This window comes from Magnolia sinica, chromosome 8 (assembly GCF_029962835.1).
Source record: "Magnolia sinica isolate HGM2019 chromosome 8, MsV1, whole genome shotgun sequence".
Taxonomy (NCBI): domain Eukaryota; kingdom Viridiplantae; phylum Streptophyta; class Magnoliopsida; order Magnoliales; family Magnoliaceae; genus Magnolia; species Magnolia sinica.
In genome coordinates this window covers 43,995,258-44,067,346 of record NC_080580.1, presented here as the reverse complement: position 1 = coordinate 44,067,346, position 72,089 = coordinate 43,995,258, and the positions used below count along the sequence as shown (strand labels likewise).

General features: G+C 41.5%; 1 protein-coding gene across 2 annotated transcripts; it reads left to right on the top strand.

The window, feature by feature from the left end:
- The first annotated feature begins 24,610 nt into the window (after nucleotides 1-24,610).
- Nucleotides 24,611-71,489, top strand: LOC131253275 (uncharacterized). 2 transcript variants are annotated; one of them, XM_058254228.1, is made up of 4 exons: nucleotides 24,611-25,223; nucleotides 25,795-26,676; nucleotides 33,149-34,282; nucleotides 67,976-71,489. In XM_058254228.1, the coding sequence occupies exons 1-4, from the start codon at nucleotides 25,034-25,036 to the stop codon at nucleotides 71,242-71,244; spliced, it is 5,475 nt and encodes a 1,824-aa protein (XP_058110211.1). In that variant the 5' UTR covers nucleotides 24,611-25,033; the 3' UTR covers nucleotides 71,245-71,489. The 2 variants fall into 2 exon arrangements, with proteins under 2 accessions (XP_058110211.1, XP_058110210.1); XM_058254227.1 differs by having other exon boundaries at nucleotides 24,612-25,223; nucleotides 67,973-71,489.
- The last annotated feature ends 600 nt before the right edge of the window (nucleotides 71,490-72,089 follow it).

Here is a 72,089-nt window from a genome sequence, read left to right as displayed (position 1 = left end):
ACTACTTTAATGTTAAAGACCTTAGTCATGTGTCTTAACTTCCTACTCCACGGTATCCCTCCCTAGAGACTTGGGAGACCACAACACCTTAGATAGGTGAACTTAGAAGGCTCATTTGGGTTGATTTGTTAAATTAGAGGATTAAGCCTCATTAGTGAGCACCATAAGAAAATCAGAGGATTAAGCCTCATTAGTGAGCACCATAAGAAAATTAGAGGATTTAGCCTCATTTTGTGCTTATTTGGTATATTCGAGGAATTATAACCTCATTTATTTTTATAACTTAAGCTTTAAAGTTGCTTAATTTTAATATTATATGTTTTTAGCTTAGACTATCAGTGGTCATTCCTAATTTGATTAGTATATCTTTTAAATAACCATAATTAGCATGCACCATCTATTTAATGTTTATATGTATCTTATTATCTTATTAGTATATGTGCCTTATAATTGGTAAATCCATGACTTATAGAGTGGCTCTATGCTATGTTTTTATTGGTTATCTATTAGAATTAACTTTTTATCAAATACTGACAAAAAGAATGAGAAAGATTATGTCCAACAAATATAATAAATTCTGTTTTGTAGGATTTGTTTATTCTATACAGTGATTGACGAAGATAAGGGGAGCAACTATGGGAGAGCGTGCTAGCGTTACGTGTCTCATTGTATCGAGTTATAAATCATTTATATTTAACATGTACTATTTATTTTTTTTATACGTCATTGGTATGGACCATGACATTACTTATGTTAGGTTTTAGTCACGTAATTGACAAATGGGGAGATTGTTAGTGCACTGATTTTTACATCTTATATGTCAATCATATGAGTCCATGTGTCATGTAGTCAGTTGAACCCTTCGAAACTAAAGACCAAAGACACAAGAAGACATGAGCATCAAGAAGCAAAGAACAGATAAATAGGGTGCTTTACTGACCCTAACCCTTGACCTAAAACAACCATAAACCTCTATATAATCATAAACATAATAAGTAAACCCTTGATAATCATCCTTTAGCCTTAAAAGCCCAAATAGAACTTGATAAGTTAGGTTATAAAAAGGGAGAAGTTGTTGTGAAACTATATGCCCAAAACAACAGCCTTTCAAGTGGTGCTCGATCCCATCAAGCAGTCCTCGAGGGGTCTTTAATGGTATCAAAGATCCCCTCGACGGCATCGAGTAGATAACTCGGATCTGGTCAGCAAGATTGAGATCATTTTATCCAAGTTTTTCTATGGCATCAAGTATAAGTGTGTAAACTGTCTTACAACATTTGAACTGGAAATGTGAAATTCTCGATGCCATCAAAGGCAAGCTCGATGTCATCAAACTAGGCGAATTCTACCCTTTTTTTTAACCGTTAGAGCTTAAACTTTATATAAATAGCATTATTTTCTTAGGTATTTTGATGAGTTTTTGTGCAATAGAAGCTTAGGTAATTCCATGTTCATATCATTCATCCCAAGCCTCTATGTACATGGGATCCAAGTTATCTTCATTGTGATTCATCACTTGAAAGAGGATTCTAACCTTAATAAAGAAGATAAACTTAATCTCTACCCAATGTTCTAGAGATAAACTTGAACCAATAGTTAAATCCTTATTTAAACCCTCTAAAAAACCCATTTAAGGTGAATCTTTTAGGAATTCACCCATCACACTAATTGTAGGAGATTTCACCATCCTCACATCACCTTGGTCACCGTAATAGAGCATCACATGCAAAGTGTTTCATCTTGGAGCTGAAGCATTGGTAACGCATCGACATCAATGATCAAGGGACCAAAATTAGAGTTGATTACCGCACGAGAGAGCATTGATCAAGAAACCCAATATGACGTATTACATGAGCTCAATTTGACAAGTATCATTTAATAAGTTAATACTCTTTATCCTTGTGTAGGATTGGGGGTAAGAGTATGTAAAATCCAAACTCGATAGGTTCTTGTGTAGGACATAGACTCTTGTATATGGCTAAATTCACCAGACACAGGTGTGTACGTGTTAGTCTCTATGAGAGCCTCCGCAGTAGTAAACGTAGGTCATTGGACTAAAACCAAGGTTGTTGGTTAGCCAATAGAAAACCAATTCAAGCCTTTTACGAAAGCCTTTTACGTGAGTATATGTTATGTAACACCTTGAAAATCGGGGGTCGAGCAGGTACCCAACTCCCGAGTTCCAACCATCACTTATGCAACATAGATAATGATGATTTGATGTTGTCCATGTTAGTGCATAAAATATGAATAAGATTAAGCTAAATCAACAAATCATACACTAGGGATAGTTGAATTTACGTAAACGGAAGATTGTGATCTGTGTATAAAATATATAAATCATTGTAGGTCCCCAAGGTATGAACGCATTGCTACGTCAAATAGTTACAAGTATTATTTCACAATACAAAATATCAAAAGTGATGGTTCACTACAAGTATAAGCCCTGAAGCCCCGTCAATCAGAACGGTCTATAGAAACCCGTCTGAATACTGCATATATGAGAATGCCCCCTCATCATCCTCAAAGTCCGGCTCCTCCTCGCAGGCTGCGCCAGCATCTGAAACTAAAATAGGGTCTAGTTCGTGTTTAAAACATCATCCTGTAATGTGGGAGTGAGTGATCAACTCAGTGGAACAATAAAGCAAAGGTTAACATATTATCAATTCAGTCAAGCAGTAATGATAACACAATACAACAATCAGGTCTTAAGTACTCTTATTAATGCAAGAATGATATGAAATAATGATGCATGCCCTCGCCTGCGCTCCCTCAGCGACTTCATCTCACGATTGCGGCATGAAACACTTCCTCAGTGCTTGACCTGCTACGCCAAAGGCACACGTAATGCGATACATGCACTTGATTAGCCAGGTTACTTACTTGGGTTTATTCATACAGAAGGATTGGGAAGCTAAGGTACCTCCCTTATATTATTTCTTAAACGATGATCCATTCTAGGGTCGTCAGTCCTAGCCAGTTTCATATGATGTTGCGGTTACAGGTCACTATAAAGGGCTCGTCACCTCGATGCATGTCTGGTTTATACTCTTGTTTACTACGACGAGGCTTGTCACCTCAGCACAGTCTTAGAGTATGCTCGAGGTCACTACGAATGGCTCGTCACCTAGACGTAGGCCGACAGCTCGAATACAGTGTCTCATACCATCGTATTCAGGTCGTGAGTTTGGGTTGGTCACTAGTCACTACGGGGAGGCTCGTCACACCAGCGTAGGCCGACAGCTCGACCACGGTGTCCCATACCACCATGCTCTGCTCATGAGTCTTAGCGGATCGAGGTACCAAGGTTAAAGGGGTTTCCACTGGTGAGCTTAGTACCTTAGATTCAAGCAGTAGCGTCCATACATGGTGAACATACATCGGATCAATCGGGTTACTTGATGAGCTCGACTAGTATGAGCGCACGTTGACTTGATCGACATGGAGTGCGTAAACATTCCGCGTGGCCTAACCACTGCCGTCAAACGACGTACGACTCGGATTCGTCGAACACGTCAAGTGTGGCGAAACAACCTCAGCCACCAACCCAGGACTTGTTACTGATTGCCTGGACTACCTCGTAGCCCCACTCACATTCCAAACAATCGCACTCACATATAATAATCCAAAGCAACATGTGACAACCAATGTAAATATAAATCTTACTTAAGCATTTAAACAACCACATCATACACATGTTATCACACATAAGCATTTCACCTATAATCACATAGTAGTAAGATAGGCTTCACACAGGAAACTGTAACTACATATGAGGGGGATCGAAAATCCTATCTCAACACCCTCATTAGATACATTACATCAAGCATTTTCTCATTCAGGCATTTTATCAAACACTTAGACTACACATATTACATACATGTAATATATTAGTTATAACCCATATTATAACAAATCCTTCCATATAGGAGTTGTCATACGTACAACAATCAAGTATTCCCAATCAGAAATCATGGCAAGCACAAATCATAATTCTATACTCATTCAGACATTTCAACAAACACATGGAATGCATTTAAAATCAATATAGTTCACATATATGTGTAATTTATGGAAACCCTCGTATCTAAGCACATGTGATAATAATCAAGGCAGTCATAAATCATTACTGACATTAAAAGCCTTAAAAACCATAACCTAAACATTTATAGTCCGCTCCTTTCGCCGGTAAACAAGTATCGAACTCAGTTTGTATACCGAGTCTTTGTCTACGACACAACAGCAACCTACAGTATGAAATAGGTTAGCTATTTCATCACTAAAATGATTTAAAACCCCAAAACAGGTTAGGGTTAGGTTTTTCTTACCTAAGAAGGACGTCGAAATCGCTGGAATAGCGATACAGAAATCGTGGTTAAGCACGTGGAGCGTCAGGGAAAGATCCCGACAACTAACTCCCACTCTCACTCATTTCTCCTCACTTTCGCCTTCTATTCTCTCTCACTTTTCTTCCTGGGGTTTGAAAATTCGTATGTGGTGAGAGAGAAGTGGGTTTAGGCCTTTATATAGGCCCAGGTTTGATGGAAATGGCCCCAGGGCCAAGGTATACTTAGGTTATATACAAATGGCGTCTGTTTCAGTCCAACGGAGCACTTCTGGAGGCCCCTTTTCTACGTGCGGTCGGACTTAAACTCCCTGACATTGGATCTAGGTCAAGCTGAGTTTTCGGTCCGATCGGATTTACAGATCGATCGTGGCGGACCAGTTTCAGTTCGACGGTCACAGGTACTCTATCAGAGTCACCAGTGCACTGACATGTGTTGGACATTTCCCCTGAATCCTTATATTTGGACCTGCAAGTGAACGACTCAGTTTACTTAAGTTTGGATTTATTTCTTAAAGGTATTCGCGTTTCTCACACACTTCGCTCCGGGCACAAGTTGTGCGTTTCTGGATACTGTTAGGACTTGATTTCCAGGATGATTGTCAAGTCTAATAAGGCGGTCACATTCATATAGTTTCATAGTTATCAGACTTTTGACGTGCGGTTTAGGTCTGATACGGAGTTTCGATGTGCTCCCGAAAGCACCCGGGTTTAGAGATTGATTCCAGATTTTAGGGTAAGGTAGCGTCAATGATTCTATGAGTTTTGGGTCTTGCAGATCGTATTAAAAGTGATTAGTGCTAATTTCACAGATAATCCAGTTTAGCACTAGTTAATTTTTGCCTAATTTCTAAAGGATTTAGTCCTGTGTGATTTCTGCCTGAGGTGATACTCGAGCCTTTGTACGGATTTTTTCGAAATGTTACAATCTACCCCCGTTAAGAAAAAATTTCACCCTCGAAATTAGTACTTTTTCGTACTCCTCGAGAATCTGAGGGTAGTTCTTTCAAACATCGACTTCTGTTTCCCAAGTAGCCTTTTCTTTCATGTAATGCGTCCACAGTACCTTCACAAGTGGGATAACCTTACTACGCAATACCTGCTCCTTCCTGTTTAGGATCCGCATCGGTCGCAGTACATATGTAACATCCTCATTCAATTGTACCTGCTCCCATCTGATAATATGGGAAGGATCGGGAACGTATTTCTTCAGCATAGATACATGAAATACGTTGTGAACGCTCGCAAGTGGTGTGGGGTGGGTAAGGTAAGGCGGTATGCTACCACACCCGCTTACTCAAGTATCTGAAATGGGCCAATGAATCGCGGCGTACGCTTTCTCTTATTGCCAAACCGAAGGACTCCCTTCATGAGGAAAACTTTAAGGAACACATGGTCCCCAACCTCGAACTCTAGCTGCCGCCGCCTCGTATCGGCGTAGCTCTTCTGTCTGCTCTGTGCTGCTAGAAGTCGATGCCTGATAATGTCGATCTTCTCTGAGGTCGCCTGAACTAACTCTGGGCCAATCAAGCTCTTCTCGCCAACCTCTGCCCGGCAATGCGGTGCTCGACAGGGGCGCCCATACAGGGCCTCATAGGGAGCCATGCCAATGCTCGACTAGAAACTATTATTATATGCGAACTCTACATACGAGAGACAGTCATCTCAACTGTCCTTGAAATCAAGCACACAAGCTCGCAACATATCTTCCAAAATCTAATTCACCCGTTCCGTCTGCCTGTCAGTCTGTGGGTGGAATACGGTACTGAACTTTAGTTTCACGCCCATTGCTTCCTGGATGCGAGTCCAGAAGATAGATGTGAATCTTGTGTCTCGGTCTGACACGATCTCCAAGGGAACTCCATGCAGACGCACAATCTCCCTGATGTACAGTCTGGCCAACTCGTCTGCTGAGTTCGAAACTTTAACGGGAGAAGTGAGCCAATTTCGTCAACCAATCCACGATCACCCATATGGAATCATAACCCTTCTTCGTCTTCGGTAGTCCTGAGATGAAGTCTATAGAGATGAAATCCCACTTTCATTCAGCTATGGGCATGGGCTGAAGAAGTCCAGGAGGTCAGCGATGCTTTGCCTTAACTTGCTAGCATGTGAGACAACGGGACACGTAATCTGCTATGTGGGCCTTCATGTTGTCCTACCAGTACGATCTCTTCATATCGCGATACATCTTCGTACCTTCAGGGTGTATCGCCATCTTCGAATTATGCGCAGCCTCGAGAACTTCTCGCCTCAGATCGTGAAGATTTGGAATGCATGGGTGGCTACGGTAACGTAAGCCCCCATCCGTACCAACTCTCCACTCGGAGTCCTTATCACCGCTAGCCTGTTCTCGAAGCTCAGACAATCGTTCATCGCCCTTATGGGCCTCAATGATCCTATCATCAATAAGTAGCCGCACATGAACGTGCGCGACGCTCTCGAACGGCTCCTCCACGGCGAGCTTCTGCTTGAAGTCTAGCACGAACTCTACCATACCCCATTCTGCCACCATTAGTGGACCCACAAACTCTATAGTCTTCTTGCGGCTCAATGCGTCAGCCATAAGGTTAGCATTGCCTGGATGGTAAGAAACCTCGAACTTAAAGTCCTTCAAGGTTTCCATCTATTGACGCTGTCTTATATTCAGGTCCCGCTAAGTGAATATGTATCTGAGGCTCTTGTGATCGTAAAAGAGCTCGAACTCCTCTCTGTAGAGGTAATGTCTCCAGATCTTCAAAGCAAAGATGACGACCGCTAACTCCAGGTCATGTGTAGGATAGTTTTCCTCGTGTTTCCTCAACTGTCGCGATAGGTAGGAAATAATCCTGTCCTTCTGCATCAAAACACCGCCCAAACTGACGCGAGACGCATCCGTGTATATCGTATACTTAACCCATTGCTCTGACAATACTAGCACAGGGGCGGATGTTAACTTGTCCTTCAACTCCTGAAAGCTGCCTCTGCCTTTTCATTCCATGCGAACTTAAGATCCTTTTGAGTCAACTGAGACAAAGGTCTAGCTATCTTGGAGAAGTCCCAAATAAAATGTCGATAATACCCTGCCAGCCCAAGAAAACTCCTCACCTCAGTAACCGAACCGGGCTGCTCCCAGTCCTGAACTGATGCTACCTTAGCAAGGTCCACGGCTATCCCTTCCTTGGACACCACATGTCTCAAGAACTTGACTTCCTCTTTCCAGAAGTCGCACTTCTTGTACTGTGCGAACAGCTGGTTCTTCTTCAGAGTATCAAGACTGCTCGCAGGTGTTCCTCGTGCTCTTCCCGACTCTTAGAGTATATCAGAATGTCATTAATAAACATGATGACGAATCAGAATAGAAACGGCCGAAATACCCTGTTCATCGGGTCCATGAACACGGCCGGTGCATTCGTAAGGCCGAACGCCATCACGAGAAACTCATAGTATCCAAAACTGGTCCTGAAGGCAGTCTTCTGCACGTCCTCATCCCTGACGCCCTAACACGCAACTGGTGATACCCCGACTGCAAGTCAATCTTCGAGAAATACTTTGCCCCCTTTAATTGATCAAACAGGTCATCTATTCTGAGCAAAGGATACTTGTTCTTTACTGTCACTTGGTTCAATCTGCGATAATCAATACATAACCGCAGAGATCTATCACTTTTCTTTACGAACAACACGGGTGCTCCCCATGGAGACACATTAGGTCATAGAAAGCCTGCATCCAACAGATCATCGATCTGTTTCCTCAGCTCCTTCATCTCACACGGGGTCATGCGATAGGTCGGAAGAGATACAGGTATGGTACTAGGCACTAGATCGATGGTAAAATCGATTTCGCGCTGAGGGGGTAGTCCAGGTATCTTCCTGAACACATCTGAGAATTCTTGGACCACAGGAGTGTCCTTAAGTGTTGGACCATGAACATCCTCCAGCATAGAAGCGTAACAACCAATGCGATAGGGCCAACTGACCTGCACTGGGAATGTAAAGGTCATGCCCTCTGGTCCACAGGCTATCACCACTCTAGTATTACAGTCGATCTCTACCTTCATCTCTGTGAGCCAATCCATACCAAGAATGACGTCATAATGATGTAATGGGGTGACAATCAAGTCGATGAGCACTGTCCCGCTCCCTACATCTATCGAACACCCTTTATAGATCCTGGTAGCGTCCGAGAAAGTCCCTGTGGTAGTAAGGATTCTCAACCCAACTATAGGACTAGTTTCCAACCCCAGCCGCTTGACTTCTGTGCACAATATGATAGAGATAGTGGACCTGGTGTCCACTAATAAGAAGACTGGAGTACCTTGGATATGTGCTGTAACGTCAAAAGCCATAGATGCTGTAGGTGCTGTCTCTGATGCCTCAGTTATAAGTGAGTGCACACGAGCCTGCTGAAAATAGTTGGGCTGAGGTACCGTAGGCCGTTGAGGCGGCCTAAATCGAGGTGCGAGTGGCCGGAAGGATGGATGAGCTGGTGCTGAACGTAGAGGTGTTGCTGATATAACTTGGGGAAGCTGGCGGCTGACCCTCTGGGGTGGTGAGAAGCCGCTATCTCTCATCCTAGTGAAGCAGTTCACCTCTGTGTGGTCAGGCCTCTTGCAGTAGACACACCACACATCAGGTCGCCTCACTGGGGTAAGTGAAGCCATCAGCCTCGGCGGTGAGTCTGCGCATGGCCTCTTACCGAGGAACGGTCTGCTCAGAAGATCAGAACGTTTCTTGGGAGCCATAGGTGCTCACATATGGGACTGCCTGTCCCCATCCTGCTCCGCTCGCATAGACATGCTCACTAGCTCAGTATAGCCGGGTATGCTAACGCAACACATCTTCGAGTGGATCTCGGGTCGCAGACCCTCAAAAAATCGTCGCATGCTCATCAGCTCATCGGTCAATATCAACGGAGTGTACCTGCCCAGCTCTGTGAATCTATTCTTATACTCCGCCACCGTCATCCCTCCCTGTCGGAGGCAAAGGAACTCACTCTCCTTCTCGTGACGGTAAGTGAGGGGATAGTATTTCTCGTGGAAGCGGGTCTCAAAGTCCGCCCGTGTCCATACATATCCGATGGTAATAGTCCGAAGGACACTGTCCTACCAAAGGCTGGCCTCCTTCTAGAACATAAAGGTGACCAACTCCACCTGCTCTGCTTCAGTGTAGTGCAGCGGCTTTAACATCTTAGAGATGCAGTCAAGCCAATACTCGGCCTCCTCTGGTCGGTGAGTACCCGCAAAGGTAGGAGGCCGCAAGCGCTGGAATTGCTCGAACGTGCCGCTGGCACTCGTGTTCCCAACAGGGTGCATAGGTGATGAAGGTGGAGCCACGTCCATACTCTGGGCAAAGATACCAGCCATAGAGGTCAAGAACTGCTGCTGCTGCATCAAGAGCATCATCTGCTTCAATCTATCAGTAGGAGGAGCAGACTGGGGCATGCATGGCATCGAAGTCGACGCACGGTTCTGCTCTAGAACCGATGGTGCAGGGGTGGTGCCGCAGATGGTGCCACAGGTGTCGGCCCATTAGTGGGGCCAGTGGCCGGCTGAGAATCCAACATAGTGTCAGAGGAAGACGGGCTCGAACTGGGGTCTGTATGGCTATCACTTAGGGGAGGTGGCCCGTCAAACGACTCGCCAAGTGTATCACGTGCCGTACTCCACGTGGCCTTAAGTGGCCTTCCCTAATATAACATAGGGCGCAACCCGTGTCAGATGCAGCATAACAATACCCAATTCTTTAAGCATTCAATGCACCTTATAGTAAAAGAAACGGCATGCATTTCATTTAATAAAATTTGTCACAATACATGGAATAAGGTTCTACATGAATTATGACAGGAATGCATGTAGCTATGCTAAGCCCAAACTACCAAACACAAACACACTTTCTACTTACTACACTGCTAGGCACATCGACATTAAAACACAGACATCCTAAAACAGCAACAAAAATAAGCTACAGGGCGATGGCATGGATGACTAGACATCCGAGTCTGGCGATGGAGGAGGGGCACCCTTGTCTTATAGGCAGCACAGGATAGCTTTTAAGGTGCGAGTCACCTTCTTAAACTTATATTTTACGAAGGCCCGGGTATCAATGATCTCCTGCCGCAGGGTAGCTTGGCCCTCCTCAAGTCGAACTAAGCAGGCTTCTCTAGCAGCCCGATCCATGTCATGCTCCCGTGCTGTAAGAGGGGAGCTCCCATCCGTGTCCTGAGCCTCCTCTTTTTCCTGTTCCTCCTCTATCTCTTCTCTACTTTCCTCCTCACTTTCATACTCCTCACAAGGCGTTTCGTCCTCACTCTCCTCAAGTCAAGCTTGCCACTGCCGTGGCCCAATTTCCATCTGATTGAGAGTAGTTTCGTTGATGTAATGGATCGGCACTGGCATTTCCGCCCCAAGTCTGTAGCCAAACTCATGTGCAATCTTGCATATGAGTCGGCCGAATGGGAGTGAATCAGACACTCTAGTAGAGCATGCAATAAGAACTATCTGTCGCAAAACATATGTAGGTACGCACAACTTCTCTCCCTGTCCCACTTGGTACAGGAAATCTACCATCAGGCGTGTGCACTCGCTGCGATTACTTCACCTAGGGTAGACGTTGAACGTGAAAATGTGGTGAAGCAAGCAGAAGTCGTCTGTCATATTAGACGCCAAGAGACTATTGTTTGGTTGCCAATGAACCAGTCGGCCATAAAGGAAATGCGTGCGGTGATCCCTTTCACATGCACTCTTCAGATTCTTCTCGCTTGCATGGACCTCGCCAAGCGGCATTTTCATAGGCTGAGCTATCAACCCAACATCGATTGTGGCCTCCCGATCTCTACCCACTGGGATCTTGAACTGCAAGAGCTCCAGCGTAAGCTCTCGAATGTGGGCGTAGAAGGCTCGGACAGTGCCCACATTTGCGCGGTACTCGCCCTCAAATATGGGACCCCACTCGGCCTCGACCAGGCGGTCCATTGACAGATATTACCCAAAAAGCCTCTCATCCACATGAGCTTCAAAAAGGACCCTGCGACCATGAAATCTCCCATGAGACATATCCATCAGAAGAATCCTTTCGAGGGGAGCTTGGGGATCAAGCTCCCGCTTGGTCCTTATCTCCCGATCGACACTTGAACTTGCGGTGGCGGCTCTCTGTCTCCTTGAACGAGTAGGGCGACTAGGCCCGGCTTCATCCACAGGAGCCCTTTTCTTTCCCATGATAGAAAGAATGGTGGGGATCGAGAATATGGCCGTAACAAGCTCGAGTAAGGCCATGGAAAAGGGAAGGAAATAGGGAAATGGAATGGTTTATTGGGTTCTCCTGAATTTGAGACACAAAGTGGGGTTTGGATGCTCAAATGAAAGGAAATGAAGGAGGTGAACAGCTATGAGAGAGAGGTTTGAAAGGGTAGTGTGAGTGGTGCACGAAAATGGAAGGAGAAGCACTTGGAGGAGCGATTTGAGTGAAGATTTTGGGTTTTTCATGAGAAAAGGAGAGCTAGGAGGGGTGGGATATGAAGAGGGGCAGTTATGGGGGTGTTTTAAAACACCCCAGCCAAAACAGTGGGCCAAACAACGCCCTAGGGGCGTCGGCCAGCACGGCCCACACCGGCCAGGCGGCGAGGCCTCATGGAACCGGCGAGGTCCTCGCCGACCTCTGGACTTTCCAACGAGGGGTCATCGGTGGGGTGAGGTCCTCCTGCCCCCTGGGTCCTAAAAACATGCGGGTCACACCCTGGGTCCCCCTAGAGATGCCTCGTTTGGCCCCCGACTCCCTTTTGAGTCCTTTCGGGTCATTTCGGGTTCCTTGCTCAGTATATATGCATTTATCGATTTTTAAAGGCTGGGATGGGTAAATCGTGGTCTAAACCCGTCGTTTGACGGTCTAGGGGTGATCTAGGGTCGTCTCAAGCGATCACGGAGGGGTACGGACCCGATCTTGGCGATCGATATCGGTTAATTTCGCCGGTTGGCGAAACTGGGAATCCTACGCCTGTCTTTACGTTTCTCACACCCTTCTACGTCGAAATGTGTCAACGTACATCATGTGAACATAACCCATGTCCAGTTTAATCCAAATCATGCTCTGATACCAACTTATAACGCCTTGAAAATCGAGGGTCAAGCAGGTACCCAATTCCCGAGTTCCAACGCATCACTTATGCAACATAGATAATGATGATTTGATGTTGTCCATGTTAGTGCATAAAACATGAATGAGATTAAGCTAAATCAGCAAATCATACACTAAGGACAGTTCAATTTATGCAAGCGGAAGACTGTGATCAGTGTATAAAATATATAAATGATTATAGGTCCCCAAGGTATGAACGCAATGCCAGGTCAAATAGTTACAAGTATTGTTTCAAAATACAAAATATCAAAAGTGATGGTCCACTATAAGTATAAGCCCTGAAGCCCCGTCGATCAGAACGGTCTATAGAAACCTGCCTGAATACTGCATATATGAGAATGCCTCCTCGTCATCCTCAAAGTCCAGCTCCACCTCACAAGCTGTGCCAGCATCTGAAACTACAACAGGGTCTGGTTGGTGTTTAAAACACCGTCTCATAATGTGGGAGTGAGTGATCAACTCAGTAGAATAATAAAGCAAAGGTTAATATGTTATCAATTCAGTTAAGCAGTAATGATAACGCAATACAACAATCAGGTCTTAAGTACTCTTTTTAATGCAAGAATGATATGAAATAATAATGCATGCCATCGCCTGCACTCCCTCAGCAACTTTATCTCACGATCGCGGCATGCAACACTTCCTCAATGCTTGACCTGCTACGCCAAAGGCACACGTAATGCGGTGCATGCACGTGATTAGCCAGGTTGCATACTTAGGTTTATTCATACAGCAGGATTCGGAAGCTAAGGTACCTCCCTTATATCATTTCTCAAACGATAATCCATTCTAGGGTCGTCAGTCCTAGCCAGTCTCATACGATGCTGCGGTTACAGGTCGCTACAAAGGGCTCGTCACCTTGATGCATGACTGGTCTATACTTTTGTTTACTATAGCAAGGCTCGTCACCTCAGCGCAGTCTTAGAGTATGCTCGAGGTCACTACGAATGACTCGTCACCTAGACGTAGGCCGACAGCTCGAATACAGTGTCCCATACCATCGTATTGGGCTCACAAGTTTATGTTGCTCACTGGTCACTACGGGGAGGCTCGTCACCCCAGCGTAGGCCGACAGCTTGACCACGGTGTCCCATACCACCATGCCCGACTCATGAGTCTTAGCGGATCGAGGTACCAAGGTTAAAGGGGTTTCCACTGATGAGCTTGGTATCTTAGATTCAAGAAGTAGCATCCATACATGGTGAATATACATCGTGTCAATCGGGTTACTTGACGAGCTCGACTGGTACGAGCACACGTTGACTTGATCGACATAGAGTGCGTAAGCATTCCGCGTGGCCTAACCACTACCGTCAAATGACGTACGACTCGGATTTATCGAACATGTCTGGTGTAGTGAAACAACCTCAGCCACCAACCCAGGACTTGTTACCGATGGCCTAGACTACCTCGTAGCCCCACTCACATTCTAAACAATCGCACTCACATATAATAATCCAAAACAACATGTGACAACCAGTATAAATATAAATTTTACTTAAGCATTTAAACAACCACATCATACACATGTTATCACACATAAGCATTTCACCTATAATCACATGGTAGTAAGACAGGCTTCACACGGAAAACTGTAACTACATATGAGGGGGATCGAAAATCCTATCTCAACACCCTCATTAGATACATTACATTAAGTATTTTCTCATTCAAACATTTTATCAAACACTTAGACTACACATATTACATACATGTAATATATTAGTTATAACCCATATTATAGCAAATCCTTCCATATAGGAGTTGTCATACATACAACAATCAAGTATTCTCAATCAAAAATCATGGCAAGCACAAATCATAATTCTATACTCATTCAGACATTTCAACAAACACATGGAATGCATTTAAAATCAATATAGTTCACATATATTGGTAATTTATGGAAACCCTCGTATCTAAGCACATGTGATAGCAATCAAGGCAGTCATAAATCATTACTGACATTGAAAGCCTTAAAAACCATAACCTAAATATTTATAGTCCGCACCTTTCACCGGTAAACAAGTATCGAACTCAGTTTGTATACCGAGTCTTTGTCTATGGCACAACGACAACCTACAGTATGAAATAGGTTAGCTATTTCATCACTTACACGATTTGAAACTCAAAAACAAGTTAGGGTTAGGTTTTTCTTACATAAGAACGGCGTCGGAATCGCTGGAATAGCGATACAGAAATCGTGGTTAAGCACGTGGAGCGTCAGGGAAAGATCCCGACAACTAACTCCCACTCTCACTCATTTCTCCTCACTTTCTCCTTTTATTTTCTCTCTCTTTTCTTCATAGGGTTTGAAAATTCGTATGTGGTGAGAGAGAAGTGGGTTTAGGCCTTTATATAGGCCCAGGTCTGATGGAAATGGCCCCAGGGCCAAGGTATACTTAGGTTATATCCAAAGGGCGTCTGTTTCAGTCCAACGGAGCACTTCTGGAGGCCCATTTTCTACGTGCAGTCAGACTTAAGCTCCCTGACATTGGATCTAGGTCAAGCTGAGTTTTCGGTCCGATCAGATTTACAGATCGATCGTGGCGGACCAGTTTCAGTTCAACGGTCACCGGTAATCTATCAGAGTCACCAGTGCACTGACATGTGTTGGACATTTCCCCTGATCTGAGGGTGTAATTGGGTCAGATTCTGACGGTCTGAATCCTTATATTTGGACCTGCAAGCGAACGACTCAGTTTACTTAAGTTTGGATTTATTTCTTAAAGGTATTCACATTTCTCACATACTTCACTCCGGGCTCAAGTTGTGCATTTCTGGATACTATTAGGACTTGATTTCCGGGAAGGTTGTCAAGTCCAACAAGGTAGTCACATTCATATAATTTCGTAGTTATTGGACTTTCGACGTGCGGTCTAGGTCCGATACAGAGTTTCGATATACTCCCGAGAGCACCCGGGTTTAGAGATTGATTCCAGATTTCAGGGTAAGGTAGCGTTAATGATTTTACGAGTTTTGAGTCTTGCAAATCGTATTAAAAGTGATTAGTGCTAATTTCACAGATAATCTAGTTTAACACTAGGTAATTCTCGCCTAATTTTTAAAGGATTTGGTCCTGTGTGATTTCTGCCTGAGGTGATACTCGGGCCTTTGTATGGATTTTTTCGAGACGTTACATGTTAAGTCCTTATGTAGGATAAAGGTTAGAGGTAACCTAATTTAAAACCTCTGATAGTGAAATCTGGTATACTTAGAGAGAGTGCGTCCGTTAGGAGTGGAAGAGAGAAACTGAACCACTATACATACTTGTATTTGGGATTATCATTTAAGCACTTGTTTAATTATGCTTTTGTGATTGATTGATGAATTATATGTATGTATGATTAGATGAATGTCAGGATTTGATAATAAGCACATCCCACACACATGCAAATTATCTTGTTTAGACTAGTTGCTTTATTAGCATATCATTTGTAGTTTATGTGATTGGACTCTTTATTGGCTTGGAAGCCTTAGAGTTTATCATCTTGCTTAGTTTTATTAACATATTAGCTTAAATAAGCAATTGTGTGTTAAAATATATAAATTTTATTTGGTCTTAATCACCTCCTCTTTAGGACATAACCTTAATTTATAGCTTTACCAAGCTTCTGCGCGTAGCACGTGGCTCTAATACCACATGCAATTTCAAATGCGGACCTTACCTATGCCTAACTATTTAGAGTTGTACACGAGCTAAATTGAGTCGAGCTTGGCACAGCTTATGTCACTCCCCAAGCTCGCAAACTGGGCTCACAAAATTCTTGATCGCCAAATCCAGTGCTGACAGCCTCCGTAGTACCACTTTCTCGGTTCCCGCACAACCATGTAAGTAGAAAAGACCTCATTACCTGCCTGTCAGTAGTATACCAATGCCTACCCGGCTCGTCGATAATGGACCCATTTGGGAGTTGGTCAAACTTAGCCTAACTTACAGCCCCCTCACCCGGGCGGATAAGGCCACACCCCCTTCTAACCGACCACGACACAGTGAGAGACGCGGCCTACTGGTATTCGGTACTCGGGCGCTCATGTATATCCACTCGGTCTAGATGTTGGAGCCTCTCCTGGCCACGGAGGTTTAGGGACTTTCACCCACGGACATCAACGTGCCTAGATGCTCGAACCAAACATTTTCAGTGTCCCATCTGGCCATCCACGACATGCCTGTGGAGGTTACTGCCATGATATCGCTAAGGCGTAGAATAGTTATATCACAAAATGCAAGATGCATGAGTCACACAGTCCAATTATGCACCAATCCTACGCATACCGTGCGCTCATGTGGGACAACTCTGCCTATCAGGGAATCCCATAAACAACCTGCCCTATGATATATTAAATGGTCAATCACATCTCATAACAAACATGCAGATGATGCTTATGGGCATATACTATGCTGTCACATACTCATAATCGGTATCGATAACTGATACCGATAAACAGCCTCGATAATCGGCATCGATTATCAGCATCGGCCTCGATAATCGACACCGATAATCGGCATCGATGATTGGCTTAACAAAGGGCCTAAGGGAAGGTCACAATGCGGGCATTTAACCATCATTGCCCATCAATGTGGACATTTAACCAACATTGCTCCTAACGAGTTACCCACATAGGACCAAACGTATAGTGGGCCCATGGCCTCACACAAGGGCCTCATACACTATAATGGGCCACATACAATCTCAATGGGCCTCATACAATTATAATGGGCCTTATACAATTACGATGGGCCTTACACAAGGGTCTTGTACATCACAAAGGGCCTCATCAAATGGGCCTCGCATATATCACACTGGGCCTCATCATATGGGCCTCATATAACACAATGGGTATGATATGCATCAAGTGGGTCGTAGCACATGGGCTTCATACACAACACATCGAGCTTCATCATATAGGCCTCATATATAACACGTTGGGCCTTATACAATCACAATGGGCCACAACCCATGTGCCTCAAATACATTACAATGGGCCACAACCCATGGGCCATAAATACACCATAATAGGCCTTGCCAAATGGGCCATAAATACATTACATTGGGCCTCATCCATGGGCCTCAATTATATTACATTGGGCCTCATCAATGGGCCTCATATACATCAGATTGGGCCTCGCATTTGGGCCTCACACACAACAGATTGGGCCTCACATTTGGGCCACATGTGCATCACATCATTCCTCATTGTATAGGCTATAAATATATCACATTGGGCCTCATCGAATGGGCCGGAAATATATCACGTTGGGCTTCATTCAAAGGCCTCATATACATTACTATGTGGGGTCCACAGGCTGGACTTGGACGGCGCTGATAAGACATGTACATCATGCAGGAGCCACGTGGATGGGTGATGTTTATATAACACATACAACATGCATGCAGGGCCCACCGTCCAGTAAGTTGGACAGTGCAGATCAAACACATACATTAAAGGTGGGCCCCACCAGCAATGGACGACATTGTTAAGGCCAATACATCACGGTCGGCCCCACATATAAATGGACGGCGTGTATAGAACACATACATCACAGTTGGCATCCCACTATCCCAATCCAGCGGACGGTGTGGATATAAAATACATGCATCATGTGTGGGCCCCACGTCCACGTGTAGACGGTGTGGGTGAAGCATATACATCACATGTGGGGCTCCACAGATGGATGGTATGCATCCAGCACAGATCACGGTGTAACTCCACCATCCAACAAGCTAGATGGTGAGAGATAAAACACTTATATCATGATGGGGGTCCACTGCATGGATGGTGTAGATAAAGCCCATATATCACGGTGGGCCACGGACGGCCAGCGTATATATAAAATACATATATCGAGGTGGACCACACACAGATGGAAGGCGTGGTATACAACACATCATCAGGGTAGGGTGGACGGTTAGGATATAACACGTACCCCACGATCAGACCCTCGGAACAAGCTGACATCAATGCAGCAGCTAAGCAGCTGTGTGGGACCGAGAGATGGACGGTTTAGATAGAATACATACATCAGGGCCCCACCGTCCCTATGTGGACGGTGTGGATGAAACACATACAGCATGAGGGGTCCACGTCCAGGGACTGGACGTGGATGAAACACTTACATCTGGTAGCGTCCACGTCCAGGTGCTGGCGTACTCCACCTGAGATTTGAATCTGCCTTTGGATGGACGGTGAGGAATACAACACCTGCATCAAGAGGGCTCATGTCTAGTGGACTGGACGTGGATGAAACATGTACATCATGGCTGACCCTACGATTTGGATGGTCTGGATGACCCGCGTCATTAAGGCAGGACCCACGTCCAGGGACCTGGACAGTATTGATAAAACACATACGTATGGTGTGCCTTCCAATGAAGGATGGTGGGGATGCAAGATACATACATCGAGGTGGGTCCCACCCCCACACGTGTCACACATGTGCGCATCTAGAAATGGACGGATGGAGTGTATATGTAATACATTCATCTGAGGTGGGGTCCCACCATCCTGCCTAATGGATGGTGGAATAGAACATGTAGATCAAGGTCGGTCCCATCCCACACGTGCAGCACATGTGGGGTGAGCCCCACCCACTGTTGAATAGATGGATGGTATGGAATATGGCACATACCTCGTGCCAGACCCATAGAACTTGCTGTCGTCAACATTGCAACATTAGCTACGTGGGACCCACCATTCCCTGGACGGTCTGGATTACATCATAGGTGGGTCCCACAACTCGTACATCACGGTGGAGTCCACACGTCCACATGAACAATAGATAAAACACGTACATCATGGCGGGCCCCACCGTCCAAGGTCTGGACGGTGGGCAGCATGGATGAAACGCGTGCATCATGGTGGGCTCCCACGTCTAACATATCTGGACGGTGTGGATGCAACACCTCATGTAGAGGGGCACACACCTATGGGTGGTGTGTATAAAACACAAATCACGGTGGTCCACGTCCAGTGGGCCACACGCTTGGATTAAGCTGATACATATATATATATATATATATATATATATATGTATATATATATATATTCCTTCATCATCCAAGCTTGCCCAAGAAGGGGCAGCAAGGTGGGTCCCGCTATCAGACGGTCTGGATCATCATACGTGTATCGTCAGGTGGGCCACACATCAGAGAGAGAGAGAGAGAGAGAGAGAGAGAGAGAGAGAGAGAGATGGAGGGACCCCGCCACTATGGGCCCCTTTAGGTTACAAAACATACATCAAAGGGGGTTCTGAATAGGATCCACACCATCAATCAGTAGGCCCCAGTTGGTCCATCACAAAAAGCACAATCTAAACTCATAAACATCCACTGATTGCAAATCTTCTAGGCTCCTTGGGATGCTAAGCTCTTAAGCTTCCTCTTTAATGAAAGATGGTGATGATTGATGGGCTAGGATGAAAGATCTTGGGGTAGAAAGTGGGCCACACTAGGCTCTCCTTAGAGCTTGTACGGTTCTCTCTCTTGGGAATTGCATGGAATGGATTGAGAAATGAGAGAGAGGAGTGATGTAAGGGAGAGGGATGGGTGTGATGGGTGAGTGATGGGTGTACTTGGGAGGTATGGTTGTGTTGACTTTTGGGTGAGAGAGATGTGGTGTTGTACTTGATTGATTGATGGGATTGATTTAATAGGTTGTAGAAATTCTCTTCTCGGGATTGCAAATACGTGGCATTTCTTCAAGATAAACGCGGGCCCACATCTCTTAGCCTGGGTATCGCATCGATGCGCAAGTCGCGGCGTTGGAACTGCGACGACGGCGCGGTCGCAAGGGTACAAGTCTCGGGTCGAGCTTACTCAGATCGACAGGATGCGACTCAGGGTCGCGTGCAAATGCTACCTACATGTTGCCGGTCGTTGGAATTTGACTGGGAGGACCGCGGGAGTCTACGGAATGGTACGGTCTACGATACGAGTCTTACGGCTTGGCTCTACTCGGCTCGGCTAGTAGCTAACCCCAGCTCAAACTCAGCTCGATTTGGTCCTCGAGCTTATCTGGCCAGCTCGGCTCGGTTCGGTCAGCAGCTCGGTCCAGTTCGAGCCGAGATCGAGCCTATGTGGCATTTTCTCAAACAGGTAGAATACATATTCAATTTCTCACCGAATGCAAGGCAGTAATAATATTTTACAAGTATTTCATCAAACACTCGGAGAGCAGCATAAAAATCAAACACCCGGGCAAGCAACATCAAAATCAAACACCCTCGTATCCATTCCTTCCTCTTCAACACTTTGTTGAGTCATTTCATCAAACACTCGGTGAGCAGCATCCATATCAAAATAACCTAGTCATCGAGCTGATTTGATCCAAGTCGGTTCGATCCAAGTCGAGTCAAGCTTGAACTCGGCTCGAAATTTTTTCGAGCTCCAAAAATCAACTTGACTCGGTCTGAATCCAATTTCGAGTCGAGGCAAGTCGAGCTTTTTCAAGTCGAATCGATCGAGCTGATCGAAATAACTTGACTCGTGTACAACTCTATACCTATTATGGTAGAAGCCTATCAGGTGCAAATGTGGGTTGACGGATATCCAACTCAAACAAGTGGACGATTATCCCACTAGGCATACGTTTCATGACATCTCTACATTTATACTCATATCTTCATGCATGCACTTGAATATTGTTTATACCATCTTAATTGTGCCGTATATGAAACATGATGGATTCACTCACTAGCCTGACCAATTAATTTTCGTTAACTGACAACCGAATAGAAGTGATTGAGACAGGGACAATAACTCAAGTACAATAGGATGAGGCCAAGGTGGTGGATCATCCATAGGATTCGTGGCCCTATTTAATGAAGGATGAATATACTCCATTGAAATGATGGGATTGATTTTTTTTAATTTTTTTTTTAACATGTGACTACTTAGAGAATTTAAAAATTATTTTAACCATTTGATAACTCATATATTAGCATTGCTTATGATTGTCGGATATTATTTATATAGGGTGAATTTGAATGATTGTTGTAAATAAATTCTCGGATGGGTGGAACGTGATGAAATAACTTGTATTTTGAGATTATTAGAGATGTATGTTTGTAAATGCTCATGAAATGTTACTCATATATGTTGATTGTTGAGTGTGTGAATAATCGATTGTGAATGAAACTTATAATACACTTAACCTATGCCTCCAATTAACTATATGGTTCATTGATTTACGCACACTTAGTGTACGAGTCATGGACCATAACTCAGGTTTGAGGGTGCACAATTTATATTTGAATTGCACAGTGTGACAATCCTGGTTAGGGCAATTGCTTTCGAAGTAGAAAAAAGTTTATTACAACCAAAATATCAAAATCAGAAAGTTGAATGGCAAATGATAACCCGAGTGTCTCCAATTAGGGACACCTGTCAAGAATAAACGATCGCATTGCAGTAGTTGGGTCCTCGTAAGGCGGCCGTAAAGTGCAACACAACTACTCATTTCGACAACTAGACTTGTAGGCGATCCTAAGGCGACCACATAGGAAGGGAAATCACCTTTCTTTATCTAAGTGCAGCAGTCGGATCCCCATAAGGCCACAAAGCGCGGGGGGTGACCACCTCATCGAAAATTCAAATTTGCAAACAATCCCATTACAAACACCAATCACAGTGGGAAGGTTGTGATTGGATTCCTGTAAGGTTGTGAAGCACATGGACCATCATAACATTCTCATCACCCTCGGACCCACCCAAGTTCTTCTTCCACCATACGACCTTTCAATGATGACGCTTTGGTTAGAATAAACTTGACTATGTCTATGCCTGACCACGATGGTGGGGTGTTCACTCACTTTGGCATTTTGGTTACACCCAACATCTGTAAAAGATGAGCATTTGTAGACACCCCACAAAAAGATGATAGAAACTACTTTGCATGAACTAGGTTGATATTCAGAATAAAGATACTTGATTGGCTCAGGAAGACACTTGAAAATTGAATTCGGTCAATTGGGAGCACCCTCGTAGCCTTTAGGGTTAGGCCTGATAGCAAATCAAGGGTAATGGTTCTAATAGGAATCAGAATCCACTCAACCACAATCACCGATCATAACCTAACACATGGCACCATGGGGTGTTATGTAGCAAATAGACCTCCAAAAGTGAGCTTTGTATGTTGGCGAGAATTTGACTCCCGCTGACGCCCAAAGCCAGCTACACTGAGCATACAACAACCAAGGGAGGCCTTTGAATTAGTAATTGGCTACGCAGGTAATCGTTGGGAATCTGATTCCCACCAACCTTGCCTATATAAGCACATCATCCCCACTTGTAAAAAAAAAGGAGAGAGTTGGTGGTTGTCTTGAAGGGGATGAGTGGTTTTTGGAGAACAAGAAGAAAAGAAAAGAAAAGAGAGAGGAGAAAGAAAAGAGAGAAAGGGAGAAGAAAAGGAAAAGAGAGAGAAGTGAGAGGTCACGTGAACTCGGATCAAGTGAGTAAGGTTCAAAATGGAGGATATTTGATTAGCTTTTTTAACAAAGAGTGTCAAATCTCTCCTTCCCCTCTCACATCTCAAGAAATTAAGCTTCGTTTACTTCTTTTTTTTTTTGCACATTTCTTTATTTGTTATTTATAAGCTATGATCAAAATTAATGTTGAGCGCATTGCATCTGCAATCGTAGTTACGGTCATTTTGTTCTCTTTACTTCTCTTATTTCAAAACTCGTGTTGACGTTAATTATTTCGTCTTAGTATCCTTGACCATGGTTGCAAAAATAGTCGAGAGCTTAGTAAATTTCTAAAAATCCAAAAAATCTTTTAAAGTAGATATTGCACAAGCGTGCGTGCAAGGAAGGGTGATTGACCCCTTTATTCTTGTGATCCATGCACTTACTCATAATTCCTGATCATAAATCAATCCTCGGAGTCACTCAGGATGAAGAGTCTTATGATTCTTTAACTCATAAGTGATTCCATAATGTCTAGTTGGCAGTAGATTTTGAGCTTTATTGCCAAGTGGTGACTCAAGTCATCAACATCATGTAATAAGTTCACGTCCTAGAACCCAAAAGGAAATCTACACTGGAGCATCCATGGAGAGCTGTCCATTAGCTATTTTAGAATGGGCAATGACCGTCTCATATTGCACACACATGTTACCATAAAATATTTACATTAACCCAAGAATCAACATCCAAGCTCCTAAACACAATCTTTGGAATCCAAGATTCTAAAATCCATGTTGCCAAACAAATTGAAAATCCAAAATTTCAAAATTAGAATTATAAATCCAGGCAAATTGTTGGTCCATTTTACATACAGGATTTCTATTAAATTGTTGGATATTCATCGGACGGTTAAAATAAAAGAGTTCCAATAATCTTGTTAATGCGAACAAGTGTCTACGAATTAAAAATTAGGTTCGTTTAACTAATTTGATTGGGGAATTACAAGTGAGAATGAGTACCACAGTCGTTTCAAACTAAACAAAGTATGCTGTGTACACAACTGCCCTCTCTTTTGTAAAAGTATTTCGAAATTACGTCCAGATACGAACCAATCAAATAGTGGGTCCGCCATCCTCGGGGTTCGAATTTGAGTCACATGCTAGGCGTGGCGTGTGACCCTTGCTCGGTATCAAGCTACATAGCATATTATGGCAACGTGGAGTTATTTGATGTTCCAGCATTCTGATGGTGGTGGTGGACGCAAGGCACGAGCACCGGAAAGTTGCACACGTGGCTAGTGTTGGATAAAAATAGACTGTTTATATTGAGGGAACCCTGTAGATAGATTATAGTCCCAGAGCAAGACTGGCTGAACAGCGAAAGTAACAATTCACAACCGTATAAAGAATGTTCAACAACTTAATGAATTGAGTAAATCAATTAATGGAATTAACTTATATATTATCTACGTGTGGCTAACGATTTGGACGGTTTAATTTGAGTTAGTTGTATGTGCTAGTTGACATAAAAAAAAAAAAGAAAAAAAGAAAAAGAAAAAAAAAGCATCCCATAAATTGTCGGTATTAGCAAGGGTAATAATGGAAAGAATGGGTATTGGAAAGGAGGATAAAGGGGCAACCAAAAGGAAAAAGAGCAAAGAGGGATATATATATATATATATATATATATATATATAAAATTTAAGCGGACGCGAGATGAGATTGAAATCTGGTTTATGGCGCCCTGGATACCCTCTTGAAATCCAGGCTGGGATGTCTCTTTTTATCGTCTCACGTTTTCCGCTTTCTCACCTCGCTTTGCTTTTTCTCAAGAGAGAGAGAGAGACGAACATCACAAAGTACGGACGGCCGAGATTTCACCCTTCTCTCGTGTGCCGGATCCATGGCAGTTTCTCACCCACAACTCTAGGGCACATCAAAACCTCCTCTTTTTAGGTCAGAAGATATCCCTTTTCCTATTCTTCTTCTTCTTTGTCTCTCTCCTTCTCACCATCTTATCTTCTGGGATCTGGTTCGAGGAAGGGAGAAGAAAATAACCCTAGAAAAAAAGAAGAAGAAGACAGATTTGAGGCCCTAGACGTGGAAGCGATCGGATTCATCTCGACCATTCCTTTTTCTCTTGCGCTACGCTGATGCCCTTGACTGTTATTTCATGCCTCCCGAACCATTGCCTTGGGAGAGTAGGAAGGATTTCTTCAAGGAGAAGAAGCAGCAGGAGCAGCAGCTGCACGAGAGGCTGTCGTCGGATGCTGCCGTAGGTTCTGCTGCCAGATGGAGGGAATCCCCCTACCGCGGATCCCACGATTTCGTTCGTGGGGGCTCGGCTGATGGCAAGCCTTCAGGTGCCGGCCCTTGATCGTTTCTATTTTTTCATCTTCTTTGATGTCTTTCTTTCTCTCTTTGGAAAATTTCCATGATTTATCTTTTCTTTAGGTCTTTAGATCCGAGATTCTCTTCTTCTATCATGCTTTCCTTCTTGCTTGTAGAAATTATTATTATTATTATTTTCAATTCTTAACATCTAATATGCTCTGGAGGGGAATTATATGATCATTTGGCTCTGGGATTGTAAAAGTGGGGCCCATATATCAGCCTCCCTCTGTTGATGGACCATGCTGGAGAAAGCTCCATGAGGGGAAAATCCTAGCCCACGGTTGCCTGAAAATAGATGGTCGAGAATGGAAATCAAGGACACTCCACATTTGACATGGAAAGAAGGCCAGATGTTGTATGGACAGAATATTGCAATCTCAGGAATTTCCGGTGGGGCCCACCAGATCAAAGTGTGTCTGGACACCGCGGACATCATACATGTCCTCAGGCTGAAGATCATCTAATTCCTCAGGTATATATGGGATGGTGCTTGGATTGATGTCCCCCTTTTTCTCTGTGTTGAAATAATTTCTTCTGAAGGTCCTAGTAAGCAAGGAAGTTACCAGACGCTCTTTCCAGAAGAGTCTGGTCATGGACGAACTCCGACCCGATCGAGTGACCGGATGGTCGACGAAGAGAGCTGCAGGCCTTCTGCATCTCACCCAGAAGGAAGATATGGTAGGAACAATAGAGGGGAGAACAAAGGATCTTCCAGCTGCCAGAAGGACTGGAAAGGGCATCACCGCCATCGCCATTCATGGGAGGCTGGTGATGCCTCTGCAATGAACTCATTTGGCAGCCGACAGCACAGTGTAGTAAGCTCTCAGAGGTCAGTCGATGATCTGCTAGCATATGCATCTCACCCCCATTCTGACACTGAAAACTTGGCATGGGATCCACTCCACTCCAAAGATCACCATGATAAGATGAGTAGTGTCGATCCCCTGGGCACAGGCCATATTTATGATAAAGATCTCGCTTGGAAGCCTCTGAAGTGGACGCGTTCTAGTAGCTTGTCATCTCGTGGTTCCGGTTTCAGCCACTCAACAAGCTCGAAGAGTATAAAGGCCGATTCGGAAGATGGACGGCTTGAGTTACCGCCTGGGAAGGCAACTCCAGTTCGGTCCCCTTCTGGGGACGGTGGTATGGGTGTGATGTCTGCTGTGCCATTGGAAGAAACCTGTTCACGGAAGAAGCAGCGCCTTGGATGGGGCCAAGGTCTGGCAAAGTATGAGAAAGAGAAGGTTGAAGGACCTGAGGAGGTTACTAGAAAGATTGGATCACTTCTAGGCTCCAATATTACACAAGCTGTTAATATTTGTGGCGTTTCGAGCTTGCCTGATAGAAGCCCAAGAGTTACCGGTCTTTCGGAATGCATGTCGCCTGCAACTCCATGTTCTGTTGCCTGCAGTTCATCACCAGGTCAGTTGTGATGATGCTTAAAAAAATCATTTTATATCCTTTTCCTTCTTTTTTTATATGCGATTGTGGGAAGTAGAATGCAATGCTGTTGCTCTGCCTCTTGTATGGTGCCTTGGATTCACTGCTGGCTTTGTTAGCTAATATTTCACACATTTGAGTTTGTACCCGGTTTCTATCAGGTCTATCCATTCTATTTCATTTGCTCATTATATGTCCTGGTTGTTTCTATACAATTTAATGCGGATCCCCCCAATATTTGATTCCATGTCCTAGGTGTTGCTATACAATTTTATGCGGATCTCAGTATTTGATAATGCACTTCCCATCAGGCAATATTAACATTAAAAGCCCTTGTTTTGGTCTATTTCCTGTTCATCGTACTTTGTGGAACAGGATTATTGCAAGATTTTGGTTGATTTGTCGTTACGTTGTAACCATAGTTTGAAACAACAAACCAAAGATTAGCATGGTCTCTGGCATGGCATAATGTTACCTTGTATTGATGGGTTTTGGAAATAAGAATCTGAACCTGGCAAAATGTATGAAGTCCGAAGCAAGAAAAATGAAAACATAGAAAACATCAAATTTTTGTAAGCAAACTTTTCTATCATGTGGGTTCTCGATTTTGTTTCTCTTGCAGTTTGATTTTCCTTATCTGAGTAGAAACCTTAGGGTCTGTTTGGAGATGCCTAAAAATGAGTTAATCTCATTTTAGTTAGTGCTATAGGTCATATTTCTTTTTTATAAGGAAATAGGATCTCTAATGTATAATTATGATTGACTAAAATGAGACGAAATCGTTCTTGGGTGTCTACCAAACAGGCCTATAGCATTTACTCTGCATATTAGACTGGCCATGAATGCCTATAATTTCTTAAGACTATTTTATGGCAATCATTCCTGCCTTGAGTTTGATAGTTGATTTCATTTACGTATAACCCTGCAAGAGGGTAGGCCTGGGATCAAGTCCCTTCGGCGTGACAACCAGAAAAGATGACATAAGGAAGTATGAGTCACTATCCATCTTTTTCATCCTTACAATATCATATCACGTTTTGAATTTGGAAGACCTGCCCATTTGAAGTTTTGCACAATGACATGAACACAATCACCAATTTAAGTTTTTTATTTTTTTATTTTTTTATTTTTAATTTTAAATTTTGCAATTGTAAGTCTCACTGTCAGATGGTACATTAGGAGGAATTGATAATGACCAAGCTTGCTTGACTAGATGTATGCAATTCCTGCAACACTAGGGGCCTTTTCATAATTTGTATAGGATGATGATTTTACCAGTTAATGAGATACCTGGATTTCTTTCGGCTGCTGTTGCTTCTGCTCTTTCTCTCTCTGATCTGAACTTGTTTTCTCTCTTAAGCATACCTTTTTCTATAATTTTGCTTTGAAATGTTGATACTTCTTTCCGTAGCAATCCCCTGATTGGATGTATGCTACTCTACAACCCTAGGAACGTTTTCATAGTTTTAGATAAGATATTCACCTAATTCATGAGGCACCTTGAATTTCTTGCCTCTTTCTCTATCTGAACCTCTCGACTCTTTTTAATTTACTAATCTGTGTTACATATAAACCTTTATTCTCATGGACACATCAGCTTCTATTATCATGAATTTCGCTTTTAGATGTTGATAGTCCCAACACCTGAATATTATAATGTCACACCCCATCTGTCTGCTCTTCAATATGGTCCCATGGAATGAGGAGATTGGGGTAGGTGAAAGACTCAAAATGTTGGTCATGGTACCACTCTCTCTTGGGAGCAGAAGGTAAACTATAAGGTTCAACCATCACTGTACCAGAAAAAATGTGACTCCTTCAAAGGGATCTGTGATGGCCGAAGACACCTGCATGGAGGAGAGGCATTTGAGCGGACAATGAGGGGCACGTGGATGGAACTTGATAAATTCAAACAAAAGGAAATGTGCTTCTCCGTGCATTACTGTCATTCAAGGTTTAGGTTTGATAGTTGAATGTTGCTTTTTGATAATTTAAAGTGATCGAGGAGCTTAGCTTATGTAACCAAAAGACGTATAGCAGTCCTCAAAGAGACTTAAATTAGTCCCAAAGAAGCAATGGAGATCAGAAAATAATTACACAGATTATTGTGGGCTTATTGACATGATTGGTACTAAGTCAACTTTGTTTTGTTGGAGAATGAAACATGTATCCACTGTGAATGTATGTAATTGGGTGAGTAGTACCTGTTTTGATCAGATGAGTTCAGAAACTGACTTTTTGATTTCTTGTGGCATCATCATGACATGGGACTTGCAGGACTCAGTTTTCTTAGGTAAAAGGAACTTCCAATTACATTTATTAGGAATTTTGATGAGTTGAGTTCATTTCATGGCATCTTGAGATGAGTTCGATAAAGTGATTTGAAAATCTTGGATTTTCTGTCTTAAGTAACTACCCTCTTTTCTTTTTAAAGTAGTCACACTCATTCTCGCCGTTGGATATTTTCACTTGTATTCATACCATGATGATATGATGCTATAAAAATCAATCTTATGCATCATGTGGACCACACCATAGAAAAAAATTGACCACCACCCAAAAAGAAATATGGAATTTTTGGGCCACCAATGCATTTGGTTTTGAAATTGGTGGGCCATTGGATGTTTGGAATTGCCTTATTTTTGGGCCAAGGGTATCTTACAATGGGCTTAGTATAATGATTTTGTAAAATGTTATGTGTATGTCATGTTAAAATGTTGGAGACAATTTACCTAATCGTGTTCATCCATCCTGTAAATATACACAAATTCGGGAAATCCTCAAGGTGAAAATCTAGGCTGCCAAACGCAATTCCTGAATTCCAGGATTTTTCAAAATCCAGGTTGCCAAAAACACAATTGAAAAAATGCAGGTTTTGAAATCCATGCTTCCTAATGACTCCTCAAGTTTCAGGTTGCCAAAGCTTCCTGAACCTTCTTGCGAATGTTGGAAAATCCCTCAAGCACTAACCTTTGTTAAAGGCTGGCAACTTACTGATTCATTTTTATGAAAAATGTGAAGAACGTTTCTCTTTATACCATTAATAACATTCACAATGTTCTTTTGTTTAGATGAAGTGTCGGCCCTTGAATGTTCCAAACATGGGTACCGATACAAGAATTGCTTGTGATTGAGCTTGCTCGCTATCAAAATTGGGCATATTTGTTTTGATCAAGGATATCTTGTGTTGGGTGGATATGTACTTATTCGCAAACTCCAATGTAGATTGGGAACTTCTCCACTATTGGGGTCCATTTTATGTTTTGCCTTAACTTATGTGTGATGACCCAAATATTGGATAAGGAAATATTATATTGCTAATCAATGACCCAAATAAGGATTATTCAGTACTTGTTCTGCAAAGAACCATATCGTGTAAGAAGAACGAACCATATTCTGTCAGAAGAACTAAATATTGAGAGTAAAGTGTGGTATCTTGAATTAATGGCTGTTCAATACTTGCACTAGAAGCCACCCCTTCCTATTTGTGCATGGCCAGTCATTAGAACCTCTATTGAGGTAAATAGAACTTGGATATTCTTATCTTTGATCAGATTTTCATTTACACAATGGATCTTAGTTGCAGGAATCTCCTACTTAGGCGTCTCTCTTGCTTATAAACCATCTCTAGATGCTTATTTTTCTACTTGTTTGATATATGAGACCTGCCTTTGCTCCCAAATTTCGTAGATTATTCATAAACACATGAGCCTTTTATCTTTCTTATATTAGTGTGTAAAAGAGGCATTGAACTTCCTGAGAGCAGTTTGGACACTTCTGTTTTTCACTTATTGGATTTATGATACAGACCTCAACTCCTAAATTTCTTCGATTATTCGCAAACACACGAGACCTTGATGTCTTTCTTCTATCAGTGTGTAAGCATGGGATTAAACTTCCTGAAAGCAGCTTGAGTTTCTATTTATACCACACAAAAGATTGAAGGTGAATTAACCCTTCAAAAAAAAAAAAAGGATCGAAGGTGAATTGGGGATTTGGAAAAGTTTAGGTTAGAGGATTTGAGGATTTTGAAAAATTGGATGTTATGGTTTGGAAAATCTAAGTTTCTGTTTGGGTAGAGGATGCCCTCTGCATAAGATTCGCCGAACCAAGGGCGAATCCTACACAGGGCATGGTGTAATCCTGATTTTGTGGGATCCCCTACTCAAATGGACCATAAGCATTTTGGAAAAATTACGATTTTGGGTTGGGAATTTGGGAAGTTGAGTAAATTAGGATTTTGGGTTTGAATTTGGGGAAATTGCGAATTAGGGTTTATAATTTGAGGAATTTAGGGACAATTGGGGATATGGGATTTTGGGCTAACTGGAATTGGGGATTTTAGGAAAATAGGTTTTCTAGATTTGTGAAATTGGACATTAAAGAGTTTTGATGATTCATTGGAGTGTTAAATAGATTTAAGTTTCTGGGAGTGGCGTCTAACTGTTAAATATCTATCTATATATATATAATATTTATGGTATGGAATAAATTAAAACGTTGTGCCAAGATTCTTGAGGGCGTGCCTATTTGTTTTGGGTGTTCTAGAGGTACTTGCTCCTGGCATGCACCTAGTGCCGTAACTACACTGCCAACTATACATTGGACATAGGAGATGATAGAACCATAGCACTGGAATGCTTATTAGGATGCCTGGTCTGCTGCTTCATCAAATATCAAGTTGATTTTTTCATTTTCTAAGCAAACACCACTTAATATATGTGTTTCTTCTATTACTTGATTATTAAATCGAACACCCGTATAACACCATTCTACACATTCAAAATGGAAGGTGACAGGACCAAAGCGCCATCATGCTTGCAGGATGCTCTGATCTGCTGCTCCATTGAACTTTTCATCGATTGATTTGGTTTCTAAGCAAACATCACTTGTTATATTCTTAATATGTTTCCCGGTTTCTTAATTATGTGGATCATCTGGTTGTGTTATGTGCTTACATGATGAGGAAAATGTGGATTGTCTCTTCCTACTTAGCACTTCCATCTAGAAACTGTGGGCAAGCTTCCTCAGTCCTCGCTTTACTAGGAGTCAACCAGGTTATGACTGGACATATTGGGGACTTGTTCTCCATGTGGCGCTTAGCCAGAAAGGGAAGAAGTAAATGACTTATTTGGCGGCTGATTCATTTGGCAATACTGTGGTCGGTTTGCTTAGAACGCGATAGCAGGATGTTCAATGATATAGCTGTCTTCATATCAATTCTTCCACAAGGCTAAGCATTTGGTTATGGAATGGGCTAGAGCAGATAATGCTTTTATGGGGTGCTCTTTTTAGGATTTTCAGGGTAGTTGGGCAGAGTTCTTACTGTATTAGCTGGATGATTTCTCATCATCCTTCTTCTACCTTCTTCTTCTTCTTCTTCTTCTCTCTCTCCAACCAAATTTCCAGTTGCCTTGAAAAAAGGTTTCTTGGTTATGAAATGAATACCCAAATAAGGCCATTACACAAAATTGCATGGCATTATTCATGTTTTCTTGACTAGCTTGAGGAAATGTTCTGCAGTGTCTTGTTTTCCTATATTATATGGATCACACCTATATTGGATGTGTTACTCTATGGTCTCTGCCTTGTGTTGCTTGCAAGTGTACATATGTCGTTTGTGTAATCTTTGCCATACTCCTGTGGGGCGCATCCGTATTTGATTTGTGGCCTCTATCTTGGGTGCTTGTGGCGAAAATCCAAATTATTTTAGTTGTCGAACTGTCCCATCCTTTCAGTGTTCTGCACAGATTTCTAAATGTGGTAGTTTGCCATGTTAGTTCAAAATAAAGTCTTTGGCATCCTGATCAAAGGTTGAACTTTGGTTTCCTATTCACTTTTCTGCAACTGCTTTTTTTTTTTTCCCGGCAATATGTATCATCTCTACAGGTCTTGATTATTTAGTGTTGACATTGTTTTGTTTATGAGGCATATCTTCCAAGTTCCTTCACCTCAAGCAGCTGCTTTGCATCTTGATGTGATGAGTTATCATTGTCATCATATAAGTGTTATCCCAACTTTGGCTGTAGTCACACTAATCCTGTTCATCCATTACACTATCAATTTCTGAGTCCTGATGAGATGAGTTATATCATGTATTTTATCTGAAAAGGACGCTTGGTTGATGGCACTTTTTTTAAACTATTACAATATTATTATTCGTGAAAGATGTCATCCCACCTTCCTATGAGAAATCAATGTCGTAGGACATGTATACAAGAGTTTTGGCTTTGAATTTCTTCTATTTTCTTGACACGACTTTCCCAAAGATATAATTAGACAAGTTAGAAAGACCCTTCCCGTACTCTATATATATGTGGTGTTATAGCTCTTTGATTTTCTAATATCTCAATGTAAGATTGGAGCTATGGATAATATGCTCATGTTTTTACAGGTTACCTTAAATTGGCTGCTAACATTTCTGAACATTCTGATTGTTGATATTTTACAAAAGGTCTGGAGGAAAAGCCTTATATCAAGGTGGCAAATAATGATATCGATGTTAGTCATTCCAGTGATTCACCAGATCATGACTTTCGAAATTTCCCTGAGGAATTCTCTATTAACCTGGAGAATACGGAGCTTAATCCACTGAAGAAAATAAGTTCTCTGCTTGTCCAGTTGCTACAACCTGAGGATGTGACCTTTGGAGACTCGAATTTTATGCAGTCTACTGCTTTGAATAAGTTGCGTTTATTAAAGACTGATTTTTCAGAGGCACTGGTGAAGACTCAATCTGAAATTGATTTGTTTGAAAATGAATTGAAGTCTCTGGATAAGGTATCTGAAGTCAATGTTTCTTGTCCAGTTCCATCCAAATCTATTCAAGCTGATATTGCAGTAAAGTTTTGTAAAGAACAAGCAGATTCGGCTTCAAATTTTGTGGTGGAGCCTCTTTTGTGTAATGACCCCTTAGATGTCTGCGCTGATATTAAGGACGAGAATATTGATAGTCCAGGAACTGTTACATCTAAATGTGCAGAAGTGCTTTCACTGGTGACTGAAATTTCTGCACCCGATATGGTGAAAGCAGATGAGCATTCTGCAGATGTGGAAGCACCAACATCAACAGCCCTGGGAGAGCAGGATTTCATGCAATTTCACAGGAGAAGCTCAGCAGCTTTAAATGGTGACAAAGATGGGACCTGCCTATGTGAGAGCAGTAAAGGTCCTGACTTTTGCTCTGGGGAAAGCTTGTATAGGGAGGTTGATAGTACTTTTTCCGCATTCATTTTGGCTTCCAACAAGGATTCTGCAAGAAAAGCATCAGAAGTATTTGATAAAGTTCTACCAACCAGTCAACCTGAATTCGATATTTGCCAAGCAGTGAACAGTGTGTCATGCAGGCAAAACAACATGCAAATTAAGGAAAAGCTTGCCATGCATAAGCATTTTCAAAGATTCAAAGAACGGGTTCTTACTCTGAAGTTCAGGGCATTTCACCACTTGTGGAAGGAAGATATGCGGTTGCTTTCTCTAAGAAAGTACCGGGCAAAACCACAAAAACGGGTTGAACCAAGTGGCCGCTCATCACACAGTGGGTATCAAAAACATCGGTCATCCATTCGCTCTCGATTTACTTCGCCTGGTGAGTTTTTCTTTTCAACTTTTATGTTACAGATAGATTTCATCTAATTCTCTGGATTAAAAAATAAATTATATCTTGGCCTTGATTGGATGCCACTAATAATTGAGTTGATGTGTTTTGATGAAAACCATAGTCCAAAGGCAGGAGGAATTAATTTTGTTCCCCCCAAATCCACTTCTCATAAAAAAAGAAGAAAGAAAAGTATTTTTTACAGAGTGGTGAACTTGTTTCGTGAGGCGACTGTTCCCTCCTTGGCTCCTTCCCACCCTATATTTCCAAGCCCTATCCTCATTCCTCTTTCCCACCCTATATCTCCTACGCCCTATCCTCTTCCCTTTCTCCCCCCAATATTTCCACACCCTCTTCCATCTTTTTCACACCCTCGACTGCAACCTACTTTGCTACTTTGCTGCTGATTTCTTGCTGGTTTTGACGCACGCGCGCGCGCGCACACACACACACACCCGCTCATCGAGTGGACCACACTTGTATTTTTCTATTTATCATTGGCTAGACATTGTTTTCTATGGTGTGGCGATGGGGCTGATTTTTGGACTAGGTGATCATTGTGGCGGGGCCAACCTATTGGAAGTAGGGCTATTGCAATATCCTGTGTCAATGTCTGACGTTGACTTGCGGTATCATTATCCAACTTTTATCTGACTTCAGTGAATGATATCCGAATCCATATCCTTATCCAACAATAAATCAAATATCTGTGTAATATGTATTAAAAGAAGTAAAAATAACAATTCAAATACCTAAAGTATAGAAAATTTTCTTTAAAATAAAAAAGGGATTTTCACCCCAAAAATCCTCACAATTGCCGGTTTTCCGAAAAAAATTAATTCCCGTCAGAAACATGCCTCCGAACCTACCAATGAGGGCAAATGACCTATTTGTCCTGATTTTGAGAAATGAGATGGAAACAGGCAGAACCTGATGAAAATCAACTAAGAGATTTGCTTAAGAGCACTCTTGTTCATTAAAGGTCGGGTACTCACCACACATGTGCCTGCATGGCACTTAAGATATATCTAATCCATCCATGAGGTTAGTTCGACCTTGTATATGTTTCCCCAAACAGAAAATCTGGTTCCATTAGCATGTGGGCCCAAATATTGGAAACATGTATTGGGGTTGGAAAAAACCTCATCCTAGTTTTTCAAGCTGTACATTTGTTTTGCAAACTGTAGCCCACCTGGCAGGTGGATCAACCTGATTTTTGATCTAGGGCATCAATATAATGGTACCGTTCTTATTGATGGAATGGACCTATGGTGCCATGCTGGCACATGTGTGTGTACATGAACTTTATTGCACATGTATGTGGGCTTAGCAACGCACAAAAATATATATATTTTTTTAAAGAGGAGTTGTATGATACTGAGGCTGTGTATGACGATCGATACATAGGCACTCATAAATTGTACACATGGCATATATTAGTAAATTCTGTAGCCAAAGTGACAGTCCCGATGACAGAGTGGTTGAACAATCATAGCCTCTTATTCGTGGATGCTTGTTTATGGAAAATAGGACCTTTGGATATTTTTCACTTAAGCATCCAATAAATGCTCACCAATCTGATTCGTACACGATGGAATAAGCTTAATTTTGGATTCATGATATATCTACTCTGTATCATAATTTGGACCGTTTAATTTGACTGCTTGTGTTTCACGTGTCCAATTCTAAGTGCCTGCATGTCATCCATCACACTTTTACAAAGTATAAAGTTTTTCTCATTTTGAAAAGGGAGTCTTGACCACCACACACGACTACACGTGCTAATATGCTATGTGAGGGATGATTTTAGCTGTGCATCAGCAAGATTTCAATTTTTACAATACTCTGGCCAAACAATCAGGCCCATCCTCTCACCAAAAGGCAACAGTAGAACATCAAATGTGAACTGTTGGCAAGTTTTTAATTATCACGGTGTGCATGTGATGCATTGCGGATGAGTTACTGGGACCAGCTGCACACTAAGGCATCTACACTGTGCGGGTCGTCTAATGCACAGCTTGCATGTCCAGTACACCCATTTTATAAAAGGCAACTTTATGTAGCAGTGGAAATATGTCTACTTACCAGTTGTATTGTGTGCATGTGGAGCTAATGGATTGATGACCCGAATAGTTTATATCATAAGCCTCACTTTGGATGGCGGATATGGCATGTTAAAAACTTGAACAATGTGGTTGTTTGACATTGCTTAATACATATACACGGTTGATACATACAAATATAGCCATGTGTAAAATTCTTGGTGGGGTCCATGAGATGGGTAGTCCGAAGCCCATTGACACACTCATTTCCATCCATGGTAGGGCCTATTGGGTGGACACTCCTCATCCATCCATCCTTTTGCATGTGTAGAGTGGATAGAGTGAAGTATTAGGGTCCTCATGAGCCCTTATTTTGCTAGCAGGAAGGATTATGTGCATTTTTTTTGGGTGATCCATCAAAAGGGCGACTGAGGATGTGTGGGACCATTATATGGTGATCCGAACAGTAGATCCACTGGCACCACTGTGAATGTGTGACACCCTAAAGATCTCCTCAACTGAAAGACAACAACCCTTTGATATCTAAAGCAAGAGTTTGTAAAAAAAAAGGGCCATTGATGTACATGCCGCACATTCTCCAACATGGCACAATAGGTCCAAGATCTGATACATCCATTCAAATGAAACCATTATATCGATCCCTCACACAAGAATTAGGCTGATCCACCCATCAGATGGACTACAATTTGCAAAACAAACGTACGGCTCTGACAAACTTGGATAAAGTTTTATTTTTCCAACCCATTCACATGTTTCCAATATTGCAGCTTACATGCTAATTGAACTAGATTTTCATTTTGGCAAAACATGTACAAGGTCAAAGGAACCTGATGGATGGATTAAATCTCGCATGCATGCACCATGCTGGCACATGTGTGGCGTGTTCACGAGCTTTATTGGACACACATGTGCGCCTAGCATCATCCGTCCCTTGGTTTCAATCGCTTTTCAAAATATGGGTAAATAGGCCATTTTACCCTCATTGTTTGTTCAGAGGCATGTTTCCATAAATATGAAAGCTGAAAGCATGCTTCCAGAAAACTAGCATTTGTGAGGATGTTTCTAGAAAACTAGCATTCGTGAGGAATTTTTGAGTGAAAATCCCAATAAAAATATTTAACCATAAATCAATATTTAATAAACTAGTAAAAGATAGTAATTTCCATAATAGAAATAGACAATAAAATCGTTTGACTAATTCCTAAGGGCTTGTTTGAATTGGTGTAAATACATGTAAGTTTTTGTTTTTTGAAAGATAACTGATATTTATGGAAAAGGCTTGCAAAGTGAGAAAAGAATACCAGACCTTAAAAAAGCCCTAACAGACAACTAAGGCTACCCTTACATAGACCGCCCAATACTTCACTAGCTTTTTGACATTAGAAATCACCTCAGGCACCCCGCCTCCACATTCTTGAAACAACGCCCATTTTTGGAACCTCCAGATCACCCAAAACACTGCCATAAGATTTGACGATCTTTATCTATTCTGCCATCATGCCACACCCATAACAGCTCCTCAATTGTTTTCGGCATGACCCAATCCACATGCAAAGATGAAAGGAAGTAGTCCCAGACTAACTTAACAAAAGGGCAATGGATAAAAAGATGTCGATTGATTCCTCATTGCCGATGCACATTAGGCATATATTAGGGAAAACCATTGCTCTTCTTTGCATATGATCAATAGTAAGAATTCTTTTTCGGCCCACTAACCAAACAAACACAACAACTCGGGGAGGAGCCCCATAGAACTAATGATGGAACGGATTCTTTGGGACCGAGGAGGAATGCCCATAGAGCCATCTAATCAAAAACTTCCTAGAGCTGGAGCTAGACCAAAAGACCCTATCCTCTCCCAACGTCTCCAACTTAACCGATTGAAGGAGAGCCAACAAAGCAACATACTTGTCAAACTCAATATCGGACAAGTTTCTTCGGCAAGAGGGTTCCACAACTGTATCCCCAACCATGGAATAACAATCAGCCAGTCGAACAAATTTGTCAGGAGCAAGAACATAGGAAACAAAGCTACCCGATATCGACCCAAAACCTAATGCGCGAACCACCTCCCACTTTGAAGTAAATATCCTTGCTAACTAGATGATTGGCCATAATTGCTTTTGAAGCTCCTGAAGCTTGTACAAGGAAGAAGCTTTGACAAACCAACCACAATCCTGAACCCCATACTTAGCTGCAATAATTTTTCTCCACAGCTCGTCTTCTTCCTCACAGAATCTCCAAATCCATTTCCCCAACAAAGCCAAGTTATAAGAGCCTAAGGGTTTCAAACCGGCACCCCCTTACATCCATGGGTTTGCACACCTCATCCTATCTCAACAAATGAAACTTCCTCCTTTCCCTCAAACCATTCTAAAAGAAATTTCTTCTAAGTTTTTCGATTTTTGCCAAAACCGAACTCTTGGGCATGAAAAGGGACATGGAGCTTGTCTCACAAGTGTAAAGCTGACTTCCCAATACAAAGCGGCAAACCTAGATACTTAGATGGGAAGGAGCCTGCTTGTCAATTGAAAACATTAGCTAGCATATGCAACTTTGGACTTTCGAAATGAATACCCATCATCTCATATTTTGCCATTTTAATCTTCAACCCCAAAACCGCTTCGAAACGCACAAGAATCTTCCTTAATATTTTGAACTGAATCCGCATTTGCATCGCAAAGGAGAAGCGTGTCATCTGCATACTGAAGATGGCTAATGCCGCCATTGTAATCTGTAATCTGAAACCTAGAAAAGAGCCCGTTTTCCTTATCTTTATAGAGCATCATGCTCAAAGCCTCCATGACCACCACAAACGAATACATCGAAAGAGGATTTCCTTGTCTAAGGCAATGAGGTGCCCTAAAGAACCCCTTGGGCGACCCATTCACCGGGACTAAAAAGGAGGTGAATTGAATACAAGATCTAATCCACCCTCTCCCCTTAGAGCCGCAACCCATCTAATGAAGCATGTAATCAAGAAACTCCCAATCTACATATGATTGTAGGCTTCTCTATGTCTGATTTACGCACCACACCACTCTTCCTTTGACGGAATATGGAATCGATACACGTGAGCAATGAGAGTGGTATCCCGAATCTGATGACCCAGAACGAAGGCACCCTGATTTTCCGCAATCACATTGGAGAAGAAGTCTTTAAATCTATTGGCAAGAATCTTGGCCAAAGTCTTATTAGGGCCCTTCAATAAGGTTGACCAAAATCTTATAAGGGCCCCCAATAAGGCTGGCCGAAATCTTATAAGGGCCCTAATAAGGCCTATAGTCTTGAAACCTTTCAACTGCTTGGCCCCTTATGACTTAGGAATAAGTGCTATAAACAAGGGCCCCATTTCAACCGAGAGCTGCCCATTCTCTGAAAACTCCACACGGTTTGTAACATCCCTCCCCACTGCGTGCTAGACTTTCTGAACGAAGGCCGTAGCTAAACCGTCGGGACTTGGAGCCTTTTCCCCGTACATAATCCAAGGACAGATTTAACCTCTTCTTCTATCACCAGTGTTTCCAACGACCACGCATCATCAATAGAGGCAACGAAATTGCATGTTTTCCAGTCTAGGGCTACCCCATTTGTCACCTAAAAGCATATTGCTATAGAACGAGACAACAACATTGTGAATATGATCCTGATTTGTGAGAATTTTCACATCTACCTGCAGGCTGTAGATTCTATTGACCCAGGCTCAGGCACTAAAGAAATTGCGGAAGAAGCGAGTATTCTTGCCCCCCTTAAGTCAAATCGCACGAGATGTTTGCCACCATTTAATCTCTTCTTCTCTAGCCCCTACCGCAGAAGTATCAGACAAGCCCGTCCTCTTCAAATGATCCTCCTCAAATAGGTTTGAGGCCTCCTTCGCCAAATCTAACTCATTAATCTCTTCAATCAACTTATCAAAAGCTTCTTCTCTCTTACCGAGCACCTCTTTCTTCCACATTTTCAATCTCTCTTTCAACAATTTAAGTTTTCCTGCAAAGCCTTCCACCAAGAAAGAGGCCCACCAATTCAAGATTAACTGATCAAAACCCTCGACCTCCAGCCAAGCAAGTTCGAACCTGAAGGGTTTTGGGCTCCAACCTTCCTCGTATATTTGGAGAACAATAGGTCTGTGATCTAAGATAACCTTCGGAAAGCCTCGCTGATAGATTGAAGGAAATTTCTTGATCCAATCAGCATAAACAAGAAACTTGTCGAGTCTTGATAAAGTAGGAGTCTGTTGCTATTGGACCATGTAAATCTGGCACCCCCCAACAGGAGTCCCACTGGCTCATGGCGACCAACCATGCTTTTAGAGATATCCCCCCCCCCCCCCCCCCCGTCTTGTTAGAAAAACGCACCACGTTGAAATCGCCCCCTATACACTAGGGAGCCCCCTCACCTAAGCCTGATTCTGGCCACTTCCTCATAGAATTGCTCTCAAACCTTATAAACGCACAACCCATGCACAACAGTAAATAACCACTGGAAACCCGAAGAGACTTCCGAGATAGAAAAGCTTCCCACAAAAGAATCAACTTTATTCCATTTACTAGAGTTCCACGCTACACAAATGCCCTCCCGCTAACCCACTTGCATTAAGCACAACCCAACATTTAGAATTCACCCCACAAAAGAATCAACTGCCTTCGACTTCCTGCAAACTTTCTTAATCTGAGCCCTTTTGGTCTTATTACCAGCCCTCGAATGTTCTACAAGAAGATAATCATTGAAGACCAACGTCCCCCACTTCCCTTCTGATGGTCTCCTGATACAGGTAAGTTATGGTAAAAGCATAATAATGAATAATGGCAACTGTTTGAAATGTGCAAGGAATTTCATCTTGAATTTTGAACGAAACCCAATGTCGTAGAAGCGAAAACACTGTCAGCCCCACATGATGTATGTGTTATATCTACACCATCCATTCATTTTCTCATACCATTTTAGGGCGAGGCCAAAAATGAGGTAGATCCAAAGCTCAAGTGGACAACACCACAGAAAACAGTGGGTTCAATTGTGAGCGCCATTATTCCCACTACTTCCTTTGGGGTGGTCCACTTTAGCTTTGGATCTGCCCCATTTTTGGGCTCATGTCCTAAAATGATCTGGCAAAATGAATTGACGACTTGGATAAAACACACACATCATGGTGGGCCCACAGAGTTTTGCTATGTAAGTATGTCACACAAATCGAGCGACAGCTTGAATTGCTCTACCTGTCAAATCTTGGCGGAGTAACTACAAAAGTAAATAATTATTAATTATTTACCTTAATTTACAGGTAATTACCTGGAAACAAACAGCCCCTAATAGAAGAACAAAAAAATCTAAGTTAAATACTTTAAGAAAAAATCCCTTAAAAAAAAGAAGCTTCCACGAGGATGCTCATTTCAATGGTGGGCATTTTCATCCTCACTGTTTCCCATGGTGTGGCCTTCTATCTGCTTTTTTTTTTGTGCTCATGTCCTAAAATGCGCTGGAGAAACTAATGGACAGAATGGATGTCACACAGACATCACAATAGGCTAGCTCAGAGCTCTGTTCAGGTGGGGTTCCCTCGTAGGTCGTAGACTCATGGAAACTGGACCGGAATTATCTACTTTGTTTTATGCAACACCCAAGCTGTGGGTCCTGACCATGTTGTATATGTAAATCCATTCCGGCCATTGGGTCAGAACTCTTATTTGAACTGTTCTTATAAAATACTAGCTTGATAGAGAACTTTGATGGGTCACCCCAATGGGAACAATGTAAAATCAATCCTAAAACCTCTTAAGTTCAAGCGGTGTGACCTGCCTGAGTTTTTTATGATGCTGATTTTTCTATCTTCACTTCATCCTGGTGATTGGTGAGTTACACTTGACTAATGGGTTGGTGAAAGATGTGCATGATGGTGTCCCCACACACCAAACCATGGTTGGCACCCCCATCCCCATTGTTCCCTGTGGTGTGGCCTGCCTGAGTTGTGGATCGAGCTGATTTTTTATTTTTATTTTTTGAATTCTAGCAGACTAGATCTTAAGTTAGAACTTGATGGATGGAGTCAACGGAATTGAGGATATATAAAATGTAGGCCCCACAGAGCCCCTAGGCATTTTACCCACTGCGCAACACCAATGTTTTAGAGGATTCTGGTTTCCTAGTTGGGTACGTTGGCACTAGTTTGATACAATTGGCAAAGAACGTTGCTTAATACACAGGCACTAGAAATTGTACACGCGGTTGTACGTTAACACAAGTTAAACTGACTAAATTGTGTGACATACTGACTCTAACACATGATGATCCCAAAATCGGAGTGGTTGAGATATCCTTACCTCCGATTCATGGACACTTGGTTAAAATAGGACCATTGGATATTTTTCATTTTAATCATATATTAGTATTTAATTATCTAATTTAGAATATTAAATTATGAAAATACGCATGGGTAATTGGGTGAGAGGATACGGATATGGTAACATCCTTGTCCGACCCACTTGGAAGTGGGTAATCAGGTAAAAGGGCAAAAGTTTTTTAATCTGGTAGAAAACACATCCGATTCTGTTTTTTTTTTTTTTTTTTTTTCCTTCCTCGGGTTGGCTATGTTGGATAATCAGGTAAATGGATATCCATTGCCCGCCTTAATTGGAAGTATTGGATGTCGCATTCACTTGATAAGTTGGAAGTTATCAGCTGGGTGGACTGTAACTTGTGGTCCAACCAGCAGGACTTGTGTTCTCTCTCTCTCTCTCTCTCTCTCTCTCTCTCTCTCTCTCTCTTTATATATATATATATATATATATATATATATATATATATATATGTAAAACCTGTGTGTGTGTATCCAATCCCTATTTGGGTTCTGATGTTTGCAAATTTTAAGAAACAAACCATTTCTTTTCTTTTCTTCATGTGTGTGGATATCCTATCCATATCTGGGTTTTGTTTTTTTGTAGAATGTAAAGAGGAAGAACCTTTTCTCTTCTTTTCTTCTTTTTCTGGCAAAAGTCCTTCCAATCAGAATATCCTAGCCATTGTCTTTTCAATTGGATGTGGACCACTTTTCAAATGGTTAGGATTGTCCTGCTAAGGAGATGTTTTGAGATTGGTCCCTCGTTGGAACTATTGATGAATGGCCATATATCAACCAATCACTGTCCTTGCTCATAAACTGTACCATGGATCCTGGTTCCCATTCAACATGGCGCTAGTATCCATTTTGCACCATCTACTAATGATAGGCATCCACCAGGTGCACATTTGTGATCCATATCATCCAGATCATGGAACCCCCTGTGGCTTGTGCAGGTGGGTGGTAGCCAAAAATCGATCAGAATATTGTAATGTCTCAATATTGCTTATTTAATTTGTACCAAGGAAAATTAAATGATGGGATGCCATTTATATGTAGTTGTAAGTGTTGGGCACTTGCATGAACCGGGGGTAGGGAATCACCTGTTTTTGAAACAATTACAAGTTCAGAGTGTTAGGAATCATTTGTACCATTTATATCATTCTATACAATATATACATGTATATATATACATTTTTTTATTCTTCTTATCTTTTCTTCCTTTTCGTTTTTTGGCTAAAATCCTCCCCAGTTAGAATATTGTAGCCATTCATCATTTCAATTGAATGTAGACCATCTGTCAAATGGTTAGGATTGTCAAAGGAGATGTTTCGGGATTGGTCCCTTTTTGGACTTTCTGATGAATGGATAATCCAACCATTGTCCTTGCTCATAAACTGTACTGTGGACTATCGGTTCCTGTTTGATATTGGGCTACTGTCTACTTTGCACCGTCTACTAAACATTGCAACTCATCCACATGGTATGCATGTGTGATCTATATCATCAGGGTCATGGGCCCTTTCATGTAGCTGGTGGTTAGCCAAAAATATGATTGTAACATCTCAATGTTGCATATTGGTTTTGGATGAAGGAAAATTAAATGATGGGATGCCATTTGAACGTAGTTGTAAGTGTTGGGCCCTCAGTTGCATGAACTGGAAGCGGGGAATTGCCTGTTTTTGAAACAATTAGAATTCTCAGTGTCTACGTAATGTTTGTACTGTTTATATTATTATATACAGTATATATTCTGTTTCTCAGTGTGTAGGTAAATGTTTGTACTGTTTATATGTGAATATACTACTTTTCTGAATGAAACGAATACATTGCATCTCAATCATTAGAGCGTACACTATAGAAAGTAAGATTTTCTTAAAATCTTCAAAAAAAAAAAAAAAAAAAAAAACTATCGATTGATCTTAAGATTTTTAAAGTAATGTTACCCTTAAAAAAGGATTTTTAAAACGGAGGTTCATATGAATCAATTTTTTTTTTCTACTTCCAGTGACAAAATGGTAATCCCCCGTGTGTGTGTGTGTGTGTGTGTGTGAAAAGAGATGCTCGCATCCGACTGGTTGGACGATAAGTTTCATCCACACAGCAGATAACTTTCAACCTATTACATTCACGCGACATCCATCCCGTCCAATAGGTTGGCCCCGCCATGAGGATCACCATGTGCAAAAATCAGCCCCATCCACTCCGCAGGTGGGCCACACTATAGAAAATAATATATAGCCACTGATAAATAACAGCATACAAATGTTGTCTACCTGATGAGTGGATCAGGCTGATGGTAGGCCCCATACAGTCCAACAGTGGCCATCCCTTTTTCCATGGTTTCCTCTTCCATGGTCCATCAAAATTTTGGATTTGGCTGATTTTTGGGCCCTCGTTCTAAAAGGGGTGCACACACCTGCTGGATGGCTTGGATTTCCAGACCACATCACAGTGGGTAGCACAGAGGTCTACAAAAAATTTGGTGGGCCACACCACAGGGAACAAGGAGTGGACTCCTACCATTGAAAAATACCATATAGTGTGTTTGTCAAATCAGGGTTTTCGCATGGTATGCAGCCCATTCATTAGGTGCATCCAATGTTTTAAATATCGACAATATCAGCCGATATATCCCACGATATATCTTGTATCCCACCTGTGCGATATGAAACACACAAGTAGTGGGATATATCCCACATGTTCGATCCGGTGAACTTTTTTTTTTTTCGATCTTTTTTTTTTTTTTTTTCTTCTCTTCTATAAATCATGTTAAATCAGTGTCAAATTGTTACAAATAGAGGTGTACACGAGTCGAGTCGAGTCGAGTATTGCCCTGCTCGTGCTTGTGCTCGGTATGCTCAGCCCCAGCTCATACTCGGCTTGGCTCGGGCAAGCTCGAGCCGAGTCGAGTACGAGCAGAGTTTGAGCAGATTCCGAGCCGAGTTTGAGTAGAGTTTTCGAGTGCCAATTGCCATACGGTTTTCTAGCCTCTAAACCTGACTTGAACTTAACTCATCTTCTCTCATCCATAATGAGAGAAGAGAAATGAGAGAAAAATCAGACACTCAAGGGTCGTTTGGCACCATGGATTCAGGGAATTTGAGGAGATTTCAAATCCCTTGGTTGTTTGGCATCTCAAAGTAAATGGGGGTTTCAAATTCCCTCACAGAGTGGTTTGAAATCCACTGTTAGAGCTTAGATTACATCTAAATCAGTCCCAAAATATTGCATTTTTTTTTTTTCTAATTTGTAAATGTAACTGTCCAAAAAAGCCCATTGGATAGGTGCTTACCGGGCGAGCTGCGGCAGGGACCGGATGACCGGCACCGGAGAGGGCAGGGACGACCGGTGGCAGGGAAGATCTACCACACCGGACGGGCACGGATGAGCGGCAGGGAAGAGCTGCGGCACCGGGCGAGCAGGGCAGGGCAGGGACCACTAGACGAGCGGCAGGAGAGAGAGAGAGAGAGAGAGAGAGAGAGAGAGAGAGAGAGATCCGGATGCGGGGGGTAGGGTTTTTGAAGTTTGAATGGGCGGGCGTGAAATGTAATAGAAGGGTATTTATACCCCTGGTCGAGTACCGAGTCAAGTATTGAGTCGAGTACGTTCATGCTCGTGCTCAGCTCATACTCATTTCGAGTACCTAAATTCTGCTTGTACTTGGCTCTAACTCACTTCGAGCAGAGTCGAGTCGAGCGAGTAAACGAGTATTTTGGACTCGTGTACACCTCTAGTTACAAATCCATGATTTTTCATGTTGTGCGTGGCATGAAAAATCATGGATTGGGGACTTCAATTTTGAGATTTGGAGGAGAAGGACCGAGTTGCGGAAAATTGGAAAAAAAAAAAAAATCAAAATCAAATATGTAACCTAATCTAGTGATTCTTCTTTTGCTTTTGAATATATTGCTTGTGTCTCCACATGTCTTCTTACATTTATAAATTATATGAATAGACTTTGAATATACTTATATCAATTCAGTTAAACAACGTATAGATTAGGACCCCATACAAAGAAAACCCATCTTGTGCACTTGTTTTTTGTAATGTTTTGATTTGTAAGTGTGTATTGATGTCTTGTTTAACAATCACTGAAATTTCGTTGTAAAATTCTACCAATTTCCAATGTTTCCAACAAAAACGATACATTACGTTATACAAACGATATATCCCATGCGATAACTAATACGTATATGTATCCCAAGGGTGCGATACGTAACATGATACTGATATTTCGAACATTGGGTGCATCCCATCAAGATGAGGGGGACATCGCAAAAATCAGGCCTATCGAAATTCAGGTGTGCCACACCATTTGATTTTGGAGATTTGCTATATTTTTACATTTTCCCTATCGTGTGGGCCACATGAGTTTTGGATCTGGTATTGATTTTGGGCTTTGGGCCAATCCTGGGGGACCACCTGATGTATGGGTTGTATGGCATGCACACATCACAGTGGGCCCCTCACAGGTCAAACGCCTGGTGGGTTACCATATGCTTGACTGTATTGGATCATTACTTGTAGTGGCCTACCTGAATTTGGGGCTTGTGGCCCAGCATGAGCGGGTGCATCTGATTCATGGTTTGGATGCCACTTACATTACAGTGGGTTCTGCACAAGCTCAACTGTGTTGTAAGTTACAATATGTTTCTGTCTGTGATAATTAAAATAGATGTACACATACCCATATCTTTAAATTGACACGTGGGGCAATCCATCACTGATCTGGGTTGTCCATTCATTCTACACCACTAGGACAGGTGACACTTCAAAAATCATTCTGGTCAGTTGATCCCTTTACATGTTGGCCATTTGTCATAGCTGTCCATTTTATGATACATAAATCTGATGATTTGCTTCATCTAACCAATGTGCTTGTTTGGAGACAAAAGCAATACATGGTGGCGGTCAACTGCATGTGATACATATGCATTTATGTATGTATCACGCAACATTTGTGTACATAAAAATTGCTTAACAGTTGCTTAAGGCCATCTATACTCATCAGTTGTATTAAAATGTTGTCAGAATGTTTTTCTTTTACTTTTTTCTTCCTGGGAACAACACATGTTTATGCATTTATTACCCAACATTGACGTTCTCATAAAGATTGCTCGACTGTTGCTAAGACATCCAGGGCTTCTATTTAGTGAACCCCAATGCATACATGCCTAGATTCATGCCAATATAGTCATCAATTGTACTACAACATTGTCAGAAAATGATTTTTTTAGACAGTTTTCATCCAAACAACATTTAAAAGATTTGGAAAAAAAAAAAAGACTAACCCAAACAATGGTTTCAGAAAAATTCATTTTTAGAGCCTGATTTCCCAGGAAATGCATCTGCAGAGAATTTCCTTTTCCAGAATGATTTCTGGACTGGCATCCAAACAAAGTCTTAAAAGAAAGCAAATCAGTAACTGTACAAGTAAGCAATGAGTAACTTGTTTTATTTCTGCTTTACTGTTTACACTGTCACATCAAGGTGTTACAACTACACATTTTTTTGACCTCATGAGGTGGTTGGTGCTGTCAAGTCCATGTTTTTCTTTTCCAATTTATGCAGGTTTTTTTTTTTTAATCTTCTTTTTCATGGGGTACCTCTCTTTTCCATTTTTATCTTAAACTCGGAAAGTGGAATTCATATTCCACTACTATTTGCTACACACTATATTGAGCCTCTCTCTCTCTCAAGCTTTCATACCTCTTGTTTGGTAACTGTTATCTTATTTCTACTTCATTTTTGCATTTTTTAAAATTGGAGAATTGATCATCTACAACAGGAAGTATGACCCATTTTTCTCTGCATTGGGAACTTTTTGTTTCCACCTTTCCCTTGAAAATATCATTTACTTTTTCCCTTGAGAAAATGCTTTTAAAAATGGGTGACGGGTGGAGTTAACCTACAGCTGTTTGTAGGTGATCACTGATCAATCATTTATTAGAAGTTGTAACTATAGTAAGAGAATAGAAGTCTGCGGTTGGAATATTTCAGGCTAGCTTCGTCATGATCCATGCATTTTTACTTGCAATGACTGAAGATTGGTCCTTATAGACTTGTTCTGTGCATTTATATTAGGTGTAAGATAGGGCCTGCAAACTATACATTACATTCTTCTGTGTGTTTTTTTTTTTTTTTGTTATTTACCAACAGCTTCAGCTTTTGCTAGTAAAATTTTCTGACTGCAGTTGGCACTAGGTCAACATCCCACTTCTCTTTGTTTGAATAAAAAAATGAATAGGGAAATTTACCAAATAAGTTTATTTTAGACTTTTTAATTCAGGCTTTGTTTCCAACCAAATGGAAAGCTTAAATCTTGCAGACATGGTTCATATTAGCATCAATGTTGTTGAATCACATATGCGATCATGTGTGATCGCATATGCGACTGCATATTTTTGTTATTATTATTCTTATTTGAAAAATTCAAAAAATAGGGAAACATTAAAAAAAAAAACTAAAAATAGTATAAGAAACTAAGGGGAACTTTTCCCAAGTTAATAGATAACTAATTTTACATATTTAAAATACATTTGATAGAAATAAAATCAATTAAACAATGAATTAAACATCAAGTCATCAGCATTCAACAATATATTTAACTAGTAAGAAGTAACAACAAAATCAACAAGCTATTTATTTATTATTGTAGAAAATCAACAGGCTATCTTCCTTGAAACTTGAAAGTGCTTGAATCTTGATTTTCTAACTTCCAAGAGAGAGGGAATGTAGGAGAGAGAGAGAGAGAGAGAGAGAGAGAGAGAGAGAGAGAGAGAGAGAGAGAGAGAGAGAGAGAGAGACCACTTGGAATTAAGAAATGTAAGAGAAGAAGAGAGTAAGAGAGTTTTAGGGTGAGAATATTGCGAATGGAGGATGTTTAGAAGCCTTTTTATAGGCAAAAAGTTGTTGTTTATTTATTTTTATTTTTGCAAAAAATAAAAACAAAAAATTTAATGTGCCATGGCCAATATGCGGTCTCATATGTTGTATGCGATCACATATGTGCATATGCGGGCGCACATGACAACACTAATTAGCATACATGTTGTTCTGTGTAGATGGATAGGTCTACATGCGTGTGAAATTATCAAACCTGGTCTAATGTTCTTTCCTAATGCGGAAAAGATATGGAGATTCCTGTATCATTGCGAGAAGAAAAAAACCTCTAGCAAAACCTATTAGAAAATTACTTAGAGATCGCACATGTGGTATATAAGTAGTTAAATTAAACTGTTTAAATTATATTACCCGGTGTAGATGTATCATGAACCCAAAAACTAAGCCTATTTGATGATTTGACTATTTGGATTGGTGAACATATATTGGATAATTAAAAATGAAAATATCCAATGGTCGGTTAAAAATGAAAAAACCAATGGTTCAATTTCCACAAACAAGGGGTCCGCAAAGTAGAGGTTAGGATGGTTATCTTGAACAGTCTGATTAATTGATCTGAACTATCTACTAAGTCTAGAGCACATTTTATTAGCTACCATGCGAAAATCATACTGATTGGATGATCCAATCCATTCCTTGTCCTTAGTTTTGTTACCATCTGTTTTCTAAGCCATGAATGGATTGGTTAGGACTTAGGATGGCCTAACAAAAGTGAATCTTTAAAATCATCGGCAACCTATGATGTGCCTCAACAAATATATTGATCAAATTGTTGATTTGACCCATTTTGTGATCTTGAGCGTCCATTTGCAACGCAAATGATCATAGGGTTACTGTTCTCATATTGGTGTAATGCTTGCATGGTAGCACATGAAAACTATATTTGGCCTAATGAATGGGCTAAAATAAATCAATTGAGTTGTCTAAGTGTCCCAATGCAACTAGGAGCGCTATAGCCCATGGTTCTCTGAGAGCACTCAAGCATCTCTCATCTCTGTCCTCTTTCTATCTTCGTATGAAGAAGAAGAAACAACCGTGGGTTTTGATAGGATGTGGCACCTCGTACCATAGTAAGTACAGGTGGGTTTTGCTTTATGATGATATTGACCTTTTACTCCTTGATTTGAACATGAGCCACTAAAAAATTACTGATGCAGGACAATTAACCACTTGCTTTAAAAGCTCGAATTGATAGAGCATAGCAAATTAATTCTTTTATCTTATAGCCCATGCCTCAAATCCATGGGTTAGGTCCTTGGCCGAACCCTCATCATGGGCTTCAAATCCATAGGTTCTGCCCCTTCGTGGGCCCCAAATCTGAGTTTTGCCTCACACAAACCACCTGCCTCACACGGGCTCCAAATCCATGGGTTTTGTGGGCCGCCTACCCTAAGTGTGCCCCTGCATCCCATAGGCCATCCCACTCGATCTCGGTGTGTAAATGCTCTCACATTATTCACCCTTAGTGAGGAGTCTCGAACACGAGACCTCCCACTCTGATACCAATTTGATGCAGGATAATTAACTACTTGCTCTAAAAGCTCGAATTGATAGAGTATAGCAAATTAATCCCTTTATCTCATAGCCTAGGCCCCAAATCCATGGGTTAGGGTCTCGGCCGAATCCTCCTCATGGGCCCTAAATCCTTGGGTTTTGCCCCCTCGTGGGCCCTAAATCCATAGGTTTCGCCTCACACGAGCCCTGAATCCATGGGTTCCGCGGGCCACCCACCTTGAGTGTGCCCCTGCATCCCACAAGCCACCTCACTCGAGCCCGGTGTGAAAATGCCCCCGCATTAATGACTTTTCAATGTTCATAATTAATCCTCATATATAATCATCTGTTCAATAAATCGCTTTTAGGATGGCCCCTATAACATATAATCTACAATATGAGCAATTTCGATCATCATCTATGGTGCAATCCCGTGATGAAAACCCACCCCTGTACAAGTAGCTGTGATAATTTACGTAGCAACACAGTTTTGGTAAATCTACACACTCCTAAGCATGTGTTAGGTAATGGTGTTTAAGGAGGAATTTGGTCATAATACACTAAGCGTAATGGAGTGAGGATGGAAATGTTTTTTATTTTTTTATTTTTTTATTTATTTAAATTAATAATTTGAAAGTTGACAAACATTTTACTAGAAGGGTGTTAACAGGTGGCAAGGAATACAAGAACATGCCCCAAGCCAACCCAAAATTATAGGACTGACCTTCAACTACAATAGCCCCACACTAGCAAAAAACCAAAAGAAATCACCCCAACATGAAGAGCTTCCCAGAAATACATCAGCCCCACTCTCGACCAAAAACCCAAACCCTTCCAACAACCCAATCAATGCTATAACTATATTACGGAAACACATTACAGTCCTTTCTTCCCAAATCGCCCAAAGACTACCCAATAGACAAAAGTGGCATAATACCTTCTGGTCTTTTTCAAATACCACACTATGCCACACCATAAGCATCTTACTTATAGATTTCTTTTTTTAAAGGTAACATTACCAGGTATTGAACCCTGGATCACCCACACACACTACACTGTCTCTGCCAGCTCATCTGACAAGCGGTAGACATTGGGCAAATCACACTTTGGAGTAAACCGGGGAACGAATGAATAGGTGATTAACTGATTTCGAATCCACCCCACATAACAAACTGACATTGGGCAGAATCACCCCCTTTTTTGAAGATTATCCATGGTTAAAACCCTTTCATGCCCTACAAGCCAACAAAAAGCTGCAACTTTCGACGGGCTTACATAGGACCAAACATACTTTGTACTCTTGACATCTCCATTCTCAGACTTGGATATCATAACACAAAAGAATCTAATTGAAAAACAACCATACAACTCCTTTCTCCATTACTAGGATACTTTTCCCCACTGGTCAAGTGGTATGGCCGAATGAGAGTGAGAAGTGATTTCAACTCGCTCGCCTCATTGTTCAATAGAAATAGACGAGGAGGAGCCCACACCATTGAGGTACCACTAACCGAAGCACATTGTGCTAGAAGGATATTGCGGGATGGCGAGAGATGAGCAATATTAGGGAACAACATGTACAATGGAGAGTCACCGGCCCACACATCTTCCCCAAAAAGGATCCTTTCCCCGTCCCCAAGGCTAAAACCAGCCCCGACCTTGAAGTTAGACTTCATAGACATGATTCCTCTCCAAATCGCCGATGCTCTATACAAAGACGACTTATTCACTTGCCCACCTCACACCCATATTTGGAAGCAATCGAGACCCTCCACGAGGCATTCTCTTCCACCCCAAACCTCCACAACCATTTACCCAGTAATGCCATATTCATCGCCACTAGGTCCTTAATGCCAGCCCCACCCACATCATAAGACTTGCAAACTTCCTCCCATATTAAGAGGTGAAACTTATGAACACCTTCTGGACCTTGCCAAAGAAATTTCTGTCTTAACTGGTCCAATTTAATTAGCACCCATTTTGTGCACCTAAAGAGGGATACGAAATAAATTGGCAAGTTAGAGCCAGCTGCTTTTATAAGAGTTATACTACCCTTGAGGGAAAGATGTTGACACTTGCATCTTGCTAGTTTCCTTTCGAACCTCTCAACAACCATATCCCATAGATACTTAGCCGGTTTTCCTATGCACAACGACAAATCAAGGTAGGAAGACGGAAAAGAGTACGCCTCACACCCAAACACCCCCGCTAGCCTCAAAAGATCCTCCCTCCACAAATGGGTCTCCAATAATAACGCTTTTCCCAATGTTAAACTTCAGACCTAAAACCACTTCAAACCACTGAATTATTGTTGGGCTGGATTGGGTGACAGATTTAGTATCTTAAACTATATTTGTAATTTTGTATCTTATGCTATGCATACATCAAATATTATAATTTATATTATGTCTCAAGGCCAGCTGGTTGGACCATAAGGTACAGTCCACCCAGCGGATAATTTCCAACCTATAACGTGTATGTGACATCCAACCCTTCCAACAGGTTGCACCCTACAATAATGATCCCCTTTTGCAAAAATCATCCTAATCTACGCATCATGTGGACCTAACCATAGAAAATGATTTCTAGCCATTGATAAATAGCAAAATAACAAGTGTGGTCCACTTGATTGATGGATATTGCTGATTTTTGCACAAGATGATCCTCATGGTAGGGCCAACCTACTGGATGGGTTCGATGTCGGCATGCTGCACATATCAAAGGTTGGAAGTTATCCACTGGGTTGACTGTAATGTATAGTCCAACCGGTTGAACTTGAGACCTCTTTATATTATAAAAGTAATATTGGTTTGGTTCAGGTCTGGTTGGGTTGTTGGAGGCCTCAACCAAAACCCAAAACTACCTGGGGTTGGGTTGAGGATTTCCAGCCTAGCTCAACCCAACTGAAGACAGCCTGACCAAATTACACATTGGTCCGGTTGGTTTCTGGTCGAGCCCCAAGCAAGTTGTGCCCCTATGCGGACATGTTGATCTGCTGGAATATTGGTTGGGCCACAGGAAGGAATATGTCAGAGTTGAGAGATTTTCTTTTCTAGATAGGCTTTTGCCTTGAGGTTCCCTCATTAATACTATGCATACATTAAATTTAATAATTTCTTCCATAGTACTGGGTTAGTTCAGGTTTGGTTGAGTTACCCAAAGCCTCAACCGAAACCCAACCCAACCTGGGGTCAGGTTGAGGATTGCCAGCCCGAGCTCAACCCAGCCCAAGACCACCCGACCAAAATTATGGGTTGGGCTAGTCCAGTTCAGGTTGAGAGGCCCTAACCAAGTTGCTTCCCTATACAGGCATGCTGATCTGCTGGAATATTGGTTGTGCTACAGGAAGGAATATGTCAAAATTTAGAGATTTTCTTTTCAAGATGCTGAAAAGGTTTTCGCCCTAGAGACTTGCCCATCTACTCTCCTCTTCAGCCTCATCGAGACCTATTCATCTGGAGGTCCAGCTATAGATGGACCACAGCCACAGAGCTGAAGTGGAAACTACTTTCTGGACCGTATTCTAACTCACCTTTGCATGGACATTGAGGATTGCCACGTGTGTACAATGGGATTGTCTAGTTGAATGGTCTCCACCTCTTGTTACGGAGCTTGAGGAGTGAGCAGTATGTTTGCTAGTCTTGTTTGTCACTCTTTTAAGTGAATAGCCTCCTAGTGTTTCTCTTTTCATTTTCTTATTTAACGTTTTGGAGTTTGTGGAGATGAAGGGAATGGACGAAGATGCATATCTCACCCCCAATGGAACCAAATTTCTTTTTATCAAATATCAAGAAATCTTACCCCAAATAGCCGGTACAAAACTTTGATGGTGGTGGTGGTGATAATGATGGTGATTGGAAGGCTGAAAGTACAATTTAGTGGACTTTGTGGTGTGTAAACCCAAATAAATGGTGCTTGGGTTTTAAGGACATTAGAATCATGATGAAGCTCTCCTTGGAAAATGGTGGTGGATGGGTGGTCCATGCTGACGGTGGCTCATGTAAACATGTTCTTATTGCTTTTCTTATTTGTGGTTTTTGAAATTGTAGAGAAAGGAGGGAAGGGACAAATATGCATTATATGTGTATGATAATTTGACTTTATTGGAATCACACAATTTTTATGGAATCTGTGAGAAAGCTGACCCCAAATGGCTGTTACAAAGCTAAGATGATGGTGGTGGTGATGACAACGAAGATAATGATGATGATGGTGGTAGTGATGACAATGAAGATAATGATGATGATGGTGGTGGTGATGATGATTGGGAGGTAGGCCAAAAATACGACTTAGTGGACTTCGTGGTGTGTAAACCCAAATAAATGGTGGCTTGGGCATCAAGAATGTTAGAAACACGACAGTATCCTCAGCAAATGGTAGTGGAGAATTGGTTTTGATGACGATGATTCCTGGAAGCAGGTTCTTATCACCAAACGTGAATTATAGGAGGGCAGATGGACTTTATTCAGGAAGTAGGGCTAGCTGGTATTGTGGTTCTTCCATTTTGTAAGGTAATTTGCCACTCTGACATAATACATTTTGCTGGACTGCAACTCTTGATAAGGTACTCAAGATTCACGGCTGAGCCTCTTGAAACTTGAGGACACAGACTTGCCAGTAGGAGCCCCATGTGCTTAGCTGCAAAGAGACTGTTATTCACTTGTTATTGTCGTGCCATTCCACCTGTGGATATGGTGCTGTCTATTTAATCTTTTTCGAATCAGCGGTTATCTTGGAGCTGTTGCTGAAGTTGGTGGATTGTGCTGCATTTAGTATAGGTAGGTTTCTCTAGAAGATCTATTAAGGCTGTTTAATGGAGAATGTTTGATTGGATGTATTAAGGCTGTTTTTGAAAAAAATGGATTCCATTTTGAGGTAGGGGATTTGGCTATGTTAATCCACCATCTTCTTTGCTATCCAAACAACACAAAATGTTTCATCAATGGAAAAACCTCTTCTTTTCTTTTCCCATTATCCAAATAGAAATTTAGGAAACTTTTTTGTTTTAGAGAACAATTTTTTATTATTAGAGAAGTGCTAAAAAGTGCAAAGAATACAACCCAACTCTACAACTCAAAAACAGAGGAGATATTGCTAGAATTAACTTCCTTTACAACAAACCAGTGTGTAATATTTTATTTCCTTAATAATCTCCTTGAATGAAGATCTTCTATTTGTATAACTTATATTGCGCTCACTCCAAATGGACGATAGCACCACCAAAAACAGAAGATGCCATATGGCTTTCCCTTCTTTGTCCACCCCACCTCCTTGCCATGCCCGAAACAAATCCGTGCGGGACCATTTTGCACAAAACCTCCATAATTGTTATTATTGGTTTTGATGCAGGACAATTAGCCACTTGCTCTAAAAGCTTGAATTGATAGAGCATGGCGAATTAATCCCTTTATCTCATAGCCCAGGCCCCACATCCATGGGTTAGGTCCTCGGCCGAACCCTCCTCGTGGGCCCCAAATTATATGGGCTCCACCCCCTCGTGAACCCAAAATTCCTCCTCACACGAGCCACCCGCCTCACACGGGCTGCCCACCCCGAGTGTGCCCCTGCATTCCACTGGCCACCCCACTCAAGCCCGATGTGAAAATGCCCTTGCATTAATCACCCCCGGTGTGGAATCTTGAACACGAGACTTCCCGCTCTGATACTAATTTGATGCAGGACAATTAACCAATTGCTCCAAAAGTTCGAACTGATAAAGCATGATGAATTAATCCCTTTATCTCATATCCCAGGCCCCACATCCATGGGTTAGGTCCTCGGCCGAACTCTCCTCACAGGCCCCAAATCACATGGTTTTGCCCCCTCATGGCCCCCAAATCATATGGGTTCTGCCTCACAAGAGCCACTCGCCTCGCACTGGCCGCCCACACTGATTGTGCCTCAGCATCCCACAGGCCACCCCACTCAAGTCCGGTGTGAAAGTCCCCCTACATTTGTTTCCTTCCACAAAACCTCCATAATTGCATGAGGGACCATTTTCTACACCCCTAGATATGATTAGAAGGACCATTCTATATTTCAAATAAACAAGTTTGTAATTCGAATCCGTCTTGTTTGATAGAATGAGCTAGTTTGATCAGGTTTGGTTAGGAGTTTGAGCCTTATTCCTTTAAGCTCACAAATCTAGTAAAAGAAGGTTAGGGAATGCTAGGACAGCGGGAGGCCTACATGGCAGTGCTGTCCTAGTTCTTTCAAAATTTCTCCTTTTTGTTGCCTCTCTTGGGATGTGCGAGTAAGGCGCTTGAAGTTTTCGTTACTTGGACTAAAAGAGTCATAATCTGTGGTAATGCCCATCAACAAGATACACGTGTGAGATCAAATGCCTAAATAATGTCTAGCCTTGCTTGATATTTTGGCCGGCACATATAAAGGGCAGCGGCCACGTGTTAAATTATTTGGATCTTACACTTCTACGGTCACATGTAATATGCACCCGTGCATCGTGCGGTTCCCTACTATCTTTATTTTTTTTCTCATTTCCCTTTTAATAACTGCTTCACTTTTTGTTTTTACAACACATGCAAGTCACTCCTTTGAGTCAATAGACTACACTTTGTACTATGACTACTTAGGCCCACACATCAACATGATACACGCATGAGATCAATTCCCTCATGATGTCTATGGCTTTGCTTGATTTTGGAGCTGGTGCACGTTAAAAACAAGGTACAAGTGCTGAATGACTTGGATCTTACCCAAACTTTCTATGGTTGCTTGTGCATCCGTGCTATGTAGGCACACACATCAAGACAATAAAACCCACAACGTCAATGCCCACAGCCTGCATGATTTTGGGCCAGTACATGTTAAGAGCAGGGGTTCACATGCTGAACTACTTGGATCTTAAATAAAATTTCTGTGCACATGCTCTGTGCTGTGCGTCACATGGTTCCTTGCTGGAATGATTACTAGTCCTTGTGGTGGGTACTTGTAGAGGGTGAAGGGATAAAAGAGAACTTTTATGCTCAGGCAAAGCATGATTCTCTATATTTGTGAATATTGAAATTGCACATGTGGAAGACGTGCCTCAGGTTGAATACCCTGAATCTTATGCCTTATTATAGATGTGTCACACGAAATGTTGTCATAATTGTCATTGTATCACAAATCGTAAGAGAATTGGAACTGAATCGAATTGCAAATTGTAAGGTTCTTTCCGATTTTCCTAGAAAATTAGAATAAAAGAAAAAAAAAACTTAATTAAGAAAAAGTAAACATATCAATGATCCATTTTCCAATATGCATCAAGAAAAGTATAGTAATGGAGAACCTGCGAAACGGATGTATATGTTATAGTCACTCAACAATAAAGTTTTAACTCCACATCTATACATTTTTAGTATAAATTTATAGTTTCAAAAGATATATAAAGACCAAAAAGTTGCCCCTTCCCCTCTTCAATCCTCATGCATCTTCCCCTTCCTCTCTTCAATCCTCATGCATCTTCCCCTTCCCTCTTGTCATTGACGACGTCATTATCATCATCACAAAGGTATTCAATAATGGTAACGGTGGCCATAATGGCCAATCTTATGGTCCGTTAATATATGGATCGTAACAGTCCCTGTAATGGCTGTTACGACCTCATAACGATCAAAATTTGTTTGTAAGGAAAAATATATTGGCCCTGTATTAGCTTGTAATGGGCTTGTATTGGTCCGTTTACGACCCTGTATCGCCCAATCGCGGGCCATTTTTTGAAAATAAAAAAGAGGTTATGGACCCATATCGTGTAATGGGCACCATCGGCCATCACAATTGTTTCTAAATACCATGTACATCACTGTGATCATGAAGAATAATACTGTCGTTTCTTCCTCATCAAAATTGGATGAAAGAAATTCCTCTTCAACCTCCTCTCTTTGCATTTTCCCTTTTCTTTACTCATGGGAAGCTTTGTACAATACAATATAATTGTGCATCTCAAGCTTAGTAATTAGCATAACTAAAATCACCATATTCACTGCACATTCTACATGTGAGCACGTGGCCATGTATTATCTATTGAGCATTGACTGCTAGAAAAGAAAGGTATTTAATAAGTTAATGTTTTGAGTTTATAATATACTATGTTGCTTGTCTTGTGATCGTGAAGATCCAACCCCTTCATTGTGATGAGGACATCGGATACTTGATTTATTTTATGAAATTTGAACTTTGATCTCTTCTATTAAATCACATCATATAGCATTCATCCTACATCACATTGTCTTCTATGGGCTACACAAAGATTCGCTCATATCCGTTCTTGAATTGCCCTGTGGTACAGTATGATCCTCTTTCTCAGCGTTCCATTCATTATTGGACTCCATATTTGATAAACAAATGGTATCAAGCCCTTGTCACACTTCGAGTTGCAGATTGTACTTTACAAAAAAGAAAAAAAGAGAGCACGTAATCTTTTTTGCCCATGTCTATTTCTCTTCTTTGGATGAATCTACAATTAGTGTTCGAAATATCAGTATCGCACCATGTATCGCACCCTTGGGATACAAATACATATCGGTTTTCGCACAGGATATATTGTTTGTATCGCGTAATTTATCGCACTTTTTGAGAAACATGGGGAAACATTGGGAAAATTGTTGAATTTTTCAATGAAACTTCATGGATTATTAAAAAAGACCTTAATACACACTTTTAAATCATAAAATCTCAAAAAAGAAGTGCACATAATAGGTTTCCTTTGTATAGGGTCCTAAGCTGTGTTGTTCGGTTGAACTAAGATCACTGTATTCAAATATGATGCATAACATTTATAAATGTATTAGGGCATGTATGAAAACACAACCAATTGATAAGGTCATACAGATTGGGATGAAAGACAAACAAATATTACTTTGATGTAAAACTTTTATGGCCCACAAAAGGTTTTCAATGATCATTAACCAATGTTTCATATGGCGTGGTCCACCTGACACTACTATCTTATTCATTTCTAGGACCATGGCCTAAAATAAGTTGAAAAAGCATATGAATGGCGTGTATATACAATTCATACATCAAGGTGGCCCCTACAGTTAGCAGGCCCACCCACGTTGCTGGTTCCACAGTCTCGCCCAAGCTGGGCTTTGCGGGTACCTAACAAGAGATGGACGGACCTATCATGGGCTGTATGGGGCCCACTATATTCTATATGTTTTATCCACACCGTCCATACATTTTGACAAGTCATTTTAGGACATGATCCTAAAAAAGAGGCAGATTTAAGGCTTAAGCGGACCACACCACATTAAATAGTGGTGATTGAGTTATTTGCAATCTAATCTGTTCAAAACATTGTAGGGCCCGTTGTGATGTTTATTTGGCTATCCAACCTGTTCATAATGTCAGGGCTGTATGGGGCCCACTATATTATATATGTTTTATCCACACCGTCCATACATTTTGACAAGTCATTTTAGGACATGATCCTAAAATAGAGGCAGATTAAGGCTCAAGCGGACCACACCACATTAAATAGTGGTGATTGAGTTATTTGCAATCTTGTCTGTTCAAAACATTGTAGGGCCCGTTGTGATGTTTATTTGGCTATCCAACCTGTTCATAATGTCACATAAACCTAAATGAAGTTAAAAAATAAATATCAGCTTGAACCAAAACTTGTCCCTACCGAAAAGTTATCAATGGTAAGCGTTCAATCTCCACTGCTTCCTGTGGTGTGGTCCACTTGAGACTTAAAAAGTTATCATTTTATGAACTGATGCCCTAAAATGATCTTCTAGTAGACCCCACAGCCTGCACGGGAGGTTCATTTGAGTTAAAGAGACTAGCAGGGGAAGCGGATTGGCAGGTGTACCACACACCATTGATCTGGCTGGTGTGTTAACGTCACCAAGTTCTGTGGGTCCCATCATGTGGTATGTGTTATATCCAAATCGTCCATCCATTTGGTGAGCTTGTCATAAGGCTCGAGCCGAAAGATAAGATAGATAGAAAGATCAAGTGGACCATACTATAAAAAGTAGTGGGGGATTGAACGTCTACCATTGATACCCTTTTAGGGGTCACAGAAGGTTTGGATCAATATGATATTTGTTTTTCCTCTACATTAAGGTCTGTGTGAACTTGTTAATAGATTGGATGGAAAATAAACGTTATGGTGGGCCCTACAAATGTTTTGATGGTGAGAATCATTGTCACACTTCTATTTGTAGTGTGGTCCACTTGAGCTTTGGGTATGACTCATTTTTGGGCTAATGCTCTAAAATGATCTTAGAAAATGGATGAACCGTGTAGATATAATAAATACATCATTTTGGGGCCATGTTACTAATCTCCTTTGGACTGTTCGTGCAACTCGGAGGTGAGGAGCGTCAGCGCTGGTCTTTGCGCGACACGTACCCACACCAGTTCTGTGGGCCTCACCATAATGTATGTGTTGTATCCATACCGTCCATTTTGGAGAGACCATTTTAGGGCATGAGCCAAATAATGAGTCAGATTCAAAGCTCGAGTGGACCCACCACAAAAAACAATGAGGATTGATTGCTCGCTGCAGAAGTTTCTGATCAAGCTGATATTTATGTTATCCCTTCGTTCATGTCCATGTTAACTTATTAACAGGTTGGATCACCAAAAAATCTCATGATGGGCCCTAGGAAGGTTTCAACGGTAGGCATCACTGTCTCCTTGATTTTCTGTGGTGGGGTCCACTCGAGCTTTGGATCTGCCATTCTTCGTCTCATTCCCTAAAATGATCTCTCCAAAATGATGGACGGTGTGGATACAACACATACATCATGGTGGGGCCCTCACAACTTGTTGACGTCACTTTAGTTGCTAATCTCGCCACTCAACCTATCAATAGCTAATCCGCTCCCATTTTTTAAACAGAAAAGGGTTCCGGAAGCACCGAAACCCTAAAATCTCTCCAAAACTCTCAAATTCCCTCAATAAAATCCAAATCTATAGGGTTTTTTGGCAGATTTCTCGCCGAAATCTCATGCGCCATTTGAATCTTACTTCTGTTTGAAGAAAAAACAGTAAGGAAATCAAGATTGTTGAATTCAAAGCTTTTCTCTGTTTTTTCTTTCTTCTTCTTCTTCTTCTTCTTGTTCTTTTATTTTATTTTTTTATTTTTATTTTTTATTTTTGTAATTATGCAAGCCAAAAAATGGTGCAATATCGGCCGATACATAGAAATCTGTTTTTTTTTTTTTTGGGTAATTTTTGAGGGGTTTCGGCCGATGTTGTGTCGTTGGCTAGCGATAACGATAATATCGGCCGATAGTATCGATATTGTTAACACTGTCTATAATAGAAATTGTATTTGACACATTAACATAATTACCATAGGTATGCATAATAAAATTATATACATACAAATAAACAGTTGTGAATTACAATATTCACTTGCTCGAATGTGCTTCAGTTGTGCGGACAATACATGACGCTGCAAGTGAGACTTAATATACGAATTTCCAATCTTGGCAATCCCAAACAATGATCTCCATGGCTTTCCCACCATAAGCCTAATTTATATGGGGAAAACATGAATAAGAGGACAAGCAAATTAATAAACTAGACAATTTTTAATAGATAAGTAGTAAATGAAATAAAAATAAGTTGCCTAGTTGTTCAGTCTTCCTAGTTGCTTTTGCCATCTCTCTCCCAACCACTCTCCCAAATGTTCCAATAGCTTTCTTAAACATGTCCATTTGTGCATCAATCTTGACATGCTCTCTTGAAGTTGGCACCATTCTCTCAATGCAGTCATACAACTCAAATCTTAATTTCTAAATCCGATTGAAAGTTATCATCATATTGAAGTCTTGGATATAGAAAGGTATCCGGCTGCACCCAATGGCCTATGGAGCTGCAAATTCCATCATGCATGAATCATGTTTCAAATTGGGGAATGTCTTTTCTTTATGTCCCCAATATTTTTATTTTTTAATTTTTTTTTTGCGGTAGTTTCCTCGGGTTGATCTATTGCTTCATAAATGTATCCCATAAGATGTGTCTCATATGAGTCTACTAATTTCAAGACCTTCACTAGGACCTATTACGCGATATGGGGCTGTAATGACCGATTCGAGTGTGGGGTGCTTCATTACCAATGAGTTGTGGTTGTACGAGGCTCCTCCTAAGATAACAACTTTTGCCCTGATTGTTGCGTGAAGGGAGCTCCTCACGATCAATAACTTGTAGAAGAGGGGCATGATGATCCCAAATGCTTGTCTGCTTTGCCTGACAGTGGAAGAGTCTATGGACCATCTATTCATTCATTGTTGTTTTGCTCAAGTTGTGTGGTTTGGTATCTTCCGATCTTCATGTGTGGTGATGTAGGATGATGGAAATACCATAGGATGCAAGATGAGAGATCAATTTACACGTTAATTTCAGCAATCAATATGTAAAATCAAACATAGCCACATAATAGATTCAAAAATTCATATTTATAGCACGAAGGTCGTAGGTTATTACATAACGCGGTGCACGAAAATATAAAATAATTCAAGAGTAGCCCACTTGGAAGTAGGTACTTTCAATCTAGCGTGGGTAATGTAACAATCACATGGATATACAAAGATGCAAGTAAAAAATTTCACGAAAATTCACATTTTCATAAGGGTTTTTGTATTCATGGATGGAGATTTAGGAATGGGGTTTTTAGGGATTCAGAAGATCCAGGGATTAGGGAGTTTTAGAGAAAAATCAAAGAAGGAAAATCCCAAACGGGGCTCCACCAAGGTATTCCGTAATGGTAACGGTGGCCGTAACGGCCACCATTGTTACCTTTACGATACGTGTTGTAACGGCCGTTACGGTCTCTTTTTTTTTCTTTTTTTTTTTTTTTATTGAAAAAAACCCGAAAAACCTATATCGGCCCCGTAACGGGCTGTTACGGGTCCATTACAACCTTTATGGGGGACATAACGACCTTTACGGGTCATTTTATCCGTAACGGCCGTTATGACCTTTACGACCCCATAACGTGTAACGGCCGCCACCGTTACCTTTACATAACGGCCTTTACGGAACACCATGGGCTCCACACTTGTCTAGGTAAAGGAGAGGATTGAGTGGGGTTTGATGAGTTTAGAATGTTGTAATGGAAGGGAAAAGAGGAAGACGAGAAGAAGAAGAATACTTTTTGAATCCACCACCAAACAAGCTTCTATCCTTCCACAATTCAATTGGAAGAGAGGGTTTTTCATAAACCCTAAAACACAAGGAGGACAATTTCTTCATATGAGAGCTGCTTTAATTTTGCTTTCTTCTCAATAACACCATTAGGTTTGGACCTCCACCCCCCGTGCTTTTATAATTAAAAATTCAGAATAATTACAATTATGCCACTCACTTAAATGAAATGACACATCATCCAAAATAAGAAAACTAAAACACTTATTATCAATCTCAACCATCAAATAAATCCTAAAAATAACAATAAATATAAAAGAAGCAAGATTAGAGTCCAATGAGTCCAGATCTACAAGATTTGCTGGCCCGATGGCCTGGTTGACAACGTCCAACGATTGGATTGACACGAAATAAAAATCCTGACTAAAATGCTCTGCTAAGCAACACACATGCATCATCCCAAAGTGGAGTCTTCCTACTGCACGTCCAATGCATGTAGGGTCTTCAAAATGGCTCGGTGGGCCTCATTTGGAACTCGTCTCCCATCCATAAAGAAAGTTGCGCTGATGTGGGTGGTTGTCTCTGTCTTTGGTACACCTGAGTAGGTCCTCTAATGTTCCCATCATGTGGCTTGGGTGAGATGCCGCTCTCCATGGAACCTTTTCTTCAAGCTTGGCACGGTGATCCGGGGAGCTGCTTAGGCTCTCGGAGGAGGAGACACTCTTTGTTGGCTTCTTTGTGGTCTATTTGGATCGAGAGAAACAATAGGGTTTTCCGTAATGAATCAGTTTCTGCTGAGCTGGTTTTCATTCGGATGGGATCTTTAGTGTCTGAGTGTTATTTATGTGAGGGTTTTTGGGCTGTGGTTTGGAGCGGTCATTCAGACTCCTCTTTGTATTTAGTTGGTCTGTTTCATATTTTTTTTCCCTTTTCTTTGTTGTTGTTTTTTGCTTTTGTTTCTTCTTTGGCATTTATGCCGTAATAATATTTGCTTCATCTTTCACAAAAAAAGCTTGTTTTGAAAAAAAAAAAAAAAAAACTGTAAGTATTCTAATGGCTGTTACGGGGTTGATACAGTTTCTTCCTTTAAAAGTATTTTTGACCGTTATGGCCTGTATTGTAACAGCCACAATGTTGGCTGTTACAGCCGCAATTACCGTTATTGAATACTAAAGGGATAGTAGTGGACTTTAGACTATTTAATCAATGGTCAAAACTCTAAATTGTCCAACACTACATCACGGACTTGCTTTCCCTTAGGGTTCTTTTTTAATGTGCTCTCTTACAAGTTACAGCCCCTTCGATGTAAAAATCACTCTTAACCCGAACTTATATTCTTGAATGCTCTTCAACGTGAGGTAGCATGTGTTAAAGCATGGCATGAAGGATCTTGGGAGCTCACCATCTGTATCTTTTCTCATTAGATTTTAATGCCCGCACATACTTAAATGTATAATGTGATCTCCCTTGCTTTTGTCACGGTGCTCGCATGGATTGGTAACTTTCCCATTTGGAAAGCATGAGATCAATGTGATGTGCCATACAAGGCTACCAAAAAAGCTACATTTATCCATAAGCATTTGACTGGCATTCGTGTAGGCCAATGCACTGCCCATGATCACTTGAACTACATTTGCCTCCTTTCCGCCTTCGACTACCAAATCAAGAAGTTGAAATTGGTTATCTGCATTCCTAGAAATGTGTGATGTATCAACAGACCTCAATAAATGTACCACTATGACTATTTACCAAAAAGTTGGTAATGGACCTATTTACTCATTTGATCAATCCATTGGACAAAATGGAACATTTCATTTTCACCCATCTTTCTTGTATGTTTCCAAGCTTTTCTCAAATTTTCGAACTTCCATCTTTGGTTATTTATTTCTAACTTCTTGATAGTTTGGAAGTTTGAAATCAGGTACGAAAAATGCTACTGCATCCATCATAGCTAAAAAGAAAGGACTTTTCACAAGAGTGAAAGGAAGCACACTCACATATACAATTCTCTCTATGCCTCTTTTTCTAAATTTGATTTATGGTGGATCGCTTTTCTCTCCTACCTTCCCTGCCAATAAAATCATCCACCGACCTCTTTCTTTTGCCCCCTCATTCTTCCTGTCCCTGTCACCAATATCATACATGATTGGGACCCATCTGATGTCATATATGGCATCTTTCTTTTGTTGCTTCTCCTTATCCATTTCTCCCAACAAGTTCTTGAACTTCTCCGCCACTTCATCACTTGGGTACATATGCAATCTTCTTTGTTTGGGCTAGTTGATGTTTCTTACGAAACACACATTCCCAATATGCCTTCCCACAAACATTACGTTGTAAGTGAAGGTTGTTACCTTCACTCACTTCAAAACAATATTGCCATGTGATATCATCTTCTCCCTTTCCCTTCATCATCTTGAATACCAATAACGACCAAATCAAACCCTAAAGACTGAAAAGTATGCCTGGGAAAAAATATGAAAGAGAGGAAAGAGTAAGAGTTTCATAAAATACCTCAAAATTCAAATAAATATAAAAGAAAATATTTCCTGAAACAATATTCGTTTGTATTTTTTTCAATGTACAAATGTGTTGAAACAAATGGCGTTTGAATCCGATTAATGATGAGAAAGATATTCAGATTCTTCTATCTTGGCTTTTGAATAGTAAAAACCATTTGCATGGTCTAATTTCTGGTACATATGTCATGATTACGCCTTTTTTTTTTTGGTCTGTGTCTATAAAGCATTGTCTCTGCCAGAAGATCAAACACTCATGATAGGAGTCCTAAAAAACACCATCAGCATCCAGTGATTTTGTCTTGCCTGTCTTCACTCAGGATTGCGAGCATGTGTCACCCCTTGGGGCTCACATGTACAGATGGTCCCATGATTGCAATCCTCTGTCTTCTCAGTGGTACAATTAGATCTAAAATGCAATGGTCGTGCTTCAAAATTAAGCCATACCTTATTTTCAATGTTGAATGTGAACCAGTGGAAATGTTTACTTCGTTGTTCGACATTCCTCTAAGCATATTGATGGTCAGAATCATCCATTCGATGTAAGTTTCTTACAGTTGTCTGTATGGAGTAGCATGCAGACACGGGTGGTACTGATCATCAGATGATGTTGACATGGGCAAATTGAACTCGGTTGATTAAAGAGAATGTCATTTCGATGGTTCATCACCATTAATTTCTGGTCTCCTATCCAATGTCCAAGTGGGATACATACTTGAAAATCCAAATGATCCAAATCATATACCCCATTAGCTCGACTCCATATTTCAAGTTGACTGTGTGATTCTCAAGTTCTTTTACCAGAAGCAGTTCAGATGGACTGATAAAATATGCTCTTCTTTGCACTCCTGATATCTATTCCCTTGTTTAAGACAACAAATGGTTTCACTACGATTTTTTTTTTTTTTTTGTTTCCATGCATTACTTTAAAGATGCTAATTGGGACTATCCTCACAATTTTCCTTGATAAAGCACCATGGAATTTAATGTTGTTGTTGTTTTTTTTTTTTTTTTTCTTTTTCTTTTTCTATTGGTGATATTGTTGTTTCTTTTATTATTACTAATGACATAATGATTTTGCTTGTACATTCCAATACCCATGACTCCACTTTCTTTATATTGGTGTTGTTTTGTTGTTACTTTTTCTATATTCTACTATATGAGGGGCACTGATGTGTCCCTGTATAATGATTGCACTATCATTGTTAGGTACTCAGCAGGCATTCTCATCTCAACTTAAATGTCTGTCTTATTGCAGCAGGTAATTTAACTCTGGTTCCCACCACTGAGATTGTAGATTTTGCTAGCAAGCTGCTATCAGATTCCCAGATTAAGCTTTACCGGGAAAGTCTGAAGATGCCTGCTTTGATCTTGGATGAGGAGAGGAGACATACAAGGTTCATTACAAGTAATGGACTCATTGAGGATCCTTGTGCTGTTGAGAAGGAAAGGTCAATGATCAATCCATGGACCCCAGAAGAGAAGGAAATTTTCATGGATAAGCTGGCTACATTTGGGAAGGACTTCACAAAAATTGCTTCCTTTCTCTGCCACAAGACAACTGCAGATTGCATTGAGTTTTACTACAAGAACCATAAATCAGAAAGTTTTGAGAAAATAAAGGAAAGGCTGGAGCTCCGAAAGCAGGGGAGGTGCTTCCCTAGCAATGCATACCTGGTAACCTCAGGAAAGAAGTGGAATCGCGAGGTGAATGCTGCTTCTCTTGATATGTTGGGTGCTGTAGCAGCCCATGCTGATGACAGCAGCAGGAAGACTCAGCAGTCATGTGCTGGTAGATCTATTCTGGGAGGTCTTTATGACCATAAAATGTCTGGCAGGGACAGCATTTTAGAAGGGGCAACCAGTGGTGATATTCCGGGGACTGAGAGTGAAGCTGCAGCTGCCGACGTGCTGGCCAGTATCTGTGGTGGTCTATCTTCGGAAGCAATGAGCTCTTGTATCACTAGTTCGGTCGACCCTGGGGAGGGTTTTCAGGAGTGGAAAGGCCAAAAGATAAACTATATGATAGTGGACAGACCTTTCACACCCGAAGTATCCCATAACATTGATGAAGAAGAAACTTGTTCAGACGAAAGCTGTGGGGAATTGGATTCCGTTGACTGGACAGATGAAGAGAAGGCAACATTTATTGTGGCTCTTAGATCTTATGGCAAGGATTTTGCGAGCATCTCGTGCTGTGTCAGGACCAAGACGAGGGACCAATGCAAAATCTTCTTCAGTAAGGCTCGGAAGTGCCTTGGCCTGGATCTGATTCATCCAGGTCCTGACAATGAAGAAACTCCAATGAGTGCTGCTAGTGGAGGAAGGAGTGACTCTGAGGATGCTTGTCTTGTGGAGATGGATTCGACAATCTGCTGCAGCACCCAATCATGTTCCAAAATGGATGTGGATTTGCCCCCGTCTGTTGTGATGGCCAAGTGCAGTGAAGGATGCGGAGCTGGTAATGACCTCCTTCTGCAGTCTGAGGATATATCAAGTGGAAAGGATGATGTAGGCATCTCAAATCCAGACGAACTTGACACAGGGAGGATAGAAGAACCAGATCATGGTGGCAATGGATCTCAGCAAGCCCCTAAGCTGGAATCATCTTTTAATGGCAAAGACAAATTGTTAAAGGGAGATGAGTCTCAGTCTGGTATTGTACAAGAACTGTCGCAGAGGGATGAAGCAGCTACAGCATCTGCTGTACTGGACTGTGACCTGCCTGTGCAACCTCCTCATAATAGTGCAGATGATTCTTTGGTTGATTCAGAATCCAAGGAACATGAAACTTCCCAGGTAAGATCATCCAGTCTGGCCGAATCTGCCTCTGTGGAAGGGCCAAGAGGACTTGCCCAATCTAGATCATATGATGTGGTCGAGTTCAAACAGGGGGTTGAACCAGGTACATCTGCTGAGGGGCTTAAGACCAAAGCAGGGGCACTCGACCAGGGGATTGAATTGGGTACATCTGCTGAGGGGCGTAAGACCAAAGCAGAGGCACAACTTACGGTGCCTGAAACTACTACTGGTTTGGATGATAGCAAGGTTGCAAAGACTGGTTCATTAGAAGCAACTAACTGCAGAAGCGGCTTAGGTTGCCCCATGCCAGATTCAACCACAGTGTCCAATCATCCAGAAATGGAGATGACTGCTTGCCCAGGTTTCAGTACTGTCCCCAACCACCAGCATCACGTGTCACTAAAACTGCCTCCTTCCCGGGAAAAGAAGCCCCACATCATCTCATGGCCGCAGAATGGGCATTGCTCCTCTGAGCTTGCAAACGTGGCATTGCAAGATTCATCAACTGCCATCATTGATCATGAGGACCCTCTTCATCAGCCTACCACACAATCAATTCTTAATTTTGAGGAGCATGGGATCAATCAGCAACAGAAATCTGACTGTGTTGATTTTCGACAACAATATCCGCCGTTGCAAATTCTTAAGGGCTACCCTTTGCAGATGTCAAACAAGAATGAGATGAATGGGGAATTAGCTTCGATCGGTGAAAAGCCAGTCCTTCAAAATTATCAAAAGATGAGCAGGAATTCCCATTCCAGTCGGTTCATTTTTGTGCCAGATTCCTACACTGAGAAATGCAATGGTTCCAAGTCCCCCATCCATTCAGCTTCTTCTGAACTTGCATTTCTGCCCAGGACTGAAAAATCAGAAAGTAATCTTGGATCCTGCTCCCGGAGTTTGGATAAGCAGGCGACAATGAGTTGCTGTGAGGCAGAAAAGCAATCTCCAGGGATTGGTGACTTCAAACTCTTTGGTAAGATTCTCAGCCATCCGCCATCTTCGAACAAAGTGAATTGCCCAAAAGAAAATGAAAATGAGGACGAGTCCCCTTGCAAATCAAACAAGTCTTTTATCAGCTCCAACTCTGAACATGGAACGGATGGAACTTCAATCAAATCAAAGAAGCTTCAGTCTAGTAGCAGCAGCTGCATGGGTGTGGAGGAATTTCCAATTAAGAGCTATGGGTTCTGGGATGGGAGCAGGATACAGACTGGTTTTTCTTCGCTGCCAGACTCTGCCAAGTATCTGGCAGCAATCAGTGAATATCCGATGCCTGTATGTAGGATAGATCAGCGGCCACTGCCAGCAGCAGTGGTCAGGAGAACTGAACCGAGCCTGGGATCCCTGTCGGTTTCCAACATGAACGGAGGAGGATTGACTGATTTTCAGCAGGCATACAGGAGTGCTGATGGGGTGAGTGTGCAACCCTTCTCAGTAGTGGATGCGAAGCGGCGGCAGGACATGTCTGAGTTGCAGAAAAGGAATGGGTTTGAAACGATGTTGGGATTTCAACAGCAGCAGAGCATGGGGGTGGTTGGGATGAATGTCGTGGGGGGAAGAGGAATCCTAGTTGGAGGATGCACTGGAGTATCAGACCCTGTGGCAGCGATAAAGATGCATTTTGCCAATGCCGAAGCAACACGGTTCGGTGGTGGTGGTAGCGGTGGCGGGTCTGTTGGAGTGATTAGGGAAGATGAGTCATGGGGGAGAGACGTAGGTAGGTAGGTAAAAAAGATTTTAAAAAGAAAAAAAAAATGTAGAAAGAAAGAAAGAGGCTGGGGTGTTTGGGTTGGGTGGTTTGGTGGGGTGGGGTGGGGTGGGGTGAGTTGGCTAGAAGGCTCGCACGGCATGGTGGTAGTGTTGCCGTGACTTGTATAATAGTTGTGTAACCTCAATGAAATGAAACGGAAAATGGATGGGGTTTCTCTACCTCTTTCGTTGTTTTTTTTTTTTTTTTTCTTTTCCTTTTTTTTAAAAATCTTTTTATGGTGTTTGTAATTTGCTCTGCTTTGTATTTGTTGTATTGATGAAAATGGAAATAACCTGCATTCCAAATGGGGGATCCTGATTGATGATGCGGTTTATCTCTAATTTTATATCCCCGTTCCTTCAAAAAAATAAAAATAAAAATAAAACATAGTATGGTGGATTATGCCTAGTTTGCGGGGCTTGGATCTGTAAACACGGACTCTCTCATGGTGATTGCAGCCGCAGGATACAGGATGAAGCGTGGATGGATACTTGTTGGGGTGGGCCATTTGATCAGCTGCCATCATATATATAGTTGTCTGTGTTTGTGTTTTCTTTCTAGTCTGGTGATGGTGCTAATAAGGAGCACAGACGGGTTTTGATTTGGTTTTTGGGTTTGTCATATATATATATATGCTGTAAATTAAACTTTATATAAACTACAAATGTAATAGAAATAGTAATATGCCATAAATTATACTTTTGAAAGAGAATTTTAGCCTTGTGACATTCGAAAAAAAAAAGAAGGAAGAAAGATATTTGTACATACTACTCCCTACAAAGCTTTATGACATTTGTAAACATATATTTACATGCTGTCT

Excerpts from the sequence above, each read along its gene's own strand:
- LOC131253275 (XM_058254227.1), top strand. The coding sequence starts at position 25,034 with ATGCCTCCCGAACCATTGCCTTGGGAGAGTAGGAAGGATTTCTTCAAG. Across the intron at positions 25,224-25,794 it reads GGCTGATGGCAAGCCTTCAG|GTCCTAGTAAGCAAGGAAGT; the intron begins GTGCCGGCCCTT and ends TTTCTTCTGAAG. Across the intron at positions 26,677-33,148 it reads TGCCTGCAGTTCATCACCAG|GTCTGGAGGAAAAGCCTTAT; the intron begins GTCAGTTGTGAT and ends ATTTTACAAAAG.